The following is a 72,089-nucleotide window of genomic DNA, read 5'->3' as shown; positions in this document are numbered from 1 at the left end:
ATCTGAGGCTTTGCCTCTGAGTCAGTAAGTAGAAAGGAAATTACAATCCCTCTTTGACATTAACTAGATTAGGAGAGTGGCTGCAAACATTAGTCTTAACTGTATTAATCACATTAGTTTTTCTATTCAAACTGTTAGGTAGTTTAGGTCATCTAAGTGATATTCAGAATTTACACTCAGAAAATGTAGCTGGATTTTAATATGTTGTATATATATATAAATTTTCACAGAAGAGAATTAAATAAAGAGGAAATTAATGATAACAATAATAATGACAACAATAGTCATGGGGAACATTGATCACATTACACTTGAAATACCAAAGGATTGAAACAAAGATGTTTTCTTTTAAATCAGATGATGTAAACAATTGCTTCAATCTTCTCTTTCATTTTCCTAAACTAGATTCTTAAGACCTTTCTGCTATGTGGCAGTTAGGGGTGTACTGAGTACATAAAATAACAACCTAGGAAGCTCTTGCTAAACCCACTTATTACAGTTCTCATTTTAATCTAACTCAAGCAAACTTATATAGGCGTATATTCGGAGCTAAATCTAACATAGTTCTGTTTTCTGATCTCAAAGCCCCAAAACCTTTAGTTCTATTTGAGGTATTATTATCAATATCACTGTCTCATAAGCTTGCTAATAGTTAAATACTGACATAAATCTATAGGTATAGATAGAGGTAGATAGAGATAGATTCTTTTCAAAGAGGTTTCAGTCTATGCCATGTTAAGCACAAAGAGAGGATGATTATGTTTGTTTTATGTGTGTCAATAACATACAGGAAAAACTAGTTCCTTGAAACAAATATAGGGAACTAGGGCATTACACTATGCTAATTGTCATAAATTACAACTCTGCTCTTAACTGGATTTGTTATATAAAATAATTAAAATGTTGTTCAGTAAGTCAGTACTATTAAACATTTAAAACTTAATTTTTCTCCTCACCTCCAACCACATTTTCTACTGTTTCTCCTGGGAATTGGCTTCTCAATTTGGGGAACTCTCATTTTGATGGGGGATAATGCCAAAGATCATCTTCCTGCAGGGTCATGTTACTAGAGAGTTTGAATACAGCTGTGGTGGGATTTGCTCTATATTAAACTAAGTTTGGAGGAGAAAGGGAGGCCCCCAGGTACACAGTTACAGCAGGGCATTTCAAAGTAATGCTTGGCTGGTGGCCACTTTGAACTGTGATATACTGATATTGCTGAAGTATGTTTCTTTCCCTTTACTCTTAGAGTTATTAATTGTAAATGTTTGACAAGCACTTTTTACAGAGTAGAATCTTATATTACTTTTTTGCTTTTTAGTTTTATGCACAGAGAAAAATTATAGTTTTATATAACAGTACTTTTTAAATGCTTGTTTTTATGTTGTCCCCCAAATAATACAATAACCATCATCTCCATTTGAGTTCCTTCTTCTTAAGACATCAAAAATTATCTATACATACTGAAGTATTTTCACAATATATTAAAGTTTTAGAGTTTCCTTATAATTTTTACCAGTATAGAATTCTAACTATGAAGGAGAATGTGTATATACAAAATCTTTCTAAATGGAAAAGGTTAAAAAATCTGTGTGGCTTAAGTAACCCAGACTCTCAGTACCCAGATATGGATGAATTAATCATCAATGACTAATATATATTTTGTATAGTTTGAATTTTATTAATTTGCATAGTGAAGGGAACTTCAGCCCATTGGAATCCATGGGAAATCAATCATCTCATGTACAGTGTTCACTTCCCAGCTTTGGAACTATAGTGCCTGGAAATGATAAAGTGGTTCCCAGAATTTCAGTGTTAATTACAGTGTAGTACATCATTGGGGCCCTCATTTGGGGAAAAAAAATGTCTTTCAGAGATCTGTATTACATTTCTGGCGACTTCAAATACAGTTGTAATTGTATAAGGAACACATTATTTTTCCTAATTTTGATTTTAAGCATTTTCCTAAGTTTTATCATATATATTTATTTGATAATTTTTGTAAACATGTTTTAGAAAAAATTGCTAATCTTAATAAATCTTTTAAAATTATTTTGGATCCATGGTATTGTAGTAGATATTGTGAAACTGTCCAGATTCCCTCTTTGAGGCCCCCTAGGCACTCATTTTCCCAGTTTATGGGAATAGCAAGGCTGAGACCATTCACAGCTGCATCACTCAACTGGGAATTGCCTTCAGCCACAGGGATCTGCATAGCTCAAGATGATGCCCTTGGTAGAATGCAGCCAGAGATCAGCTGTTGGCCAGTGGTGGGGAGGGGATATATATGTCTAACTCCCGTGCCTAAATTTGGGACAAAGATGAAAGCCCATCCCAACTCCAGAGCTCCTCAGAGAGTCAGCTGAATCTCCCCGTTGTCACCATATTGTTGGTCAGTTTCTCCCTCTGTCTAATCCTAATTTCTCACGTCTTTACTGATGTGTATTCCAAGAGCATTCTGCAACAAAACTTCTACTTTCTACCCCCCATTTCATGATCTGTTCCAGGAAACTCATGTAACACAATTATCCTTGGAGTAGTCTTAGGACGCCCACTCTAAAATGAGAATTTAGAGCTGGATCTCTTGCCAATGTATTGGATATTCATAAGAGTAAACAATATCTTGTCTACCATAAATGTGTTCTTTCAAGAAACACTCAGAGTTGCCTTGTAGAACATCATTTTAAAATTAAGGTTTATAAATATTTCATACCAGTTATTCAGTCTTCTGAATAGCAGAATCCAAATGAATCTTTCATTCTCCTGGTCATGTATATATTCTATTGTTTATTGTCAGATTCAATCATTTATATTTCCATTCATTCTAAAACAAGAAATACCACCATAAAAATAAATCTTTGAAAGAAGTCACCTTGTTGTCCCATTTTAACCATTACTCACATGTAAAAATATTGTTATTAACATAAACAATAGGAGAAATGGAAGCTACCATTATTCACTGTCTGATGTTTACTGGGAGTTTTAGACAAATTATTTCATTTAATTTCACTTCAATTCTGCAAGGAAAGTTTTACTATCAACAAATAAATTTCATTATCTAATCATCACTGCAAATTGCTGATGAAATTTTTAGCAAATAAAAAAACTGATTTGTAGAAATGTTATGTAAACGACAAATGCCTAAAGATAATAAATGGCACAAGAGCATATCAAGCCCCAGATTAGGATTCCAAAACCCAAGACTTCCCATACGCTGTGTAGTCTCTTAAAGTGTAAGGAAACTAATAGTCTGATACACATGTATAGACTCAATTACATCAAAAAAACAATCATATACAGACAATTTAAATTTAGAAGAAGGAGGAGAAAAGGAGGAGGAGGAGAAAGAAGACAGAAGGAAGATATTATGACTCAGCTATAGAAATTTACTCTACTCTGTATGGAGAGCTCATGGTAATAGAGGCTGAGTCCTAAAAGGAAGTATTCCTAGAGACAGGAAATGAAAGATGCCAGTCATAAGACCTGGAACCAGAAGCTGGCACCGTGTAACTTCTACCCTATTCCATTGGTCAAAGCAATCACAGACTTTCAATATTTAAGAGGGGACGTAAACCAAATTTATTGAAGTGAAGAGGGTAAAAAATTATGGCTATCATTAATTTACTACAGCCTTAAAGTAACATGGTGAATATTTAGTGAAAGACATATATAAATATACATATACATATATATATTAGGGTCTTATGCAAACTTGAGGGGACAAACGCTTTGTCTGTTTCTTCTCTGTGTCTTAGAATCATTTTCTCCTCTCTCTCTCTGTCTCTGTCTCTCATCATTTAACTTGGTGGTAAAATTCGTAGAGCCAATACTATAGGTCTAGGGAAAAGAGGTTGAATAGACAATTTTCACAATGCCTAAAAACTGGAATGCTAAAGACAAATCTCCCTTCAGTTCAGAAAGTTCTCAAGTTTAGTATTCCACATAAAGACAGGGTTGGAATTTTAAAATTCTTTAGGAAAAAATAAAGATGATAAGATGAAATTTGTTTGATTGGCACAAGATTTTAAACTTTATATTTAATATCTTCATGCAGCATGTATTTCCTGGTTTTTCACGGACCTTCCACTTCTGAATGTTATGCACTTGGTCCCTTTGTCATCTGCCTGACCCCTGAATGCATCTAAGTTCTCCATCTCTGTCATTGTGCTATAATGGCCAAATTCTAGCTAGTCATAAGAGAAACCTGATATGTCCTCTGTGCATACAACCCTTAGAAACTTGTGGCCATAGTAGGTTTCAAGGATTCAGAGATCCTGTTACTGGCAGTCTTTTTGAAGGTCATCAATAATTATCATATGCAAGGCTGACTCAGGCATCTCATCTGTTAAGAGGCTTCTAGAACTGAATGTGTATTCAAATAATAAATATATAGCAAATAGTGAAAATGGTTCCAAGCTGGAATTTACCACTTTTGGTTTCAACATGTATACACTTTGTAAATAAATTGAAACAGCCACTAGCAATTATTCTAATAAAATCAGATATTTTTCAAGATAAATGAGGGCTTCAAATCAAGTGTTTCATTTTATAAATGATGAACTTGAGGTCCAGGGAAATGAAATGACTTGTCTAATCATGTAATTTATGGTAAAGGCAGGACTGAAAGTTAAGTATCTTATTAACATTAGGGGCTTATTAGAATATAGCTTAATATTTCAATATACCAGCATCGAAACACCAAAACAACCTACATGTCAATATCCTTTTAGCTTTTAATACATAGTTTGAGCAATCAGTTCCTCTTTATATAGAGACATATTTTAGGACAGGTATAACTTTATTTGATATATTATTTAGTATCCCTTTTTACAGTTTCTTATTCCAAAGTGGGAGTATAAATTTATTTGATAAAACTGGCATTTTCCAGAACTATATTAAGTCTGAAAGGTGAGTGTGTGTGTGTTTGTATTCTCTCCATCTTAATATGCTCACATTTTTATGAAATCTGAAAATCAGCTTTATGGAATTAATCTATTTCCTAATAACTTCAGTCTAGACCAGAGATAATCAAATTATATCTCCTTTTATGAGCAGCAATAAGATGTCATGTACAGACTTAAAAATCACAGAGTTGCAAAAAAAAAAAAAAAAAAATCACAGAGTTGGATTAAAACCCCAGTGACTCTGGCTACTTTATTTCTCTGCTTCTCAGGTTTCTCACCTAGCTTGATTGTTTGGAGATTAGAGGTAATATATCCAACTCAGCTAGAACATCAAAGACCTTAAATGTATGTTAACATTTTATGATTTGTTCTCAGAAACTTTAAGTTTACATAAGGAGATTGTGTAAACATTTGCAGATGTTAAATACAGAAACATATACGTACATTAAGCTGCATTAATAATCAGATATACAGGTAATTAAATAGCCACATTCTTGAGGAAGAACAAGACCCATGTACAGAAATGGCATCTTTTACTTAATTGATGTCCTGGGAAGAACAAATAACAGTAGTTCTTAAATTGTAATGGCTTCAGAAATCAGTGAAATTTGTATCACTCAATGAGGAGGTCTTTCTCAAATATACAAGTTACAACTGATTGTTAATGTCTGAGCTAATACATCAGTAGCATGAAGCTGATTAAGTCTTCAGTGCTTTTTAGCCCTATAACATTGAGGTTAAGTCTAGCAATGATAACTTCCGGTTGAAAGTATTGAAAATTAGGTGTCTGATTGTGATTCTGAAGTCAATTTTTCATTTTATTCATTTTTAACAAGGAAAGATAGTAATTTTATATACGCATCTAATTTTAAGGAAATCTTTTGAGTTGACTGGAGCTAGATTTATGAAGTTACAGTTAACTGACTAAATTTTTTTTTTAACTGGGATTACTTACATTTACGTGAAAATTTTTAAAGTAAAAATAGTACTCTAACAAGTGAAATCACCTATTATAAGCATTGATAACCTTGAGGTGATCAGCAATGATCCTTGGAGATACTGAAACATTATTTTAATAGAGTAGAAAAGACATTTGACTCTAGTAAATAGTTAAGTTATAAGCTCAGATCTTTTAATGATAATATAGAGAATAAGTATAAAAGTAACAAACTTTCTAAATATCAATTTAAAAATTCACACTTCACCTTCCTTTTTAAATAAGAGTAATAATTAATCCAATGTTTTTAGCTCTCAAACCACTTGTGTCAGTAGTTCCTCATACTTGAAGTTTCCTGCTTAAACCAAAGAATTTTAGAGTAGAGTTAAAGATATTTGAGACATAATACTTTATTTTTAAATCTAAAAGGGCACATGTTGGCAAGGATATTTTCCCAACTGCAAAATTCTAACATTGTGCTCAAAAATCCCTTGTAGAGTGTGTATTTAAATTTCAAGACTGATTTTTCTCATCTAATACTTTTTCCAAGTATTCTCTGTAATTGTTTTTACTAGACTGTGAACTCCTTAAAGACAGGAACTGTATGACTTTATTTCAATTTTCCATGTCAAGAACCTCTTAGATATGTTCTCATTTATTCAAAAATTAAATTCCACTCTTAAATACTAGCCTCCTACAAGCTAAGATTATCAAGCTCTGGAGCCAAACTCTCTTGGCTTATATTCCATATCTATCGCGTATTGGATAAATGCCTTAGTTTACTTATCTGCAAAATGGGAAGACTAATAGCCCCTATTTCCTAGGTTCTGTGAAGATTTAAACTGTTAATACATATTAAAATATTGAGAACAATGTGAGATATCCACTAACTATTAAATGAAAGTTGGGCAGTGGAGCACAAAAGTTAAGAGAATGGACTCAGGAACCCTGTGCCGACAACATGTACTACCTGTAATTTTGTGCTAATTAATATCTGCATGACTCAATAGTCAATATCTATCAAATGGAGATAATGATAATAATACTCCTACTGCTAAGAAAAATATGTGATACCTACCATTTTAATGATTAGTTATATATTTCAAGAGGTATTCCAGGAAACTGTTCTTATTATTACAAGTGAGGTCTTTCACTTCAAACTTCTGTGTAATTTGCTACTCCAGTGTACTGAGCTGGAGTTTATGTGAGCCTTGAAAGCCTACTCTAACTAAATAAGAAATGGCCTATTTCTTTTTTGTGTTCTGTTCCTACAAGGCTTTAAAAGCAGGGGTACTTCCACAGCCGACTAGGACCCACTAACAAATCACTCCAAAAGTAGAGTCTGAGAGATCATATAACATAAAGGAAGGCTAAACTGATTTCTGAGTTTAACTGAAAGAGGGAGAAAAAGATAAGAGGAAGAAGGAGAGAGAGGGAGAAAGGGAGGAAAAGAGAGAAGTGGAATTAAAAAACTATTTAGAAACTTTAATATTTACCATGATTTTCTTTCCTCAAGTAAACAATTCACCCATAATGCCTCATGATTACTTTATTGTAAGAGTTTGCAAATGTATTTTGGTTACTAGGCACTTCCTTCATAAACTCTAATATTATATAATACAAATAGGCTATCCCTAATAAGGCCTGGATGACGTGCAAGTCTCCAAACCAGCAATTTATTTGGTTCAACGTATAGCAAGACAAAACCTTAGGATGAGCAGAATAGGCCTGTAAAATTTGCATGTCCTGGGAAGAAGTGTCACAGAACTAGTTTTTAGATTCTATCTAAAGGATGTCTACGCTATTCTCATGCAATTTGATATCTGGCTACCCAGGCCAAAGGCTTTCCTTTTCTTTCTGCTTTTTTTCAGTACTTTGTAAATTTTAATTTTTTTTCTCCAAGTATTGATTCTTGATTATACTCCATTAATGTACTCACTGGCTTGGCTTTCTAGCAATTTTCTTTTCCCTTTTTTGACCATGATTTCAAAAGAACAATACTCTAATGCTGACTTTGACAACTTGGCATGGTGCTTCCCCTGTAAGTTTACAACTGTTGTCTTTTATGAATTTGCAGTGGGAGATATTTCAGTGGATTTAAATGATACCTTTATTCTAGGAGACTATAAACATAAGCAAGCTGGTCTAAGGATTAGAGAATAAATTCCTTTCCAAAAGCGTTCATGAGCACACAAGGGAAACACATACACTCGTCAATTGTGTTGTCATTCTACAATATAAAGATTTATACAGAGCAAAGCGATCTGTGATGCCTATGCTAAAAGAAAAATGTCTTGGATTAAAAATTATTATTTTATTTAATAACCAAGCTTACACCTGGAAGTCCTGACCCAACTACAACCTTGAACCTCACCTGAACTTGAAATTCCATATCATCACTGAGCATCACAATTTCTCTCAGCCCTACTACACATTCCCGAGCCCTATTCCCATCCTCATGTCCCATTCCGTTCAAAGGTCACTGGTATTAAAGACTTAAAGTGTAATAATCTCCTTTGTAGGATGCATTTAGATGTCCAAGAACAAAATTAGTTGTGTCACATCAAACCTCCATAAAGCCATTTTAAATTACATACCTGATACTGCAGTAAGACTTTATCCTTGTTTATGACTAACAAGATAACTGATCCCTTTCTGGAATAGATAAAAAAATACTTGCCTGATTTTCTTTTCATTTCATTTTTCTTTAATTTGTTTTAACAAAACTTATATTCTTATTTCTAGTCATTGTGACCATTGGTCTCAGATTTTAAAAACCTAGTTTCAATGCAGTTTATACCATGCAAAATTAAATTGAAAGTTCAAATGAATATTTTAATCATTTTTTAAAATTCTGTCTAAATTACATGGATAATAGAATAAAATTAACTCTCAAACAGAATGAAATGACCTGTGGACAAAACCCTGAAGTCTTCAGAATTGGGTTGAGATCATGCAGTTATTTCGGATAATGCAAAAAGTTCAATATGAGGAGATATCCTGTCTGTTTTTTGCAGATGACAGAGGAATGATCTTTTCTAAAAGGAATCATTGCCATATAGCATTACTCTCTGCCAGCCAACCTCCAGCTGCTTTCTCAGACACACTTTTTTGTGCTTATAATTTTATTTTGTTCCTCATCTCCTTAAATACTAGGACTGAAAGTGAGTATTTCTCCTCTTCCTGTGCCTTTTCTTGACCTTTTTCTTTACCTCCAGAGCTGTAAGGGTCCAAAAAGTAATATATGAAATACCACATTGAATATTGGCAACATTTTTCATCCATCACCTGTGAAATAGATAGTGAAGGAAATGTCTAACTGACAGCTGACAAAGCTTTTCTTGTCTTTCTAGTCCCATGGCACAATTCTAACAGTTGCAGTTCTCCCAGATGTATATGGATGCTGACTGAGCTAGTTGACATGCTGTTCTTAGCAAAATGCAATATGTTCAATCAAGCTGGTAGAACCAGAGTCCATAAATTTATCATGCAAATGTTAATGGTGAGAAAGCCTTCTCAAAGGATGCTGATGCAAAGAGAGCCAGGATTGGCTTCTGTTTCCAACCGGACAGTTCATTCAGTGGTATTGTTGACCTCAACAGCCCCAGGACCAAATTTCTCAAAACCATTCAAAACACTGGTAACATTTATTTCAAAAGAGTAATTATAGGGCTTCCCTGGTGGCGCAGTGGTTGAGAGTCTGCCTGCCAATGCAGGGGACGCGGGTTCGTGCCCCGGACTGGGAGGATCCCACATGCTGCGGAGCGGCTGGGCCCGTGAGCCATGGCCACTGAGCCTGCGCGTCCGGAGCCTGTGCTCCGCAATGGGAGAGGCCACAACAGTGGGAGGCCCGCGTACCGCAAGGAAAAAGACAAAACAAAAAAAAGAGTAATTATAATGAAAGACTCTCCACTTACAAAATGAGTACACACCAGCAAAGATTTTTTCAGCCACATTATATATGGAACGACATTGTTAGAAAATGCATCAGGACAATTCTTTGCCTTTGTTGAAAGAGAGGGAAGGATGTGAAATATATGTAAGAATGTTAGAACTCTACTAAATTATAACAGGAAGAAACTCAAATTTAATAATAAAATTTACTAATAACAATGACTATACTGTTTTCCAAAATAAAGATATCTAATATTAGATCATTTATTTGCCAAAATTCACATTGGGAAATATCAAATTTCTATAATGTAGAGTCTCTCACGTTTTGTATCTAAACTGCCCCAGAGAATCTAAGAATTATGACTGCCAGAGGCCTTCATTTATCTGAAACACAATAAAAATAAGTTAAAAATATACATAATGGGGCTTCCCTGGTGGTGCAGTGGTTGAGAATCCGCCTGCTGATGCAGGGCACACGGGTTCGTGCCCCGGTCCAGGAAGATCCCTCATGCCGCGGAGCGGCTGGGCCCATGAGCCATGGCTGCTGAGCCTGCGCGTCTGGAGCCTGTGCTCCGCAACGGGAGAGGCCACAACAGTGAGAGGCCCGCGTACCACAAAAAAACCCAAAAAACCAAAACAAAACAAAAAACATAATGAGCACTGAACATATTGGTAATATTTTAAAAATTTCTTTAGAGACATTTTGATTTTTTAAACCAGGGAGAATTAGGGAAATAATTGATTCTAATAGCTTTTGTTAACAGTAATATTTTGCATTTGTCATGTGTCTGTAGAAACTAACATTTTTTGAGAACCACATGTCAGGTGCTACGACATCTCAAATGTTTTAATTCTTCACTAGAGCCCTCTGATGTAGGTAATTTTATTCCCAATGTTTCTCAATTGTTTTTCTGACTCTTTCCTCTGACATTTTCATTCTGCTCTTGGGATTACCCAGTAGGTTTTGTTTTTGTTTTTGTTTTTCCCTTAACCAAGTGACATAATTCCACTCCTGTTACTTGCCCTAGAGAAATGTAAATGTATACAAATAGAAAAACTTGCTCTTGGATCCTTATAGCAAATCTATTCACAATCACCAAAAACTGGGAAGGACCCAAATATCTTTGAACAAGTGATAAATAATCCCTGGTACATCCATACAATGGAATAATATTCATCAAAAAAGAATAAACTATTGACAAATGCAACAACTTGAATTTACCTTCAAGGTATTATACTGAGTGAAAGAAGCCAGTCTTATAAGGTTACATATTCTATGACATTTATGTACTTATATGACATTCTCAAAATGATAAATCTATCCATCTTTGTCTGGGTTTAGAGATGGGGGAGGTGTGATTTTAAAGGGATAGAACATAGGAGGTTTTTTCGGGCAATGGAACTGTTTTATACTCTTACTGTGCTAGTTGATTACATGCATCTATACATGTGTTACTACTCATAGAAATGTATGCCAAAAAGTGAATTTTAAAATATAATAATTAAAAAAAAAATTGAAGACAAAACAAATGTAAGATAACTTTCACAGAGCTGGGGAATTTTTTTCTCCTGGAAATGAATAGAATTTTGTGAAAATTACAGTAATCTTTAAATATTTGAAAGGCTATCATATGGTTTACACAAAATTATCAAAATTAAGAAACTTGAACTTATTTAAAACCATTATTTGTTTTTATAATATCACTTATCTCATCTTGGTGTTGCACAGTCTTATTTATCCTATTCTTTTCATCTTGCTCAGTAATCTAATTTTGTTAATTTAAAAAACAACCTTCTAGGCCAACCACTACAATCATATTCTACGAATTATAGATTATTAAAAAGACCCTTAATATTATTGGCCATTTAAGGAGGTCACAAAGTCGAGGAGGAGAAGTGCCTGGATTCCTTTTCTTCCCTCTAGTGTTATAAGTCTCTTTCTCTCTGAGTTTATTTAGTGAGTGAGTGCTGCCAAGATCTTCCAGTCTGGAAATTGGAGATACTTAATTCTTGAGCACATGGCTCAAAAACTTTAACATTTTAAATTTGGCATAAACCTCAGTCTCAGGGAAAAACAGCTGCTTTGCTGAGCATTGGGGTGAAAATGATCATTAAAAAGTTTTAAATAAGTGGAAAACGCTATTCTGCCTGATCATTAGAAAGTTTTGTGAAATGTTAGCAGTTGAGGAAAACCCTACCCCCACCTCATTAGATACTTTAGTCAATGTGATATGTCAACAGGGAGAACAGAAATACATTCTGTTAAGCATTGTATTAAAACAGAAATTCATAATGTAAGCACAATAATTCTTTGGGATTATTTAGGATTTTTACCTCAATTTGAATATACATTTCACTCTTGAGAGGTACTTAAAAGGAGGCTGTTTGATGTGGTCTTCTGGTATATTTCCCTGGTACCATCATTTCTTTTTTAAATTGAAGTATGTATACTTGACATAAACATTATGTTAGCATCAAGTGTACAGCAAAGTGATTTTTAACTATTGCTGTCTTAAGACATTTACTTTGAAGCATTTATCCAAAACTTGATATTTTGTCATGTAGCAAGCAAGCAAGAGAAAATAATTTATTAAGTAAAATAAGAATAACATAAAATATTGAGATGAAGAAATAGCGCTTTTCCATTTTCCTTTCTTGTCTCTCTTTTTCTTTCTCCCTTCTCCTCTTCCTCCTTCCTACCTTCCCTCCTTTTCTTTTCTCCTTCTCCATCTTTATTTTAAGCTTTAATACAGAATGGCCTAGAACCTCAGTCCTACAGTAGTCAAACAGAAAAAAAGAGAAAGAAAATGTTAAAATGAGCAGAGACACCTCTGGCCAAGAAATTATATACATAGTATTTATATATAATATATAAAGGTCTCTATAATTTGCTTTCTTGAATATTACCTATAATAAATCTTATATTAGATGGAAATAAGGACATATTTTCATCACTGAGTCAGTTCATTTTATAGTTTGGCTATGAGCTTCTTACCCTATAGCCAGCTTTGTTTTGTTTACATTCTTTTGAACATTTCAAGCATTATTCAGATTCTTTACTTAACACTCAGAGAAAAGATTGGTAATTCCTTCTCTGAAATCAAGGCAAATCCACCCACTCTCAAAAAGTGTATGTGGCCTATGAGTGCACCATTCAAGGTATAATGACCAGCAAATTTTTTAAAATAGCATATTTACCAAAGAAAAAAGTAATCTCTGCTAACATTTAAATCTGTAATACCTGTTCAGAATATACATTACTGTGTCTTGAATCTTTTTTTCTTTCTTTTTTGTTTTAGTATATTCTGGCAAATGATGAAAAACTAGTGTTTACATAATAGTTAAATAGTTAATATGCCTCAATTTTATGGAACAATTAGTTTTGAACATTTGTGTCCCAGACAATCACCTTTTTAAGGAAGATAGATTCTATTTTTATATTCACATCAAATAAGAGCTAAGGTTAAAATATTATATATTTTTATGTATGTACATATATGTATATGTATATATATCACATATATATGTGGGCAAATCATAAATACCTCACTATAAAGATCCCAATGGAAAAGATAATCCTAAATATTTTTCCTTGGATGGAAATCGTGTCATGATATAACAGTTTATAATATTGTACTTTAATCATTAACTTTTACTTCTCATTTAGGAATAAAAAAATTTCAGTGTATATATTATTGTTTTTCACTATGGTACATTTGGGAAAATAAGTCAACTACGGAGTAACTCTTCCCTTTTATTCTCCTTTGTATGTGATGGAAACAGTTATTCAGTAATGTGGCTCTGGAAAAGAAGTAGACTCTCCACCATTTGCCTCCTGTGATCTATGTTCTTTGAGAATATATATATATGTATATATATCTTATACTTTAAGAAAGACAAACACACAGAAGATTTCCAAAAAGAGTCAAGTTTCCAGCATTTTTTGAAAGGAAGTTACTTTTCCTTGTTTTCACTGAGTATAAGTTTAACACATCATTTTGGATGCCTTCTATAGCTTATATTTTGCATGGACAATGTCTCTCACTTCCTAATGATCATCTGATCCCTCTCTCCCTATCGCCACTTATTAGTGAGAACACTGACCCATTAAGCTTTGCTTTATCCATTGAGAAACAAATAGAATGTTAGTGCAAGCTTTCCGGCCAGAATTTTGAGTTTCAGTTTCATCTGTATTGCCAACATGCTCTAATTAAGAGAATACTTTCATGATTTGTTATTGCTTAAGCTTGTTAGAAAGGTTCTTCAGGTTTTTGTTTTGTTTTATACAGCAGCTAAACAATGATCATAATCTATACTGCTTCCATGGACTCCATTGTTTTATACTATAACTGTTCATAATTAATGAATACATAGAAAGTGGTTAAATTAGCAAGGTAACATAATAGGATGGATCAGACTGAACACCATTCAGTCATCAGTTTGAAGAAGGATTTGCAGCTTAATCAGCTTGGGTCCACGGATTGATCTAATGAGAACAGGACTCAACAAAGACCCAATTATCTCAAAATGATCTGCTGGGGACATAGGAACCACTTAGCCAAGTAGAACTTTTGACATTGAGATGGCAAGAAATTAATCATAATAATTACTATTACTATTATTATTATATAAACACACACATATATATAAACCATGTATCACTCTACATAGAATATACATAGACTATACTATATATTTTATATACTATATATAATATATACATAATATATGTATTTTTTGAATAGATACTATATATACAGAGATATCTATAAATGGATAGACATATATATATAACATATGTTATATATATACAGTGTGTATATATATATATATATATACACAGTGTGTATATATACATATATACAGTGTGTATATATATATATACTTAAGCAACTCTTCAAGCCATTTCCTTAAGATGCTTCATATCCCCTCTATGAGACAAGAATTTTTATTCCTCTTTTAAAGAATGAACTCGTTGCTTTAATTTTTCAAAACATAAATTTGTACTTCAATAACTGATAATATTTCCAAAAATTTCAACATCCTTTTTCAGTTATGGAACTTGTACTAGTATAAATGCTATGACAGAAAATCCCAATCTTGAACTTTGCTATAAAATATAAGAAAGTATTACATGATAACACATTATATTAAGCTCAGATGTGTTCATTATAGTTTTGAAGATTGAAGGTCTTGCATTCTGATTAACATTGTTTTATATTGTATGCTATGATCTACAATAGATAAAATATATGTGGCTTACTGAATTTATTTTATAAAATATCCATAATTTTGGCTATCATCTAATACAAGGTAGTTAAATCTAATCAGCATGTTTCATTATCTTTCTCATAAAATAATTCTACAAAATAAATGTAGGGTACCTAATCCAAACTCTCTGAGGCTGTGGAACTGAAAAATATTTTTAGCATACAGTTAATATATGCAAAAATTATTGTTTTGTTAGCAATATATCCATCTGTATTATAAAATTTTTCCACTTAATTTCAGAAAATCCATAGAAATGTTACAAACGTTGCTACAAAATTGGCATGAACAAATACTATCAAAAACTATTTTATGATTTCAAATTTAATATTTGATCCTGCATGTAAAATAAATTACTTTTATTGTATGAAACAATTTTTCTTCACAGATATTTATGTGTGAAATTAAATATTTCATACATTCATTAATTTTATAATTTTAGAAACAAGCCACTCTGAAGTGCACTAATCAACTTTTCCATTTGTGTGAAAGCTAATTCTTTAATGGGCAGTAATAATTTTCTCTGCCTAATGAGTCATCATGCATGCCCTGCATATTGAGGGCTTAAAATACTCCTTATTTTCATCATCATCAATGTTGGACTGCGACTTTCAGCATAAAAATTTTTATCCTTTGAATTAGATATTTAAATACTTCTCTTTATGTTAACTACAATGTTAAATATTAACATAATTTTGCCCTCCAAAAGGCCGGCCATATCCTCATGAATTCATGTTCTTCTGAAAGTGCCCTTGTTTGTTATTTATTAATTCTCATTAAAAGTCTGCTAGAGTGGTAGAGATGGGACCAAATTCTTGAGATAGAAGTGAAAAATAACACTTATTTTTAATGACATTTGTATAAGGATGCAATAAAGCAAAAATAAGTCACTCCAAATATTAACCATAGTGTATAAATTTATTTGCATACTGATAAATTTAGTATTTTTATAAATAGAAGTGAAGCCACTGTGATTTTCACATGGAAAAACTGTGAAACCAGAAACTGCAAAAAGCAAACTATTTTTCTAAAATTGTAGCATATTATCATAATCATGTTAGAGCAAATATGAAAGATATTTATTCTCAATGAGACAAATAGAAGACTATTCTCTAGGAAAATATTATTTGTAAGGAACAAAATGGAATACATTATAAAATGTAAGTAAATGAGCATATAGTATAAAAGTAAAACTTTTCTTTCAGTTAAACAAGTTTTCATCCAGATTTGATATCCAGATATATTATACACTCATTGAACTTCTGATAGGAATATTTGACCCTGAGTTGACTCTAACTGCATCACGCTCTCTCTCTGTCAGGTAAAACATTAAGTATGAAACAGAAGGGATGCAAGTCATTTATTTTTCAAGAATATTCAAGCCCTTAAAAACAGAAAAGTAGAAATGATGTTTCTAGGACATGTGGCAGTGGAATTAACATTTTGAGTTGAATAATAGGCAGTTAAAGGGAGATTGCCAGTCTCTAAGAACAAATTTAATTTTCTGGGAGTTGTACAACTAATGATTTACAGTCTTGGTTTTGTCTTCCCATGGATATAATTTTCAAATTAATTCCATTCTCTGCTACTTTAGTGTTTGATCTGGATAGGTAGATAAATTTGTTGCACTGTGATCAATCATAATGATTTTTATCAATAATTTTGTGTTTCATGGCAAACTCTCTGTTAAATATAACTACAAATTAAAAAGAAAACCAAAACAAAAATAAAAACAACTATCAATTTGGGAAAATGTTACCCTGCTGTGGCTAATATGATAAAGCAGCATCACACAGATTTGGTGGTGCCTTCTGGCCATGTATTCTTGCTTCTCATGGATATATAAAGTTTCAGATACAACACAAGTTTTTGAAAGGAATTTATTCTGTAACATGAAAAAATGAATAATTTCTTTATTGACCATAATAATCTTTTGAGAAGAGCATGTGTCCTTTCCTGCATTTTAATAACTCTTTTGGTTCCAGGAAATATTTAGTTCACCATCTATTATCTCATCATATATGTTTCATCATTCCACAGATATGTGGTTAGAAAAAAGGATTGCTAACTGAATTTTCTTCAAGAAATATTTTTACTTATTTCCCCTAACTCCTCCACAGGTACCCCACTACACTCTTTCTCAGTATGTTAGAGGATTTCCAATGAACCATATTCACTAATAGATTTATGCTGATTTAGACCTCTTCCAGAAGAACTTTTTGATTTTAAGCTCCCAACTCCATGTCTCTCATCTCCCAATTTAACGTGTTGGAGTTGGAAGATGGAAGATGGTTATATTAGCTTTTGCATTTATAAAGCCTAAAGGTTTAAATTTCTGCAGTTCTTGGCATATGTTAATTACTTGAAAGAGAAATTTCCCCCAATATGGCTTCTGTCTTTCCCACCTTAGCATTCTCAACTGTATCTCCATTAGTACTTCTCTTCTCCATATACGAACACTTCCCACCTAAGCACTTATCACAATTTTAGATGTGCTTCAACACATAATTATCCTTTTCAAAAACAGCTTTAAAAAACTTAGAATACATGTGCAACTAGATGATGAACAAGGAAAAAGTTATTTCTATTACAATCTAAAACGGTCTGAAAGTGATATAAAAAATATCAGAAACCAGTCTTAAAAATTGTCTATTTCAAAAAAAAATTAATTTGGGAATGTATAAATTAATTCAAATATTTAATTGTCTTCAGCCAAACTGTGTTTGCTTATATTGCATTAAGTATGTCTCCTTCTAAATGTGCATGCAGTGAACCACACAATTATAACAAATTCCCCAAAATATGTATTCTTAAACCCCAGTTCTATAAGGTCAGCAAACTATGGCCAGCAGGCCAACCTTCTGTTTTTGCAAATGGAATATTATTAAAACAAAGCCATGCCCATTCATTTACCTATTGTCTGTGGCTGCTTTCCTAGTACAACAAAAGAGTAGTTGTGATAGACACCTTATGGTCTGCAAAACCTTTAATATTTGCTGTCTGGCCCTTTAAGAAAAAGTTTGTTGCCTAATAAAATATTTTCCTGATGGCAGTTCCTCAAATAATTTATGCTACAATATATGTTGATTTTCTACCCCACGTGCTGTGGGGTAGAAAACTTCTGACAACACAGCTGCAGCAGAAATTCCTGAGTTTTCTATGTGGCCAGTGCCTCTTCAAGAACTCTCCACAATCCATCCACTGATGATCCTCCTTCTGAGATTCTTATTCCACACATCCTGCTAAGTGTGCAATGTGATACTAACACTCCACAGCTAGTTGGATAGAAATATTACCTCAAGTAGATAAGTCCAATTTTCTTCCTCAAGTAATATAAAATCAGTTAATTATCCATGAGTATAATTGACCTGTATAGTGATGTGTGCTTTAAGGCTGAAGTTGCCATGTCAAGAATGCAATTTTGAACTATACATGATATCGAACAAATGGAGAGAAATATCTGCAGAAAAAAAGTAGAAGCCAAAGATACTCAAAAGAAGCAGAGAAGGGGAATTTACAAAAAGAGAAGAGACTCTGCCTTGATTCTGAAAAATTACTAGTTCAACTTTTTTGAGTCCCATCTATTATATTCAAAGAAATTTGAAGGTACTACATCCATAAACATAAAAAGGACATGACCTAAAATTGGATATTTAAAAAAAGTTTTGATAAATTATAAATGCAATGGTTAAATAAAAATAATCCATAAATATTGGGGAGATAAAGAACACACAACAGGGAAAGAATGAGAAAGAAAAGAGGAGAGGAGAGGAAAGAGGACACATTATAAGGCAGGAAGAAGAGACACAGAGAAACATTTTAGAAGATCCAATATTCACATTATAGGAGTTCCAGAAAGAGGTTACCCAGAAAATATATAAAATCAGATTTTAGTTAGACCAGTTCACCAAGGTATATTTTTTGGCTTACTCTTCCTGAAATCTGAAAATTCCTGGAGCAAACACGTTACCTTGACTTCATGTCTTCTTTGGGTTATTGATTTGAAACTCATCTTTTTGGTATGGCCTTCTCTTGGTTACCAAATCTAAGTAGATTTACTCATGCCAACTCCATCTTCTCAAATCCACGCCAATTTCCTTCACTGTAACTGACCTTCTGAAATTTATGTTTATGTGATCACGGGTTTGTTTTTATTGATATCTGTTGCCCTCATTCAACTCCACCCTCCATAAGGGTAAGGGCTATCCATCAGTTTTCATAGATCTCTGTGTTCCACACTTCTCATAAAGCCTAACGCATAATATGGCATCAATAAGTATTTGTTTTATTCATCTTTGCATTTACAATGAAATGTTGACCTATTATAGAAATAATCAGGAATTGCTGAAAGAATTTTTAAATAGGATTTACAAATAACTCTACTATTTAATGTATGTTTTAAAAGATATCTAAAAGACAGTAACTTTTGAGTGGAGGAGCTATTTCTTGTTTGTATTTTATACGTTTGCAATTTAAGCAATGGGCAGAAAAATGACTTAGTTTATGATTTTACACTGAAAAGAATTTTGAAGCAAATGTTACTAAGGAGATAAAGAGTTGGAGTGTTCTCTTGGGCCTATTCTATTTTAAAAGTATTATTTACAACAATCTTATTTCTTATTCTTGGAATATCAGAATTCTCTATTACTCTATGTTTCTCTTTATGTTTTCCCCTATATTAGAGGTGATAATCTGTAATTATTAAGATTGTAGTGATCTTTCAAATGAATGAAAAAAAGGAGTATCATTGCCAAATTATTCAATTTGCTTAATAGGAAAATCAATTTAGTAGCATGCATCTGTTATAAATAGAGTTGCATATTTGGAAACATCAATGCTATCTTGCATGAAATGTGTATAATTACATGTAATTGAATTGACATTGAAGAACAAAAGATTAACTATGAAATGTATGTGTAACAATATATGGTTATTAATGCAATGTTTTGATGATAGAAAAATACAAGAAAGATGAACTAAAATGGATTTGGGGATTTCATTAAATGTAGAAGGAAGTTATTTAGTGAGATGAAGAAATCCCTTTTTTGGGGTTCCAGCTCTGTATTCCAGTTTTAATGTATGTTCTGCCAAAGCGAGAACTCTGAGTTCCAGCTTACTTGCTATATGTAAATAAAAAGTTAAAATAGGGCAGTAAGAGAAAAAAATTGACCTAAAGTGAAATGTAGCATCGTGTGATCAAGGATATTTTAGAGATGGATGCAAAACTTTAAGCAGAAAGGGGAATGTTTCCCTATTGGGGAATTTGAGACTATTTCATAGAGGACCTTGCATTTGAACTGGGTCTTAAATAATGTATAGGATCTTTCCAGAAAAAAGGGGGTAGAGTTTTAAAGAGGAGAGAAAGCATGTGTATAGGAACAGAGTAAAGAAATAGCATACTGAGGACTTTTATGAGTGTGTTTGGAGAACCTAAAGGATTTGGTGAGTGTAATATAGGGTATATAGTGTGGGAATGAGAGAAGATAAAGCCCCATGGCATGACTATGAAAAACCTAGAACAAGTAAGGAAATGCACAGTCCTCAGCTGGAATGAGCATTTTATTTTTCTTTAAAGTGTAATGCCTCTGAAAACCTTGGAGGGCTGGAAAGATCAGGAGAAAAGAGTTAATGGAGGCAGGGACATTAGTCAGAAGGCTGTAGCAAGAGTCGAGAGGAAAGCGGTTGTGGTCTGATGAAGGCAGAGGCACACACAGTTTGTTGTTAGGAGATCCATTCATTAGGAGATCATTCAGAGATAAAGCTAGAAATATACAATCATCAGTTTTACTCTCAAAACTGATATCAAAACTGGGTTCTTACCTCATATCAAGATTGGGTTTTTACTTCATATTTCTCTAGCCTTCTAATTGGCAACAACAACAAAAACGTTTTCTTCAGGGTGATACAGAAACAATTTCCAATGGCATTACCCATTATCTAATGTAACGTTACGAATCACAGCTATAGTTGTCTTTTTTATTGTTTAAATATTTCCTACTGTAGAAAATATATTAATAAATGTCTTTGGAATGAATGAGTAGATAAATAAACTTGACATCAAATTTCATGTATTGAAGTGAAGAAAATAAATGGCTATTATAGTAAATGACTAAATAAGATATTACTTAATTTATGTTTTTATCAGTAGTGTATGTATTATTATATATTATATATTTATTTTGTTCATATTTCCTATTTTTGTTTATTAACATGATTGTTGATGCAATTCCTATTGTGATATTATTACTTTCATGGTACTTTTTTCTTCTAAATGTGATGTAAATTAAGCACTGCCAAATAAAATGAAATACATTTTACACTTCCCCATGGCAAACCACCCTCCATAGGTTCTGGTTTCAAACGCTCAAGTACTTTCTCAAAATAACAAAAACAAATGCTTTTCTTTATCATTAACTTTTCAAAGCCTGCTGACTTTTGTGAAATCACTGCAGCTAGGCTCAAATGGTGTATGAAATGAAAATTTCCTATCTAGCCACTGCACATAGGAAACGTCATGGCAATGTCTTACAATCAATGTTCTGCTCAGTTATTTTTTTGTAATACTGAGGTCATGAAGTAAAACAAACTTACTGAAGAAGAAAAAGGGGCAAGTGAAACTTTTCTTCAAGTGTCATTTTGATTTACCCCTCTACTGTATATGCTTAATTGGAGATATTTGATCTACTTGAAATAACTGCTTTCAACTGAGCATTCAAGGATGCTCCAATCCCAAATATTGAATATGTGCTAGAAATCTGTATATAAAAGTTTCCTAACTGATGAACACTAGCCACAATGGTTATGTTGAAATTAATACCTCCATGACTCATAGAAGGTTCTGCCCTTATTTGTCTTTTGTATACTCATAACAGCAGCTTTGGAAAGTAGGCGTACTTCCTGACGTATGTCTATTGCTTTTTATGTTAAATGTCATGCTGGTAAAATGTGGATAAAACTGACTTGGTTTATAAGGAGATATGACAACCGCTATAGACACAAAACATAAACTTCCACATAAAAGTGTTTCTGTTTCCTCTTGTAGTACTCATTTTATTTTCCTTTCATCCATATAACTAGAATGCACTGATATAGAGCAGAGATGTCATATTCCATTTTTAATATGTGCCTTTCCAAAAAAAATACATAGGCATGCCATACATTCATCCCTATATTTGCTCCTTTTCTTTTGAATTGCATTTGCTTTACTTTCAAAGCATTTAGAGAGAGTTCATTTTTGCCTTTTCTAAGCCAGTGTAAGTATAGGTGCAGGGATGACAGAGTGGAGCATTCATTCCTTCAACAGATATTCATTAAGAACTTCATCTGTGTGAGTCATTATTTTATGCACCAATAGATGCTAGAAAGGTGGTATTAAGCATTACTTGAGTATTGTTTCTAATCTTTTTTTGTATTTGACAATAAATAAGGAGGAAAAATAAGCATTAGCCTGTTTACCTATGAGTTGATTTTATGTGTACTTTTTGTTTGTATTTTTCTGTGTGTGTTCTGTGGACCAAGAACAAAGGACCAAGACATGAGTAATCCAGGATTGCCAAACCAGTTATATTAAGTCTAATTCTAAGACCATAGTTTTGAATTCAGAGGAAATTACCTATACAAATTACGGTATAGGCACATCTAGGTGCCTATAGATTCTTAGACAAGAACCTACATCATTTTGTGATATTTTATATTATTAGTTCAAGGAGGACTGGGCTCAGAATCATAAAACATGATTTAAATTTCTGGTTTTCCACTTACTATGTGATTTTGCATGAGTTAGTTGTTCCTTGTGAGTAGCACTATGTTGATCAAATATGAAAACATTATATTCTGGAATGTACCTTATAAATTGTATTAGTTTCCTAAGGCTGCCATAAAAAGTACCACAAATCGCAGAGATTAAATCACCAGATATTTATTTTCTCACACTTCTGGAGGCTAAAAATACAAAATCGAGGTGTCAGCAGGGCCATGCGCTCTGTGACTCCTGTAGTAGGATCACCCCTTGCTCTTCCTAGCTTCCGGTGGTCTGCTAGCAATATTTGGTGTTCCTTGGCTTACAGGTGCCTCACTCCAATCCTGTCTTCACATGGCATTCTCCCTGTGTCTCCCTTTCTTCACATGGCCAACTTCTCATAAGGACACAAATCCCATTGGGTTAGAGGCCTGCCCTGCTGTAATATGACTTCATCACAACTCATTAAAACTGCAACCACCCTTTTTGCAAATAAGGTAACCTGATGAGGGTAAAGACTTCAACATAACCTTTTTGGAGGGACACAATTCAAACAATAAAATAAATATTTAAATACTATACAGATTGCTAGTAGCTAAATTCTGACAATTTATGACTAAAATTGACTTTTTTCTCCTATTAGAAAAAAGCACCCATAGCTACCCGTGGATTTACTCAGAGTAAAGTAAAAAGATAGTGTGCCAAATGAAACAGTTTTTCTTTGGCCCATGCCTGCCATTACCATTAATTATCTGATGAATCTATACTTATCACAAACTGCTTTTAACAAGTAAGGTTTGTTAGGAAGTTTCTATTTCACAATGTATTTTTCATTTCTTTTTTTTTTTTACTTTACTTGATTCCTACAATAACCTTGTAAAGAAGAATCCATTGAACCATTTTCAAATAAGTAGACTGAAGCTCAGACAGATATTGAGTAATATGCTCAGCATTATGAAACACAAATGGTAAAATGGAAACTAAAACCCCTTCAGCTCCAGGTATAATTTCTTCATTATAACTGCATCTTTTCTTCTCATTCCACATATACTCTGATTGCCATCTTTCATGTGCCCATTGATGTAACTACCCCCGGCACACTAATGGTGACTTTTTCTGGACTTCACACCCGTATTTTCAAAGCCTCATGAGAAATTATCCTAATGTCCTGCTGACACTACAATGGAATGTGTTTAAAAATGATTTAGTAATCTCTTTTCCTGCTTCAATCTCTGTCTCTTTAACAGCATCACTAAGCACTTACTTATTCAGAACAGAAACTTAAGAATCATCCTTGAGTTCTCACTGCTAAACCCTCACTGCACATTTCCATATTGAAACAATAACCAAACTCTGAACCGTTTTCTCATAGATTTTCTCCTCTTGGTCTATAGGTTTTCTAAGTTTTTTAAGTTCCCTGTGAACAGTTACCTAAACCATTGAAAAGATTAACTGATTTCACTGTTGGCAACATTGTTTTCTACCTTACATATATGTTATAACACCATACCACCTGATTTATTTTACTAAATTATTATATCACTTCACATTTAAAATTACGTATATCATGTTCTATTTAATATAGTATTGAAATTTCTTTGTAAATAATAAAACATACTTTACAATCTGGGTTAAATTTTACCTTTCCATATTTCTTATTACTTGTTTACTCCTTATCTTCTGCTACCTACCTAAACCTAAGCTCTGGCTGGTGCAAATGTTTGCTATTTTCCAAATGTATGTGTCATAACGTTATAAAAATTATGTATTGACATTTACTGTGGTCCAGACACTATTGCAAGCACTTTAAATGTTTTAACACATTTCCATTATCTCGACAACTTTTTGAGATAGTGAGCATTATATTTCAAATTTTATAGGTTAGGAAACTGCCTTTCAGAAGAGTTAAATAACTTACCCATGGACACACAGCAAAAGTCTTGGACTGAGGGTTTGAACGTAGTAGGCTGCTTCCAAAGTCTATTCCCTTAACCACCTTTTTAAACTTTACTGACATTGTTTGAGCTATATTTTTTGCATCAAGATTTTTTTTTTAACTCCCTTACCCCTTTCGCATAAGGTTTGTCTCTTTGACAAACTCCTTCCCATTCTCAGAACCTGTTCAAATTGTATTCCCTGTTCTAGCTCAGCCTGTTCACAAAGCAAGCAAATATAAAATTTCTCTCTTATCAGTGGGTATATGAAGAACCATTATAACTTCCACAGCTCTACATCCTGGATTTTTCAGGACAACAATATTACAAATATTGCATTCTATTGTTTGACCATATGTCCAAATTTTTGTTTGAGAACGCTTGATCTAATGCAGCATTATTTCATAGCCTAACTGTTAGTGTTTACATTTATTTTTCTCCTATTGATGAAATTCTTGAGAATAAATATTCTGTTTCACTTATCATAATCTACTTCAGGCCTAACTCAAGGTAGGATCTCAAAATTAATAACTGGTTTGAAATATAGTGAGTACTCTATCTTTATGCTTCATGGTAGATATGGCACTATTTAGTCTTTATAATTCTGGGACAGGGGGAAAGAGATATATTATCATCCATGAAGTGGCATGAGGAAAAAAATATTGAGTAAAGGGAATTTTGATAGAGTGGGACCTACATTTGCAAATATCTGAGGAAAATTACTTGAAAAAAGTGATATTCAAGTTACACTAAACTCTGAGATGTAGCATATTAATTGAGATATTTACAATAACTTTATCCTAATACATTCTCAACCCAAATATGTATTTAATGATAAACCAGCTATAGAGCTCTGATTTTCCTACCTTACATGCTGTGTTGAAGTGAATATGCCTATGCTCATTATGAAAACACAGCATGACCCCAGTACACTAATTTGAGCTTATATTAGTGGGATTTTTCTGTTTTTGAATTTTGGGATTTTTTTTTTTTTACTTTTCAAGAAAAATGGGTTTATTCAGGAACAGCAAAGAATTACAATTTTGGATATGCAGGCTATAGAAAAAGCCAAGGTGAGTCTAATAAACAAAGAAGAGGAAAGTTATTTTACAGAGTAAAAAGCTGAAAGTTGGGAGGGGTTTTTTGAATGAAAGGAGGAAAGTGGGAGTTCAGGGAGATGATGGGTTCTCATGGGCCTAGTAGCTGGTGTAGTCCGTTTCCTGTAGCAGATGCAAGCACATCTTTCCTGTTGAGGCCTGTAACTGATGATTCTTTCCTGATGATGATTCTTCCTGTTGGGGTCTCTAAGCTACAGTCCTTCCTGTATTGACCTTGAGTGGTACTGAGTGAGACCTCCCCCTTCTGGCATCTCAATTCCATTTTATTTTATTTATTTTTTAATTTTTTTAACATCTTTATTGGAGTACAATTGTTTACAATGTTGTGTTAGTTTCTGCTGTATAACAAAGTGAATCAGCTATATGTATACATATATCCCCATATCCCCTCCCTCTTGCATCTCCCTCCCACTCTCCTTATCCCACCCCTCTAGGAGGTCACAAAACACCGAGCTGATCTCCCTGTGCTATGTGGCTGCTTCCCACTAGCTATCTATTTTACATTTGGTTGTGTATATACGTCCATGCCACTCTCTCACTTCAACCCAGTTTACGCTTCCCACTCCCCATGTCCTGAAGTCCATTCTCTACATCTGCGTCTTTATTCCTATCCTGCCCCTAGGTTCTTCAGAACCTTTTTTTTTTTCCTTAGATTCCATGTATATGTGTTAGACTATGGTATTTGTTTTTCTCTTTCTGACTTACTTCATTCTGTATTTCAGACTCTATGTCAATCCACCTCACTAGAAATAACTCAGTTTCGTTTCTTTTTATGTCTGAGTAATATTCCATTGTATATATGTGCCACATCTTCTTTATCCATTCATCTGTTGATGGACACTTAGGTTGATTCCATGTCTTGGTTATTGTAAACAGAGCTGCAATGAACATTGTGGTACATGACTCTTTTTGAGTTATGGTTTTCTCAGGGTATATGACCAGTAGTGGGATTGCTGGGCCATATGGTAGTTCTATTTTTAGTCTTTTAAGGAACCTCCCTACTGTTCTCTATAGTAGCTGTATCAATTTACATTCCCACCAACAGTGTAAGAGGGTTCCTTTTTCTCAACACCCTCTCCAACATTTATTGTTTGTAGATTTTTTGATGATGTCCATTCTGACTGGTGTGAGGTGATACCTCATTGTGGTTTTGGTTTGTATCTCTCTAAAGATTAGTGATATTGAGCATCCTTTCATGTGTTTGTTAGCAATCTGTATATCTTCTTTGGAGAAATGTCTATTTAGGTCTTCTGCCCATTTTTGGATTGTGTTCTTTTTTGTTTTTGTTTTTGTTTTTTGATATTGAACTGCCTGAGCTGCTCATATATTTTGGAGATTAATCTTTTGTCAGTTGCTTTGTTTGCAAATATTTTCTCCCATTCTGAGGGTTGTCTTTTCATCTTATTTATGGTTTCCTTTGCTGTGCAAAAGCTTTTAAGTTTCCTCAGTTCCCATTTGTTTATTTTTGTTTTTATTTCCATTCCTCTAGGAGGTGGGTCCAAAAGGATCTTGCTGTGATTTATGTCATAGAGTGTTCTGTCTATGTTTTCCTCTAAGAGTTTTATAGTGTCTGGGCTTACATTTAGGTCTTTAATCCATTTTGAATTTATTTTTGTGTATGGTGTTAGGGAGTGTTCTAATTTCATTCAGTTTTCCCAGAACCACTTACTGAAGAGACTGTCTTTTCTCCATTGTACATTCTTGCCTCCTTTATCAACGATAAGGTGACCATATGTGTGCAGGTTTACCTCTGGGCTTCTATCCTGTTCCATTGATCTATATTTCTGTTTTTGTGCTAGTATCATACTGTCTTGATTACTGTAGCTTTGGAGTATAGTCTGAAGTCAGGGAGCCTGATTCCTCCAGCTCCATTTTTCTTTCTCATGATTGCTTTGACTATTCAAGGTCTTTTTTGTCCATACAAATTGTGAAATTTTTTGTTCTAGTCCTGTGAAAAATGCTATTGGTAGTTTGATAGGGGTTGCATTGAATCTGCAGATTGCTTTGGGTCGTAGAGTCATTTTCACAATGTTGATTCTTCCAATCCAAAAACATGGTATAATTCTCCATCTGTTTGTATCATCTTTAAATTCTTTCATCAGTGTCTTATAGTTTTCTGCATACAGTTCTTTTGTCTCCTTATTCCTAGGTATTGTATTCTTTTTGCTGCAATGGTAGAATTTTGGGATTTTGTACCTACTATCTATGAACTGAAAGAAATATTTTTATTTTTTTACATGGTCAACATACTCCACTGTGAACTGTTGATAACAGTGGTACAAAATCTATTTAATCAGTTCAGGAATGATAAAGGCCAACATAAATTTTAAACCCTCTAAACAACATGAAGAATTACTTTTTGTAAAAGTAGATGATTTCTCAAACTAGGTTATCAAATGTTGGAATATATGGCTGCTTGGAGACCTTTTTAAAATAATGGACAATTTACAATTACCATATTAGTTCATTATTCAGATCCTTATACAAATTTTAAAGTAGAGAAAGTCTTCTTGGCTATCACTACCTTAGGTCTTTGTAACTTTCTTTTATGTAAGGATGTGATCAATAATATCAGTTTATAGTGATTTTTCTCTCCAGAAATTTTTATAAGATGCTTTGGTGGTTTCCTATATCTTTAGCACTTAAAAAATGAATAGTGGCTTCTGATAATAATAGAAGATGATATTTTGGAAAGAAATCACATTAAATCTCTCTCTCAAAATATACATATAAATAGGTAATTGTTAGCTGCTCACTGAAATCCATGTTTTCTTCTTCTATTTGATGCTTCCTAGGTCTCCTTCTGTTGCTTGTGGCCACACAACTGAGTTTTAGACAATGGGATGTGAAAGGCTGTAATATGCATCAATTGTAGACTCCACTCATAAAAACTTCTTTTGTGTTTTTACATGTTCTTTTCCACTTCTAGCTGGAATGGTGATCAGGAACACCATGTGCCTAAGAAAAGGAACTTTTGTTAGCCTAGATCTCTTAAAATCAGAATGGAGGAGAAACACCTGCCAAACTAATTTGTCCCCAGTTTGTGTGTACTTTCCCTGTGCTAGATGCTTCTGAAAATACATGCAAATAGTCTTTATAGTTTCAAATACTTGTTGTTTATTATATGGAGGAATAGACTAACACTAAAAAATTTATCCAAAAAATATGTAGAGACCTTATTTTGACTATCTCTACACCTTGGGTTCTTCTTGATTTTATTGGGTTCTATAGACTAAGTCCATTTTCTGTTCACTTACCTTCAGTGATTGTTTTATTTGTTCATTTGATATGCACATCATCATTAGGTACATATTGTGGGAATGGCTTTTAGTTTCCAAGAGCTGAATATTTGAACCCATTATTTCCTCACTCTATTTAGATGTACCCATTCATAATTTCTAGAATGGAGGCCTCCTTAGAGTGATAATTTATACACAGCTGAAAAGTGAAGACTCTCGAAATTCAAAACAGGTTCATTGAAACCAGTCACATTCCTGGAGAAATAATCTCCCAGAGTCAATAACATTTCCCTAATTTTAGTGTTTTCTCACCTTATCACATACTGATGGCATTTTATGAAGAAATTTTCTATTAAACTTTGAATTCCAAATTTTCTAGGTGTGAATTTCAAATCTCCTATCATTTAAACCTGGTATATGATCTAAACGGGACTTGACTTTCACCTGAAAAGCAAATTAGCTTCTATATTATATGGAAAGAGCAAGTTAAATATCATGGAAGAAATAGGATTCGAACAGGTTGTGTATTTTAATATGCTAGGTATAGTGCTAAGCCTTTGGTATTCAGAGGGACACAGATCCAAGATGAGAGGTCTCATTTCATAGTGCTCTTCTGTTCCACACTTATGCACATACAATCTGACCCATGCCCAACAGCTCCAGTCCCATTTTCTCACGTGGAATCAAAGCAGGACCTATTAACTTTGCATCTGCACTCTCTCCTGAGACTATTCTACTGGAATTAAGTGAATATCTCTCTCTGTATTAAGAGTGCAAGTTCTGGAGTCAGCTTATCTCTGTTAAAACCCCAAATCTACCATTTATGAGTTGCCTAGTAAAACAGGGAAGATAAATGTTACTACTTCATAGTTTATTGCAAGGGTTACATCTCATAATCCATGTGAATATCTTTGGATATCATCTTGAACATGGTAAGTGTTCAATACACTTGAGCTATAATAATAATTTTTATTTTTCATATATATATCCCAAAATATAAGTTGACACATGCTTTACCTTTTTATTACAATCTAATTTACAAAATTATACATATCAAGTTTTTGAATGTGCTTCACCACAACCCTTGGGTTTTATTTAATGAATAATTCATTAATTTCTATTCAGTCGTGGTACACTAAAAAGGAGGGACAAATAGAGTATGGGATTAACAGACACAAACTACAATATATAAAATAGATAAGCAACAAAGATATACTCTATAGCACATAGAATTATAGGATACCTGGTATCTTATAATAACCTATAATGGAATATAATCTGCAAAAATACTAAATCACTATGCTGTACATCTGAAACTAATACAATGTAAATCAACAATATTTCAATAAAAAAGAAGAAAAACTAATCAATAACAAAAAAATACATCCTAAATTTTCTAACTTGGAAGATTATAATTTTTGTCATCTAGACTCATAGTATTACTAATTTAAGATTTACCTTAAATTTACCTTATGGTCTTTTAATAATTATCTCAGTTAAAATTATGGGCATGATATACTTTCTCCTACTTTATAAAAGGACATTTTTTATTGTAGAAACAATGTAGAAGCAACAAATTTAAAGTAATGTTAGCCATGTCAATTTAATATCCTTTTTATCTTATGACTATAAGCTGATAAATCATAACATTGTTTTCTGAAATATAATAACTTTCTTGGAGAGTGTAAACATGAGGTATATAACAAAGTGTAAATTTAAAAAGGCAACCCATGTGTACAGTGATATTGTCTATTGTTTAGGTGGTACTTCAAAAGATATTCAGATACTACCAAGTAAGTCTAAATTTATGATTTTTGAGCTTGTTTTATTTATACTCTGGACAAAAACCTCAGTATTCATAGTTTGAAACTGTCACATTTCCTCAGAATTGTCTTCAGACTTTATGATATGTATATAACATGAGAATGGTCAGAGTAAAATACATTGAGCTCCTTAGAGTATATATAAACCAAAAACAAATGCCGTGAAACTGCAGTGTCTTAGGACTGTGTTGCACTAATAGAAATCTGTACATTTGATATAGATTTATGAAACTTAAAAAAGGTCTAAAGAAGATAATTTAACCTTCTGAATATCTATGGGTATATGTACATTTAATACCATTAATATAGAAACACATTAGTTTGTATGTTATATCAACGACTAAACTTTATTAGAATATGAAATTTTTTATTGTGTTAAGCTTCCCAAAACTTGTAGCTTTCATTTGTTTCCCCAGAGCAAAAGTTAAGCTTGGCATACCTGAGAATTTTTATCTTTCTTATATGTATTCCATTAGCATTAGCTTTCTGTACACAATCTCATGTGAGGGTATCATTTTTTTTGCAACTTTTTATTTTATATTGGAGTATAGTTGATTAACAATGTTGTGTTAGTTTTAGGTGCACAGCAAAGTGATTCAGTTATACGTATACATGTAGCTATTCTTTCTTAAATTCTTTTCCCATTTAGGTTGTTACATAATATTGAGCAGAATTCCCTGTGCTCTACAGTAGGTCCTTGTTGGTTATCCATTTTAAATATTAGAGTGTGTACATGTCAGAGTGTATCTTTAAAATATTATGGAGGGGGCTTCCCTGGTGGCGCAGTGGTTAAGAATCTGCCTGCCAATGCAGGGGACATGGGTATGAGCCCTGATCCAGGAAGAACCCACATGTCGCAGAGCAACTAAGCCTGTGTGCCACAACTACTGAAGCCTGCGTGCCTACAGCCCATGCTCCATAACAAGAGAAGCCACTGCAATGAAAAGTCAGTGCACCACAAAGAAGAGTAGCCCCCGCTCACCACAACTAGAGAAAGCCTGCACGCAGTAATGGAGACCCAACGCAGCCAAAAATACATAAGTTAAAAAATATATATATCATGGAGAACTCATTTAACTATCTATTAGAATGAGTGCTTCAGTATTCCATGTTTCTTTTGAGTTTATTTAGCCCCAAAGGGAAATTTGAAAATACATTTGTTCTAATCAGTCTGCATACACACAGAGTCTACATACGCATACAACACTGCCTTGCCTATGGAAAATATTTGAATCCTATAACTTCAAAGTAATCAAATCAAAGTACACCTCAAGGGAAATCATCGTGAACCTTAAATTGACTTCACTGACTTGAATGTGGCCAAATTACTTTTTCTTGTCTAGTAAGCATCATATTTTTCCATTTTTATTGGTTTCTATTGTCAATTATATATGTGCATATATGTACATACATATATATATTTACACAGAGAAACACATAACATCTCAGTGATATACACAAAAATCTCTGAAGGTTGAAATACAGATTCAAACACTTTCCAGAACTTATGAATTGGAATCCAAAATTAAACAGAAGATTGAAATGTAGTTAATATCATAATTGTTCTTACTTTTGAGTCTTGAATTGTGTTAAGTTAAATTTTGAAATGTAGTATAGAATGTAGCAGTTTAAAAGGAATATTGCTACACTTTTGAACTCCTATGATCAAAGGAGGAGAATACCAACATGAAAAATAAATAAAACCTTATCATAATACAAATTAATAAATGTTACCCTAAACAAATATTCAGTAAAAGAACTACATAAACCAGACATATACAAATAGAAATTGCATAAAAGCACATAAAAATGTTAAACCTCATTAGTAGTCAAATTAATGCATAACAAAACAATAATGACTTTTCATTTTATCATTCAACTATCAAAACAGCAAAGTTTAATATAAGGGATTGTGCTTTGTTTTGGCTAGAATGTTCTGATAAACATTCTCATGTTTTCATATTTCTTTTTGGAAATTTGAGAATATTTGTCAAGGAATCTGAAAATATTCATACCAAATATTTTTCTAGGAGTTAATATTCAGGAAATAATTATAGGGAGAACCTTCAAGATGGTGAAGAAGTAAAACATGGAGATCACCTTCCTTCCCACAAATACATCAGAAATACATCTACATGTGGAACAACTCCTACAGAACACCTACTGAACTCTGGCAGAAAACCTCAGACTTCCCAAAAGGCAAGAAACTACCCACGTACCTGGGTAGGACAAAAGAAAAAACAGAGACAAAAGAATAGGGACAGGACCTGCACCTCTGGGAGGAACCTGTGAAGGAGGAAAAGTTTCCACACACTAGGAAGCCCCTTCACTGGCAGAGACAGGGGAGGGTGGGGGAAGCTTCGGAGCCACCGAGGAGAGCGCAGCAACAGTGGTGTGGAGAGCAAAGCAGAGAGATTCCCGCACAGAGGATCATCGGTGCAGACCAGCACTCACCAGCCTGAGAGGCTTGTCTGCTCACAGGCCGGGATGAGTGGGGGCTGGGAGCTGAGGCTTGGGCTTCAGAGGTCAGATCCCAGGGAGAGGACCGGGGTTGGCTGTGTGAACAGAGCCTGAAGGGGGCTAGTGTGCCACAGCTAGCCGGGAGGGAGTCCGGGAAAAAGTCTGGAACTGCCTAAGAGGCAAGAGACCATTGTTTTGGAGTGCATGAGGAGAGGGGATTCAGAGCACCGCCTAAATGAACTCCAGAGACAGGCACGAGCTGTGACTATCAGCGTGGACCCCAGAGATGGGCATGAAATGCTAAGGCTGCTGCTGCTGCCAACAAGAAGCCTATGTGCAAGCACAGGTCACTATCCACACATCCCCTCCCAGGAGCCTGTGCAGCCTGCCACTGCCAGGGTCCTGTGATCCAGGAACAACTTCCCCAGGAGAACAAATGGTGTGCATCAGACTGTTGCAACGACAAGCTGGCATCTGTGCCAAAGGCATGCTTCGCATTCTGTAACCCTTCAACCGCTGGCCTGAGTGAGCCAGAACCACCTAATCAGCTGCTACATTAACTCAGTCCTGTCTGGGCAGGGAACAGACACGCTCAGGTGACCAACACGCAGAGGCAGGGCCAAATCCAAAGCTGAACCACAGTAGCTGTGCAAACAAAGACAAGAAAGGGAAATTTCTCCCAGCAGCCTCAGGATAGCAGATTAAATCTCTAAAATCTACTAGATGAACCCTGCATCTCTGGAATACCTGATTAGACAACGAATCATCTGAAAATTGAGGTGGCGGATTTTGGGAGCAACTGTAGACTTGAGGTTTGCTTTCTGCATCTAAGTTCTTTCTGGTTTTATGTTTATCTTAGTTTAGTATTTAAAGCTTATTATATAATTGGTAGAGTTGTTTATTGATTTGGTTTCTCTCTTGCTTTATTTCTTTATATATATATATATATAAAATACATATATATATAATTTTATAATGAATTACTCTTAAATAATTAAATGTCATATGATAGCATATAATTAAGAGTAATTAACAGCTTTTTTTTTTTTTCTTGTGGAACGCGGGCCTCTCACTGTTGTGGCCTCTCCCGCTGCGGAGCACAGGCTCTGGACGCGCAGGCTCAGCGGCCATGGCTCACGGGCCCAGCCGCTCCGCGGCATGTGGGATCTTCCCGGACCGGGGCACGAACCCATGTCCCCTGCATCGGCAGGCGGACTCTCAACCCCTGCGCCACCAGGGAAGCCCAATAGCTCATTTTTTTTAAAAGTTAGAAATGATTGTAAAATATATGTTATAAAAATGATAATATATATTTTACATAATATATTCAATATCATGTAGATTACCTTCCTAGTGCTACCATAACAAATTACTACAAATTATCTAGCTTAAACCAGTTTTGGTTCCTTTTCATAGCTCTGAGGCAGAATCTATTCCATATCTCTCATCTAGCTTCTGGAGGTTGCTGGCAATACTTGACATTCTTTGGTTTGTAGCTGCATCATTCCAAGTTTTGCCTCTGTCTTAACATGGACATCTTCCCTTTGTGTGTGTTTGTTTCCTTTTGTCAAAATTTCCCTCTTCTTATAAGCACATTAGTCATTGGAGTTATGGCCCACACTAACTCAGTATGACCTCATCTTACCTTTATTACATCTGCAAAGATCCCTCTTCCAAGTAAGGTCACATGAACAACTACTGGATAAATATGAATTTGGGAGGACACTATTCATGCAGTACAGCATGATTAATAAATGTAAGCATAGATAAATGTACTGTGCGTAAAAATATGTCCTTAAATGATATACATCACAGTGTAAAATGTATCTATATCTTAGTAGTGTAATTACAAGAAACGTGTACATTTTTCTTCCATGATATTCTGTATTTCAAAATTTTGTAGATTATTTTTATTTTAAAAAATCTTTTAAAAGTGTTCCTATTTCTGTTACTGCCTATAGCAAAATATCTGGTATCATACATATTTTCTCACTGTGAACAACTAGAAAACTGAACAAAGTATACAAAGAAATTATGTTTTCAGATATTGGATAATAGGTAGCACACAACAGTGATCCGTGCAAGAAAGGAAACAGGTTAGCCTGGCAATCACTTTAGCCTTCAAACTGAGGGTAATTTCCTGCCTCCCATGAATGCCCAAGATAAGCAAATCATGGTGTTCTTGCTGAGAGTTTGAGGAAAATGAGACAGCTGGAATTTGTAGGATAGATTATCAAGAGGAGAAAGATACACAGAAAATTATTTTTAGAATTTCAACTATGGATTCACTACCATTTCTGTCTGGATGTCTTTAAACTCTAAATGGAGGTACATTTATGCATTGGCTTAGCTGAAGTTTCACAGAGAAAGTTTCCACAAGAACAGGCAAAGACCAGTTACTGGATCAAGAACAACTACCAGGCAGCGTAAACTGAGTGTATCATACAGCTCATGCAGGGCCAGTGGCATTTGAGTTCTGAGGAGCGAGATTGAAGAAAACTATTTAAACAATCAAGGTGTTCAGTAGGAACCACATGGTCAGGCTAGCATGTAATGGTTAAACTAACCATATAGTAAAGTCTACTGTTAGACCCATCTTCTGAAAAGCATAAAAAACCCATCTTCTGGCCACATGCCCTGATGTCGTCAAACTTATTGACAAGCACCTTAACTGCCAGCCAAAACAAAACACAACACTTGTTAGAAACACGCAGTAAAGTCTCCACACTATTCAACATAATGTCACAATGAGAAGCATCCAAGCAAATTAAATTAGACACGTGAAGTAGCAGGAACATTTAAACCATATTGGGGAAAGGGGGTGCAATTCAGTTAAAAAATAAAAATATTATAGAATTAATAGACACACTTAAAAAGATTATTATAAATATGTTCAGGGATTTAAATGAAAACATAATGAAAAAATTAAAGCCATGAAACAAATAGAACTTCTAGAAATGAGAAAAAAACTGAAATAGTTCATTTAATGGTCTTTGTAGTATATGATACTCTTCAAAAAAATTAATAATCCTGATAAAATAGCATCATTAATTATACAAGTTGAAAGACAGAGTTTAAAAGGCCTAAAATAATAAGCAGAGACTCAAAAGTTGTAGGAGCTAAACTAGTCCTTTAATATAGGTCTCAGAAAGTGGTGTACAAAATACATATTTGATAAAATAACTAATTTTGTTCTCAAAATTTGATGCAAATTATAAACCCATGATTCCAAGAAATTAAGCAAACATTAAACAGGATGAATACAAAGAAACCCACATCAATAGACAGAATAATAAATTCAGTGAAAAGAAGTGATAATTAAAAAGTGATAATTAAAGTACTTATAATAATGAGAGCTATTACATAAATATAAACAAATATAAGTATGCAACAGATTTCTCAAGAGAAATAGTGAAAGTCAGGAGACAGTGAAATAACACATTTAAACATCTGAAAGGAAATAACATCTGTATCTCCAAAAAACGAAGTAAAAAAAGGCATTTTCAGGTAAAATAATTACTGAGAGAATTCATTGCTAAATATTTTAACAGACATTTCATAAGAGAAGGTATACAAATGGTTAATAAATATATGCAAAAGATGTTCAAAATTATAATTTAATTCAAAATCCTGTTATCTGTGAAAAATCCAAATAAACGTAAGTAAGTATCACTACACACACACTAAAGTAAGGCTAAAATTAAGATGACTAGTAACTAAGTGTTGCCAAAAGTGTGGAGCAACTGGAACTTTCTGTTATGCAGATGGTGTGGAGAATGCTATAACCACTTTAAAAAAGAGTTAACAGTTTTTTTATTTAAACACACACACACGCGCAATTAATATGTCACTCAGCAATTCCACTTCTAGGTAATTACCAAAGGGAAGTGAAAATACACATCCATAAAAAGAATTTTTTGAAGTATTTAGAGAAACTGGGGAAAAATCAAATTTCCACCAAGTGTGAATTAATAAACAAATGGTAGTATATTTATACAATGTTATTACTCAGCAATGAAAATGAAAGGACTGTTGATACACACAAAAGCATGGATACAACTTAAAATCATTTTGATGTATAAAAGAAGATGTATGCAAAGAGTACACAGTATATGATTACGTTTATATAAAGGTCTGGAATTGGTAAAAATAATACACACAGTGAAAGGGAGCAGAGTAGTGGCTCATTGTTAAGTATGGTTTCACAATGCTGACACTCCCTAGGCAACATTAATTTGGTCAACATCTATGAAATAAACTATATTTCATTTTTCAAGAATTTTTTTAGGTTTCTATACTCACTTTTGAGAGGATAGCAAACTTTATATGACTAGTTCTGTTGAATCTTGGTATCAGTATTTTGATGATCTTAAATTCTGAATAATTCTCATGTCATTGACAAACTGCAGTTTTTTTTGTTTGTTTGTTTGTTTGTTTTTGTGGTACGCGGGCCTCCCACTGTTGTGGCCTCTCCCGTTGCGGAGCACAGGCTCCGGATGCTCAGGCTCAGCGGCCATGACTCACGGGCCCAGCCACTCCGCGGCATGTGGGATCTTCCCGGACCGGGACACGAACCCGTGTCCCCTGCATCGGCAGGCGGACTCTCAACCACTGTGCCACCAGGGAAGCCCCAAACTGCATTTTTAAGTGTCATAAAAGTATGAGCTCTAGAATCAGACTTAAGAGCATGAGTTCTATAAGATTTGTGTCTTTGGACAAGTTCTTGAAGCTTTCTATCATATGTAAAATGGAGAGTATAATAAGAATTATTAAATTAATGAATGTATTTAAAGCATTTGGAACAGTACCTGGAAGAAAATGTGTCCAAGAAATATACTTATTATTTTCCTATATGTTACAGATATTAATATTTAAAAGTGTTTTCGGTTATCTAAAATCTTTTACAATATCTATATCTCTCAATCTTTAAGTTGACATCCTAAGTATAATAAATGTTATATAAATATTACTCTGTCGCTTACTGTTACTACTGCTACTACTACTAGCATTGCTATTATAATTTTTTTGGTTTTACATTCAAAATCACTTATACTCACAAAAATATGTTATGGAATTAATAAAAGGCATAACTATGACTTGAACCATGTCTTCTTACTGAAAATTACACATGCCGTCCACCACACTACACTCACTGATCTACAAAATTAATTGGTTCTGAAAAGTAAAATTTTTATGGATGTTAACAAAGCCTATATGAAACTATGTAAAATAGTTGTAGGATATACTAAAGCTAGAAACAGAAAAGATTCTTTATAAACAACCTAGTAATCTGTTTCTTCAGTTGCAAATATTTTATAGAATCAAAGGTTTCCACTTCCTAGTCCTATACAGGGTTGTGGGGAAAAATCATATCAGTATTAATTGCAAAACTGTGCGACTGATGGTCATAAACGTTTCTTTGTAATGTGTAAAATCTTGAAGGGCATTATGAATATTATAAGCTAAAATAATGCAAGTTGCTCTATACTAAAACATGTGATTGCTAAGCAATGGGTTTGGGCCAGCACTTTTGTTTGTTTTTATGGTACCTGATTACAGCATTTTTCTTCATAAAATTATGTTGATATTTGCAAAACAGCCAGGGTGAAGAATTTTTATATGAAATACAAAGAGAGCCAACTGCTTTTCTAAGGTTAGAATAATAGAAATTTCAAAGGTAAATTTCACATAAAAGATTTCATGTTCATCTCAGCTTCTGTGATACAAGCTATGCAAGATCAGATTACTCCATTTCTTCAGCAACTTTTCCTATTAAAGTTATTTTGTGAGTGGTTATTCATTCTGTATTTCTCATCTTCATGATATCATGTAGAGAGAGGAGGGAATAGGGTGAACACAATCAGTTTGAGCAGTTTCATCCTTCACAAACAATATCATCAACAATATTTAATTTCTTCCATGTGGAAAGTACTCCCCTAAGTTATAAATATAGTGTTCATGGCACAGTCCACCATTTGACTTGGAGACTTAAAGCACAAACATTTGACAAGTTAAATTCATATCTTAATAATAGTAGTACAAGATAGTAAGTGATATGCACTGCTTAGGTTGAAAAGAACGTTAAGGATTAACAGGAGTTCAGAGAAGAGAAAGTGAAAAAGCAAGCAGTTCAGGGTAGTTTGCTTCATGTTTGTATGTGTATATGTGTGAGCTATGAGCTATTATATGCTATATATGAGAATATAAATATAAGTATAAATTATATATATATATAATTATATATATGTCTTTGTGATATCTATATACATTCTAGTTCATCTCAATTTATCTCAGCATTTCTTAAGTACCAAATGTATATTCCATATTTGTTAAGTGTAAATATGTAATGAGGTGAGAAAAGGTGAGAATGATGAGTAACACAAAACAGCTCACTAAAATTGTTAGGTAGGTATATGGATGCACGGATAGATAGATAGATAGATAGATAGATAGGATGGATGGATGAAAGGTCAGAAGGAAGGAAGGAAGGAAAGATAAACTCTTCTTTAGTGTCTCTAACTTGCTAAAATAGAATTTGTTTGAATTCTTTATCAAGATATTTTGTTTATACTTCTCCAAGTTGTCATTTCATTGGCATTGTATATGTCTCATTTACAGTCAACCTTTTCAACTGTGTAAATACTCCCAGGAAAAGAAAAAAATGGTCAAGTATATCTCCAGAAAATGTTAACAGAACTTTTTTTTAGATTTTAGCTGTTTCCTTTTATATCTTTTAATGAAGAACCTGAGCAAAAATTAGTCTTTGAAATGACATGAGAATCATTCTAACATTCAGTTTTCCATAAGTGTAACTGGCTTTGTCATCAAAATATAGTTGCCTAAACTATACTGCTCCTCCTTGCTATATGGTTTGGATTTCATGCAAAAAAATCTTATTTTTTCATCTTTGATTTTATATTCATATTGTCAATGACTGTTCTTTGATATAAACAAATAGAGACAGTAAAATACATTTAGACTTGGATCTTTAATTATAAGCAATTATGGCTTCGGGAAACTAACTTAGCTTTCCTTTTCTTCTGTGACCTTATCTATAAAATAAAGAAAAAAAAATTTCTTTTCTACTCCATTAGTAAGTTGCTTGAGTTAACCTCTGTAAATAAATGTTAAGTATTGTGCATATCTTATTCTGTCTTTTCAAGTTCATATCAAGACCATATTATGTATGCAACATGTAAACTCTGAGTCATATTTTCTTTGACTTCCTCCTGCTTTCAACAATGTGTGTGATATTTCTTCAAGGTGCTGCTTGAAAACGTGAGGACAGAGTATTTTAACCAAATACCTGTGGAGAGGGTGATGATGTCTTGTGCCTTCAAGATGGTGCCAACAAGTTTATCATCCATCTTAATTTCTCATGACATGTTTATCTACTTAATTCACTGTGGCATGAAGGAGAGATAAAGATTGTATGCTTTAGATGAGCTTGACAATATGAAATATCCTTTGCACCTCATTAGACTTGTGTATTAAAGGAAAAGGAGAGGGAGAAAGAAAAAGAAAAAAAATAACTCTTGTTTAAATAGTCATTTGCTAGTTTTCTTTCAAATCATGACAGCAAGATAAGATTTCAAAAAGAGGCTTATGCACCAATAATTGTAGGTCAAAGGAATCTGCCACATAAATATTAAACAAAATTTCATATAAACTTAATAATATTAAGTTAATATTATTTTCACAACTCTTCTTAAAATCTGTGCCAACCAGTTCTTTTGTGGGGAATTAAAGTACAATAGCCACTAAAATATGGAATAGAAGTAGAAGTGAAACTAAGCAGGATCCTGTGGGGGCCTTCCCAAGGATGGGCCCACCCCACTCCTGATGGCCCCTGCCTCTTCTTAGTGGAAAAGCTTTAGCATCCTAGGATTTCCCTGAGTTCCAAAGAGAAAATTTAATCAGAGAAATGAGAAAATGAAGAAACGAAGGAAAACAGTCAAATCGGACAAATTAATAATAGTTTAGCCATAAAACAAAGTCAAGGACCTTGAGTTCCTCCTCAAGGGCTATAGATAATACACTGAGCCATATCCTTGACTTGTTTAGTAGATGCTAAAACCCTTACCAGATGGAAGAAGCTAACTGCATGATGACCATGAGCATGTAGCCCACAGATTGGCCAAAACCTGAAGATTGATAATGCTGACCCCTGTGACCTCACCTGGTTACCTCATCACCCACTAATCAGAAAACTGTGCATCAGCAGATCACGTACCCTGCCACCCTCTCTCTCACTTTGTCTTTGGAAACCCTTCCCTGAAAGCCTTCGAGAAGTTTGGGTCTTTTGAGTATGAGTTGCCTGTTCTCCTTGCTTGGTCTACAATAAACACTGTACTTTCCTTCACCACAACACAGTGTCAGTAACTTGGCTTTGCTGCATGGTGAGCAAACAGACCCAAGATTGGTTCAGTAACAGAAGCCTGAGAATATTTTGAGTTATACTATTATTTAAAATGAAGACTAGAAACCTTCAAGATGATGGAGGAATAAAACATGGAGATCACCTTCCTCCCCACAAATACATCAGAAATACATCTACATGTGGAACAATTCCTACAGAACACCTACTGAATGCTGCCAGAAGACCTCAGACCTCCCAAAACGCAAGAAACTCCACACTTACCTGGGTAGGGCAAAAGAAAAAACAGACAATAGAGATGGGACCTACACCTCTGGAAGGGACCTGTGAAGGAGGAAGAGTCTCCACACACTAGGAAGCCCCTTCACTGGCAGAGATGGGAGGGTGGCGGGGGCGAAGATTCAGAGCCATGGAGGAGAGTGCAGCAACAGGGTCATAAAATAGTGGAAATAACTACCACAGAGCAGAATAAAGAAAACAGAATGAAAAGAATTGAGGACAGTCTCAGTGACCTCTGGGAAAACATTAAACACACCAATATTCGAATTATAGGGGTCCCAGAAGAAGAGAAAAAGAAAGGGGCTGAGATAATATTTGAAGTGACTGTAGCTGCAAACTACTCTAATATGGGAAAGGAAATAGTCAATCAAGTTCAGAAAGCACAGAGAGCCCCATACAGGTTAAACCCAAGGAGAAACACTTCAAGACACATATTATTACAAACGATCAAAAATTCAATACAAAGAAAGGATATTAAAAGCATCAAGGGAAAATCAACAAATAACATACAAAGGAATCTCCATGAGGTTAACAGCTGATCCTTCAGCAGAAACTCTGCAAGCCAGAAGGGAGTGGCAGGACATATTTAAAGTGATGAAAGGGAAAAACCTACAACAAAGATTACCCTACCCAGGAAGGATCTCATTTAGATTTGATGGAGAAATTAAAACTTTACAGAAAAGCAAAAGTTAAGAGCATTCAGCACCACCAAACCAGCTTAACAACAAATACTAAAGGAACTTTTCTAGGCAGGAAACACAAGAGAAGGAAAAGACCAACATAACAAACCCAAAACAATTAAGAAAATGCTAATAGGAACATACAAATTGATAACTACCTTAAATGTAAATGGATTAAATGCTCCAACCAAAATACATAGATTGGCTGAATGGATACTAAAACAAGACACGTACCTATGCTGTCTACAAGAGACTCACTTCAGACCTGGGGACACATACAGACTGAATGTGAGGGGATGGAAAATGGTATTCCATGCAAAGGGAAATCAACAGAAAGCTGGAGTAGCAATTCTCATATCAGAAAAAATAGACTTTAAAATAAAGACTATTACACTTCAGAGGGACAGAAGGACACTACATAATGAACAAGGGATCAATCCAAGAAGGAGATATAATGATTATAATATTTTTGCACCCAACATAGGAGCACCTCAGTACGTAAGGCAAATGCTAACAGCCATAAAGGGGAAATTGACAGTGACACAATCATAGTAAGGGACTTTAAAACCCTACTTTCACCAATGGAGGGATCATGCAAAATGAAAAAAAAAATAAGGAAACACAAGCTTTAAATTATACATTAAACAAGATGGACTTAATTGATATTTATAGGATATTCCACCCAAACACAACAGAATACACTTTCTTATCAAGTGCTCAGGGAACATTCTCCAGGATATATAATATCTTGGGTCACAAATCAAGCCTTGGTAAATTTAAGAAAATTGAAATCGTATCAAGTATCTTTTTTGACCACAATGTTATGAGACTAGATATCAATTACAGGAAACAAATTGTAAAAAATACAAACATGGAAGCTAAACAATACACTTCTAAATAACCAAGAAATCACTGAAGAAATCAAAGAAGGAAATCCAAAATTACCTAGACACAAATGACAATGAAGACACGATGACCCAAACCATTTGGGATGTGGCAAAAGCAGTTCTAAGAGGGAAGTATATAGCAATGCAATCCTACCTCAAGAAACAAGAAACATCTCAAATAAACAACCTAACCTTACACCTAAATCAATTAGAGAAAGAAAAACAAAAAAACTCCAAAGTTAGCAGAAGGAAAGAAATCATAAAGATCAGATCAGAAATAAATGAAAAAGAAATGAAGGAAAGAATAGCAAAGATCAATAAAACTAAAAGGTGGTTCTTTGAGAAGATAAACAAAATTGATAAACCATTAGCCAGGCTCATCAAGAAAAAAAGGGAGAAGATTCACATCAATAGAATTAGAAATGGAAAAGGAGAAGTAACAACTGACACTGCAGAAATACAAAGGATCATGAGAGATTACTACAAGCAACTATATGCCAATAAAATGGACAACCTGGAAGAAATGGACAAATTCTTAGAAAAGCACAACCTTCTGAGACTGAACCAGGAAGAAATAGAAAATATAAACAGACCAATCACAAACACTGAAATTGAAACTATGATTAAAAATCTTCCAACAAAGAAAAGCCCAGGACCAGATGGCTTCACAGGCGAATTCTATCAAACATTTAGAAACGAGCTAACACCTATCTTCCTCAAAGTCTTGCAGATATAGCAGAGGGAGGAACACTCCCAAACTCATTCTATGAGGTCACCATCACCCTGACACCACAACCAGACAAAGATGTCACAAAGAAAGAAAACTATAGGCCAACATCACTGATGAACAGAGGTGCAAAAATCCTCTACAAAGTACTAGCAAACAGAATCCAGCAGCACATTAAAGGATCATACACCATGATCAAGTTGGGTTTATCCCAGGAATGCAAGGAATCTTCAATATATGCAAACCAATCAATGTGATACACCATGTTAACAAATTGAAGGAGAAAAACCATATGATCATCTCAATAGATGCAGAAAAAGCTTTTAAAAAAATCAACAACCATTTATGATAAAAACCTTCCAGAAAGTAGGCATAGAAGGAACTTACCTCAATATAATAAAGCCCATATATGACAAACACATAGCCAACATCGTTCTCAATGGTGCAAAACTGAAACCATTTCCTCTAAGATCAGGAACAAGACAAGGATGTCTTCACTTACCACTCTTATTCAACATAGTTTTGGAAATTTTAGCCACAGCAATCAGAGAAGAATAAGAAATAAAAGGAATCCAAATCAGAAAAGAAGAAGCAAAGCTGTCACTCTTTGCAGATGACATGATAGTATACCATGAGAATCCTAAAGATGCTACCAGAGAACTACTAGAGCTAATCAATGAATTTGGTAAAGTTGCAGGATACAAAATTAATGCACAGAAATCTCTTGCATTCCTGTACACTAATGATGAAAAAATCTGAAAGAGAAATTAAGGAAACACTTCCATTTAGCACTGAAACAAAAAGAATAAAATACCTAGGAATAAATTTACCTAAGGAGACAAAAGACCTGTATGCAGAAAACTACAAGATACTGATGAAAGAAATTAAAGATGATACAAACAGATGGAGAGATATACTATACCATGTTCTTGGTTTGGAAGAAGCAACATCGTGAAAATGACTCTACTACCCAAACCAATCTACAAATTCAATGCAATCCCTATCAAACTACCAATGGCAGTTTTCACAGAACTAGAACAAAAAATTTCACAATTTGTGTGGAAACACAAAAACCCCGAATAGCCAAAGCAATCTTGATAAAGAAAAATGGAACTGGACGAATCAGGCTCCCTGACTTCAGACCATACTACATATCTACAGTAATCAAGACAGTATGGTACTGGCAAAAAAACAGAAATATAGATCAATGGAACAGGATAGAAAGCCCAGAGATAAACCCATGCACATATGGTCACATTATCTTTGATAAAGGAGGCAAGAATATACAGTGGAGAAAAGACAGCCTCTTCAGTAAGTGGTGCTGGGAAAACTGGACAGCTACATGTAGAAGAATGAAATTAGAACACTCCCTAACACCATACACAAAAATAAACTCAAATGGATTAAAGACCTAAATGTAAGGCCAGAAACTATCGAACTCTTAGAGGAAAATATAGGCAGAACAGTCTATGACATAAATCACTGCAAGATCCTTTTGGACTCACCTCCTAGAGAAATGGAAATAAAAACAAAAATAAACAAATGGGACCTAATGAAACTTAAAAGTTTTTGCAGAGCAAAGGAAACCATAAACAAGATGAAAAGACAACCCTCAGAATGGGAGAAAATATTTGCAAATGAACTAACTGACAAAGGATTAATCTCCAAAATTTACAAGCAGCTCAATATCAAAAAAACAAACAATCCAATTAAAAAATGGGCAGAAAATCTAAATAGACATTTCTCCAAAGCAGATGTACAGATCACCAATAAACACATGTAAGTATGCTCAACATCACTAATCATTAGAGAAATGCAAATGAAAACTACAGTGTGTTTTCTCCTCACACCAGTCAGAATGGCCATCATCAAAAAATCTACAAAAAAATAAATGCTGGAGAGGGTGTTGAGAAAAGGGAACCCTCTTGCACTGTTGGTGGGAATGTAAATTGATACAGCCACTATGGAGAACTGTATGGAAATGCCTTAAAAACTAATAATAGAACTACCATACAACACAGCAATCCCACTACTGGGCATATACCCTGATAAAACCATAAATCCAAAAGGGTTATGTACCACAATGTTCATTGCAGCTCTATTTACAATAGCCAGGATATGGAAGCAACCTAAATTTCCATCAGCAGATGAATGGATTAAGAAGATGTGGCACATATATACAATGGAATATTACTAAGCCATAAAAAGAAATGAAACTGAGTTATTTGTAGTGAGGTGGATGGATCTAAATCTGTCATACAGAGTGAAGTCAGAAAGAGAAAAACAAATACCGTATGCTAACACATATATATGGAATCTAAAAAAGAAAAAGAAAATGGTTGTGAAGAACGTACGGGTAGGACAGGAATAAAGATGCAGATGTGGAGAGTGGACTTGAGAACACGGGGAGTGGGAAGGGTAGTCTGGGACGAAGTGAGAGAGTGGCATGGACATATATACACTATCAAATGTAAAATAGATAGCTAGTGGGAAGCAGCTGTATAGCACAGGGGCATCAGCTCGGTGCTTTGTGACCACCTAGAGGGGTGGGATATGGAGGGTGGGAGGGAGACACAAGAGGGAGGAGATATGGGGATATCTGTGTATGTATATCTGATTCACTTTTTTATGAAGCAGAAACTAACACACCATTGTAAAGCAATTATACTCCAATAAAATTGTTAAAAAAAAAAGATAACTAAATCCTTTCCTCCTTTGATGGACATTTAGGTTGCTTCCATGTCCTGGCTATTGTATATAGTGCTGCAGTGAACATTGGGGTGCATATATCTTTTCAAATTATTCTTGGCTCTGGATATATGCCCAGGAGTGGGAGTGCTGGATCATGTGGCAGCTCTATTTTTAGTTTCTTAAGGAACCTCCATACTGTTTTCCATAGTGACTGTACCAATTTACATTCCCACCAACAGAATAGGAGGGTTCTCTTTTCTCCACACTCTCTCCAGCATTTATTTTCTGCAGATTTTTTGCTGATGGCCATTCTGACTGTTGTGAGGTGATACCTCATTGAGTTTTGATTTGCATTTCTCTGATAATTAGTGATGTTGATCATCTTTTCTCATGCCTCTTGGCCATCTGTATGTATTCTTTGGAAAAATGTATATTTAGATATTCTGCCCTTTATTTTTTTTTGCGGTACGCGGGCCTCTCACTGTTGTGGCCTCTCCCGTTGGGGAGCACAAGCTCCAGATGCGCAGGCTCAGCAGCCATGGCTCACGGGCCTAGCCGCTCCGCGGCATGTGGGATCTTCCCGGACCAGGGCACGAACCCGTGTCCCCTGCCTCGGCAGGTGGACTCTCAACCACTGCGCTGCCAGGGAATCCCAATTCTGCCCTTTTTTTTTTTTTTTTTTTTTCCGGTGTGCGGGCCTCTCACTGTTGTGGCCTCTCCCGTTGCGGAGCACAGGCTCTGGACGCGCAGGCTCAGCGGCCATGGCTCACGCTGCCCATTTTTTGATTGGCTTGTTTGGTTTTTTGATTTTTTGATATTGAGCTCCATGTGCTGTTTATATATTTTGGAGATTAATCCCTTCTTGATCACTTCACTTGCAAATATCTTCTCCCATTCTGTGGGTTGTCTTTTCATTTTTTTTATGGTTTCCTTAGTGGTTAAAGAAGATGTGGTATATATATATATATATATATATACACACACACACACACACACACACACACACACAGTGGAATATTTCTCAGCCATAAAAAGAACAAAATAATGCCATTTGCAGCAACATGAATGGACCTAGATATTGTCATACAGAGTGAAGTAAGTCAGACAGAGAAAGACAAATATCATTTCGCTTATATTTGGAGTAGAAAAAAATGATACAAATGAACCTATTTACAAAACAGAAATAGAGTCACAGATAAACAAACTTATGGTTACCAAAGGGGAAAGGGCAGGGGAGGGATAATTTGGGAGATTGGGATTGACATATACAGGCTACTATATATATAATAGATAATAAGAACCTACCGTTTAGCACAGGGAACTCTACTCAATACTCTGTACTGACCTATATGGGAATAGAATTTTAAAAAGAGTTGATAGATGTATGTGTATAACTGATTCACCCTGCTGTGCAGCAGAAACTAATGCAACATTGTAAATCAACCATACTCCAATATTCACCAAATTATATTATAAAACTTATAGATATATTTTAATAAAATAAATTGGAAGTTCATGCATGTTTTATCTAAAATCAACTTGCTAGTAATTTTGGTTTTGTGGTATAGTGAGTTATATTTAGTGCAATGCAGTATTTTTAGGCTCTGCATGTGTTCCAGATGTTCACATTATTTTACTGTGTTATAATTTATGTGTAGTAAGTTAATGGATGTCGCCACCCTCATTCCATGGCACAGGTCTCACTCTTTTATATCTGTATCACTGCACTGCCTCTGGAAAGAGGCAGAGACGGAGAAGATACTCTGCTCTTCAAAGGATGGTATTGTCCAAGGTTCGTTCTAAACATGCATGCAACAGGAACTTCAGAACGCCTAATATTTGAGTGGTGCTATTTAACCAAGCCAAATAATTTTAACTTCTATCTGGTTTTCAATCACTGGCTTTCATGTCTTACTTACTTTTTATATATTCAAATTTATTTTCTGAAAAGTAAAATAGAATTATTTACCATATTTTAAATTAAATCTAAAATGTAACAAAATGAAATTTTTGACAAAGAGTGTATAAAGATGGAGTTGCTGGGTAGAATGAGACAGTCAGCATAGTGTAGAAAATCTCTGGCCCTGGAATCTCACAGACCAAGATCATAATTCAAATTCCTCTATTTGCTAGTTGTGTGACCTACAGAAATTACTTGATTTCACTTATACTCAACTTCCTCATCTGTAGCATACAGATGATAATATTACTTATTTTAAAGGGTTCTTGTGAGTGTAAGTGAAATGTTTATAAAAAAATTATTTATCTCTGTGCTCAGCATAAAGTATGTGTTAAATAAATGGTACTTATTATCAATTATGTCCCTGTTGTTTTCTAAAGAATGTTTCTAAGGGCAGTTTATTGACTCTTTTAGCTGTAGTTTTTTTTTTTTTTTTTCTTTTTTTAAACTAATTTTGTACAGTCACAAAAATAGAAATTCTTTCGTCATTAATGTTTTCAATCTGGGAGATATACAGAGAAATATTAGCATCTCTTACCTTAATATACTATAAAATGTCTGTATACTATAAAATGTCCTTTTCCACATACCTATCTGTGTGTCAATCATATGTACACAATCTATATATCAATATCTTGTAAGTAGTAAAAGATAATATAATATTTTTAAAACATAGCTCAATTTTCATGAGATATTTACTATGTAATTTTACACCAATTTAATCATTAAAAATATGTCTATCACTTTTCATTATTCTCATTAAGTGAAAGAGGGGATTGGTGATGTTGTCACTATATTTGTCAGCAAATGGAGAAGAATCTCTTGTCAACTTCTGGTCTCTATTTTGGAGCCAAATGCTCTAAATTAGCATTGTCATATCATTCTAGCATTAGACATGGATAAATTAGTTGTCTCTCCCTGTTGCCTAATTTGTGTAACTGATTTGTACGTAAACAAAAGTAGTTTAAATTACTAGCATCAAAGCAGTATGCCAGACAAATTAGCTTCTTCAGTTTCAGGGGACAGGTTTATAATATCTGAGTTTCCATCATGATATTTGTAAATTAAATGGGCCTCACAAACCACTACTGATGAAGTACTAGGATCATTTTATTATTAAAATAAGATCCTGAAGTAGAAAATTATCTAAAACATATTTTCTCCTTTTTGGAAGACAAATTATGCATTTAGAACCCAGACTCTTATTTTCTAGCTCTATCTGAAAAAATATATTGATGTCCTAGCTTGTCTTAAAAAACAGTAAAACAAATGTTTCTTCTATTGCTGCCATTCCTGAATGTGTATTTGGACATAATTTTCTTTGATCGTACAAAAATTTAAATATAAAAAAAGATTGAAAGATGTGTTTTAACACTGCAATTCATAGGTGTGTTTAGTATGATCCTTATATTTTGAAACATAGCTTCTCCATATGGAACAAGCAAATATATTTTTATTTTTCAATATTGAATATGAAGAACATCGTGAGATTTATTTCTTATGAAACAACATACCAATTAAAATATAATCCCAAAGATGTTATAGTGTCTAATTCCACATGGTGAAAATTTGGAATGAAATGCAAAATAGATAGATTGTTAAAAACAAACTACTGAACACTTTATGGAGGAAAAGATAAACTTGAAGGATGGATTGACATTGTTTTCAACAACCCAGCTTCATTATTCTAAGCATGTAATACATTTATAATATTCTATTAAACAATTGAATTAAAAGTTAATTTCTCTCCTATTGTTGCATGTTCATGTCATGAATAGAAATGATTTTAAAAATTATAAGAGAAGTATTTATAAGACACCAAACTGCTGGGAAAATGATTCACTCTTCATACTGGCAGTATTATATCTTAACATCCCCATTGATAATATCAAAATAATTCACCATGACTAATGTTAGTATAATGAGCCAACAGAAACAATAATGATTTGCTACTTATTATTTACTGTTCTCATTTAGAAATACTACAATCCAGTACTATTACCTTTCTCATAACATGAATGAATTGAAATATAATTTTGAAAGAATAAGTATAAATTAAATGGTATGCATTTTGTATATGATGATTATATGTTTTTTCTCTTTATCCACTTGTGGTAAACATAATATTAATGGTAGTTTTCAACCTTATAGCTCAGGCAAGTGATGGCTTGTGTGTATTGTTAGAAGAGTCATTGAGTAGGTACTAGACAGTTTCTAAATTAACAGATGTGGTTGAATCTAGGAATTCATCAAGCTATCTACTTTTCATGTCAGCTTATTCTCTACTCTTTTTACTGAAGTGTGATATATAATACCTTATTAGGAATTCTTGGCAGCAGGTGTGTTTAAGAATTCATAATCTCCCTAAATATATACTTGTAATACAATTCACTGGAGTATATTCCATGCTCTAGTTAGTAAATTTGTCTTCTGCAGGGTATGCAGTAGCAATTATGAAAGTATTTTCAGTGTATACAAGAATGGGAAAATATATAAATGTATTACAGGTAATTTTACTTAGGTATTGTAAACATGTATTGAAATATGTTTGTCACAGTTGGAGAAAGAAGGCATAAATATAAGTATTACTTAGAATACTTTTCATTATTTATAATATTATAAGTAATGAAAAGAAGGAGGCTAGAATAATCCCTGTAGTACTGAATTAGAAGTATCAGCACGACTGATATATAGATACATATATTTTAAATATATAAATATATAAAAAGAAAATTATATAGATTGATAGACATAGAAATTAGTATGAATGTGTGAGTATGCGCAGTTTTGTGTGTATGTATGTATATATATACTATATATATGTGTACACACACACACACATACACGTTTCTATGCTTAATCCACTCAAAGGGCCTAGGACCAATGATACTCCAGTAGCAATGAGCACAACTAGTGTCCAGATCATGGTTTCTAAATACCATTCTCCAATTCAAAAAACCAGGGCTACTTAAAAGAATTTACTCAAGTACTTAAAAGAAGTACTTGATTCCAGAGCTGTTTTAGTGAAAATACAAAAGGTACGTCTATCTCATGGTGCCAGAAATATAGAATTGTTCCAAAAAGAATGAGATCATGGCAAAAGAACAATGGAGCTAACCTGAAGAAAATCCTGAGGACCAAACTAGAATAATTTAAGTAACAAAGTAAATAATGTTAGTATTGAATTATAAGCAACAGAATAAAGTAAATATCTCTGAGTTCATACTCATAGTATTAGGGATAGATATAACTAAGGAATTTAGTAAGTGACAATGCACCAAAATTATTACACTCCTTACATTATTTGTAATGTTTGATTAATAAGTACATATGTTTTGTTTTAATACACATGTTATTTTTATTATATTACAAAGAATTTGGTGTGTTAAAATTGTGTTTGAATAAATTACCAATTTGCTACTCATTATGAAACTCTTGCAAAAAATGTAATATTTTTGAGAATTTTTAAGTAATTATTTGTAAATAAGTATAAGATGGTCAGGAAGGCTCTCTGAGAAGAACACAATCCGAACACAATTCTCAATCTGAAAGTTGAGAATCCTTCAGCTATGTGAAGAAAAGAGAGTGCGGCAAAAAAACAAAAAAAAACAAAACAACAAAGCAAAAAAACAATTGGCAAGTCCCAGAGATTGAACCTTCAGAAGACTGAGGCAGTTGGGTACTATGATTGAGGGGGAGAAGGGGGCAGTGAACATAGAGATCCATTGTTCTAGTCCAGTACCTTCAAAAACAGACTCTGTGACAGAGATGTTCATGTAGGAATTTTTTTTAGAAGTGCTCTCAACAGTAAGAGCATAAAGAAACATTGAGCCGGTATGTGTTATGTGTAAGTCATATATCATAGATCATATATATATATCATAGATCATATATCTATGATCATATATACCATAAAAGGTTGCATTGTCAGGGGAAGGGAGAAGTGGAGTGTTATACACTGACTTTTACATGCTTTGATGAAATGTAAAACAAGTCACTTCTGCTTGTAGCTCATTGGTAGAGCAGTTCTTTGGCCCTACCTAATTGCATGGGGCCTGGAATATGTGTAAGAAACAGATAGAATGTTTGATGAAGTTATCCCCTCTGCCACAGGAGATAAAGGATGTATTCCAAATAAGCAATATCTATCTACATCACTTATTATAGTTTAATCAAGGCATCGATAACATTTTTATGTTATCACCACATGTGAGATGAGCATTAAACAACAACATGTTTAAGTAGGGAATCAATACCTATTTGTTGAATTGAATAAATAATGTCTACATTTCAATGTGTATTCATTTTGTTTCAATTTTTATTTGTAATGCTATTTCAATAGTGTAGTCAAATTTCCTCCAAATGTGTCCTGCTTGCAAAGTTTTGCTCCCCAAATCTTAAATTAATTGAAACGTAAGCTTGAGTGTTTCAGCACCAAATAGTTAATACATGTCTGAATAATTTGTTAGAAGGAAGGTGATGAATAGATACACATTGTTTATGCATGATGATCTCCTCTTTTAGAAATATATCCCATGTGGATCTATTCCTCTTTTATTGTACTCAGGCTGTGTGAACTGACATATTTATTTCAAACATGTCTATTTCAGAGACAGAATATTACCATCAGCTTTCTTTACCATCCTTTGGTCTTACCACAGGTAAACGGGGGTCAGATTTCATTTATCACCTGACTACTATGAGGCGTATTCTGATCAATAGATTGTGATGGTATTCTGAAGCCCCTGAAATATCGGCTCATATATCTAAATAACCACAGATCCCTGAGTAAAGACTGGAAGATTGTGCATTTGTAATATAAAATATTTCTTGAAAGCTACACATTGTTGCATTATTTGCCTCTTTAAGTGCAAGTACCACTGATTTAGGATAATAAATCAGTGTAGAGTTTCCTGAAGTAAATGTGGAATGGGGTGTGACTGGAAGGGAACCTGAGGGAGATTTGAGGAATTGGGTTAAGAGTCACAATATTTTGGCATTAGAAAAAGCCTTGGTTTCTCAGGTCTAGAGGTTTTGCTACACTATGAAGTAGGATGCTAGGTGATAGCTCAAAGAGATAATTGGAAGGAAACATGAACGAAATTTCTTGGGAGATGGAAAAGTTTTATATCTTACTTGGGGTGATGACTGCTTGGGTGTATACACTGGCAAAAACTCATCAGTTGAATGCATAAGATCTGTGCATTTCGTCATTTGTAAATTTTTTTCTCAGTAACAAAATACAATATAGCCTCCTTGGAAACTCCAGAAATTAAGCTGCCATCAAAAACTTGAAAAATGTGGTAATGATTCCTATGGCATTTCCATTTAATTCCTCAGTAGAATAAGTGCAAGACTGAAGACATTGGAGAGTATCAGAAGTAACAATTGTATCAGAATTGGTACTTTTACTAGGCAAATTATTCCAGTCCCTAGCGCCTAGTATTCAGTTATTCCAAAGCAAAGTAATGTAGTTCCTAGCCCCTGAAATGTGTCCTTTCTTCTGGAAATAGATTTTCCTTTTTCCAACCACCTCTGGTAACAATCTACCTCAGGATAAGTTTGCTTTCACCTGAAATATGTCTTACATTGTCCAAATTTACTCTCATGGACCTTGACCATATAACTATTTCAAAAAATATTATACTATTTCATGACTTCCTTAATATTAAGCTAGTAAGAACTAGAGCATAGAAATAGGCTGGTACCTTGAATGTCTTGGTAGTCACACATAAGCAAAGAGGGTTAAAGATAAATTATTTGAAATTACAAAGACCCACTGTATTAATAAATTCTAATGTTACCCAGTATTCTCTGCACGTTTTAAAATACTCTCTCAAAATTAAAGGAAAAAGTAAGTACACTTACTAAATAAGACACCACCTCTGGTATCTTCTAATTCACTTGCCAGTTTAGAATGAGCCACGGAGCAAGGGAACGCTATCTGTTGCACACTGTGGTGCAAATGACCCTTCCCGTTGGCTATTAAAGCTTTGCATACTCAATTGTCCTTGAGAATTTAGTAGCAGACAGAGATGCAATATTGATTCTGAGGGAAAAGAAAACGCAAAAACCAGAGTCATAGCATCAGTTCTTCACTTTAATGGGCAAAGCCATGCTTTGTTTCTGTACAAGTAACTCTTCTTTTGACATTTGTCTTCTCAGCAATACTAAAGAAACAAACAAAAAAAACCCAGATAAATAAACAAACATTCTCCCATTAGTAACTCCAGAGATTCTGTTTCATTGGAGTGAACTGAGTCATGGTCACATCTCTGAATTAGTCACTATGGTCTGGGAAATGAAGTGTTTTTATTAGCTAGTCCTCAATCACATATGCCCCTGGAGCTAGAGTCAAGTGTAGAACCACCTGACCCAAATGGAAGCTAAATCAAACATGAAAGCAGTTTACTGTTAGCAAAAAATGAAATAAAATAAAAATAAAAGCAAATTCATTTCAGGTTTATATTTACCTATCATTGCAATTTCTCTGATTGGTGAGATCCAAAATTGCATCTGGAGATCCAAAATTGTGTTTAAGTAAGAATGTGTCCTTTTATATTAAACGTGAAAGGTAAAAAAACACTTCCATACGCATTCACCATACTAAATATTAAAATAAAACCTCCACCCACTTTCACACTCTTCATAGCTTTAGGTCATACTATTTTTTTTTCAGTTAAATGAGAAACAGTCCACATCTGTTCTTCTTTTATTATTTCTCTATCTCTTGTGCCCTTGATCTCCCTCCTCTGATGGCAGTGGTGTGGAATGACAATGAGAAGGAGACTTGTCCTCACCCTGTCAGATATTTTAGGAGAATTTGGCATCTGAACACCTTTTGTGATTCCAAGCAGAAAATATTTCTTATTCACATAATAGTCTTGGAATATTACTGATATATGTCTTTTATTTTTCTGACTTCTTGCTATACATCTTTAATTCAAGTGGCTTTATAACTTGTGAATTAGTATGAATAAAGCATAATAATATAGATGTAAGGAGTATAAAGAAAGCTAAACATAGGCATAAAGGTTTCAAAATTCCATCACTTCATTGAAATTTACAGAGAACAACATGGCAATTATTTTGACTATAATTGTGTTAATTACAATAATATATAAAAATTATATTTCTAAAATCCAAAATCAAATCATTAAATATCTTCTAGGAACTTCCCTGGTGGTGCAGTGGGTAAGACTCCATGCTCCCAATGCAGGGGCCCGGGGTTCGATCACTGGTCAGGGAACTAGATCCCACATGCATGCCACAACATGCCGCAGCTAAGGAGCACGCCTGCTGCAACTAAGACCTGACGCAACCAAATAAATAAATAGTTTTTAAAATAAATATCTTCTACCTGATAAGATAGCTTCATTTTAACTTTAACTGTTTCAAAGACATTTTCTTATACTTTTTTGTTTTGTTTTGTTTTGTTTTGCGGTACGCGGGCCTCTCACTGTTGTGGCCTCTCCCGTTGCGGAGCACAGGCTCCGGATGCGCAGGCTCGGCGGCCATGGCTCACGGGCCCAGCTGCTCCGCGGCATGTGGGATCTTCCCGGACAGGGGCACGAACCCGTGTCCCCTGCATCGGCAGGCGGACTCTCAACCACTGCGCCACCAGGGAAGCCCTCTTATACCTTTTTAAAGTATAATTTTTGTTTATGAAAAACGTAAAAGCCCACAATCTTCGCGAACACCATCAGCACAATTGCTGTGCATGGTCAATTTAACAGAGTAACCTAAAATGGTTCTCTGAGGGTATGACTCTTTTTCCAAGGGTTTAGGAGTGCAGAATATAAATAGAATGAACAAGATCTTCCTACTTTCATGTATTTTTACCTAGAGAATAAGTTATGCTATATATGAAACCAAGCATATCCACAGATGGGGTGAAAGCTAATAGGCACCATAAGGATAAGACAAAATTACTGAAAAATAACAGGAACCTTGGTGATATTGTGTAACATTTATTTTAAAGATGAAGAAACACTCTAGACTGATTTTAATAGCTAGGGGAAAAGCGTGAGGAAAAGTGGCACAAGATTAGCAGGAAGGAAATAACTGTTTATGAAGTTCTTTCATCACGTTAGGCTTAATCTTCCTTCTTCCACTTAATTTTGTCAGCAACATTTTGAGGTTGCTGTTATTCAATATTTATTTCATGAAAGCTAAAGCTGTGTTAAGTAACTTCCAAAAAAATGTTTTAGAGTTAGAGTGGTCAGAACAAAGAAAGAAGTGAATATATTATTGTTTTCCATAGCGAGCCCCAAAATTCCTTTTGAAGGAGAATTTTATTAAGGAAAATGTTTTTATAGACAAATCAGAGCAGAAGACGTGTACTTTGGGAATAGGTGGAGGCAGGATCTCAAACCACAAAAGAAAAAACACTTAAAAGACCAATGTTTTATATTTAAAAAAAAAAAAAAAATTGAGAGATCATTACTTTGGTTTGCTCATGGAGGAAAAGTCAAAAAAAGGAGAAAAAAAAAGTAAGCAAAAATTGAAAGCAGATAGTTTTGTAAAACTAGGCTCTATATGATCAAAAAATACAGAGAAGACCCTAGGTAGATGAAGAAAACTTTGAAGAACAAGTATTCTGAGTGCAAAGTGACGTGCTTTGTGTTCCTCAAATCCTCAGTCAAGAGTGATGAAAACTTGGTCAGGAGAGTTTTGTTGTTGTAACTGTGTGGGGAGTTTGGTGAAATTTGAACATAGGTCTCGTTTTCAACCCTGGAGACATTGTGTGAAGCAAGCACACATATGTGAAAAGAAAAGCCTTGGGTTTGAGGCTTCTCAATTTTTCACAGAATTTGTTCTTCTTGTCAGTTTACCTGCATCTTAACAATCAGAAAATGTCAGCTAACACCTCTCTTTTGACTTGTTTTCTAAGCTGAGCAATAAAAAAATGACTTATAGAAAAGCATGATTTAGGTAAATTCGGTCTGAAATATTACTAAAAAACTTTTGGAAATTTGGAGTGAATTAGTGACAATCTAACTAAATATATGTTCTAAAGAAAGAAAATCATGCAGTCCAATTTGTTTAAAATACGTATTTTAAATTAAAGTTTTTCTAAGTAAAGACTATGTCAGCTTGTTTAATAAATAAATAAAATACATTTGTAATTAGGAGCATCTGTTTGGTTATAAACACACATATGCTACAGGCCATAAACTGAGATTATTCTCTTAAGTAACATATTCCCTATAGTACTACTTACAATTTGAGTCTCTTTAGAAAAACAACTTTTTAAAATGTATATTAAGGTCCTGCATTACATAATGGTTAAGACCACAGGATATATATACAAAAGAATATGGTTGAAATCCTGGCTCAGCCACCTTAAATCTGTGAAGACTTGGGCAAATTTATTATCTTCTCTGAGCCTTTGTTGCCTCTACAAAACAGTGGTGTTCCGGCTCTCCAGCTCTGCATAATGAACCACCCCAAGCTTAGAGGTAAAAACAACAAGCATGTTCATATGCTCACAGCTCTGTGGGAGAGGAATTTGGGCCTGGCACAAGGGGACTGTTGTCTCTGATTCACAATATCTGGGGCCTGTGCTCAGGCTTTCCACGGGGTTCTGACGGGATTTCTTCCTGATCATAGCTGCCGCCTCAATGCTCTTGGCCTCTCTTTCTCTGTGTAGCATATCATATTTCAGGATCTTTTGTGGCCTCTCCCGTTGCGGAGCACAGGCTCCGGACGCGCAGGCTCAGCGGCCATGGCTCACGGGCCCAGCCGCTCCGCGGCACGAGGGATCTTCCCGGACTGGGGCATGAACCCATATCCCCTGTATCGGCAGGCAGACTCTCAACCACTGTGCCACCAGGGAAGCCCTATTTCGGCATCTTTCTTAGTCGCTTGAGCTTTTCAAAGTATGGTGGTCTCAGGGATGTCACAACATCTTCCATGGTGACTGATTTCTGAGAGACAAGGAAGTAGAAGCTGCCAGGCCAGAGAAGGTCTACGACAAGAAATGGTACAGTGCCACTCCCACTGTGTTCTTTATTAAAGAATTCACAGGGCCCCACCAGAGTCAAGGCCATGGAGAATATACTAGACAATCTGATGAGTAGTGGAGAAGTCATATTGCAAAAAAGCATGTCCAATAGGAGGTATGGTTCTGGCTATTTTTAAGAAATACAATATATCACGTGGGACAATGATGTGTATTTTATGAGGGCTTTATGATGTTTAAAAGATGTATCAGTTTTATATTTGGTAGTGTATATATATCCATGCCACTCTCTGTCTTCGTCCCAGCTTACCCTTCCCCCTCCCCGTGTCCTCAAGTCCATTCTCTAGTAGGTCTGCATCTTTATTCCCGTCCTGCCACTAGGTTCTTCATGACCTTTTTTTTTTTTTTAAGATTTCATATATATGTGTTAGCATATGGTATTTGTAAAAAAAAAAAAAAAAAAAGTTGTATCAGGTACTGATGAACCTAGTGGCAGGGCAGGAATAAAGACACAAACGCAGAGAACAGACTTGAGGACACGGAGGTGGGAAGGGGATGCTGGGATGAAGTGAGGGAGTAGCACTGACATACATACACTACCAAATGTAAAATAGATAGCTAGTGGGAAGCAGCCGCATAGCACAGGGAGATCAGCCCGGTGGTTCGCGACGACCTAGACGGGTGGGGTAGGGAATGTGGGAGGGAGGCTCAAGAGGAAGGGAATATGGGGATATATGTATAGCTGATTCACTTTGTTTATTTTACAGCAGAAACTAACACACCATTTTAAAGCAATTATACTCCAATAAAGATGTATCAAAAAAGAAAAAAGATGTTAAAAAACCCAAATGTATCAGGGTCTGGAACACACCAAGCACTCAATAAATGATGGCAGTATATTAGATTGAATAGCTCAGTTTGGATTATTATAAATTCTCAAATAGTAATAATGAAATTAGGACTATTTGAAAAATAGTGTGATTTGACGGTAGTGCTAAATCAAAGTGAAGAGAAAATTTAAATGATAGTATTCTAGTATAAAATACATAAACACTCAGTACAAAGTTTAGAATTATTCTCACAAACAGCATGTGTTAACACCATCAGCCCTTCTTGTTTGTTGTTTCAGTCTCCCCAGGAGAGCAGGTGAGTGGGCAGTCCTGAGGCTCACCTGCATGGAAAGTTGTTGAAGGGTCAGGAGACAGGGTATGGTTGCAAAGGGAAAGATTTCTATTGGAGAAAACTCAGCATGATGAAAACCAAGGCATCAGGAAATCCAAAGTCCTTTGGGAAATGCCAGTTTTAGTTTTTATTACAGAAAATTCCACACACTAGTGACCAGAGACAGAAATTGAAGTAGGCAGTCAAGGAGTGAACTGTATGTAGTTGACTTAAATTAGGTCCAGGTACAGATGGCGTGGCAGTGATGGGGTCAGTTGTCATGAGTAACGTCGGGCTTTCAAACTTACTTTATTTGATTGAAGATATATTTCTCTCTCATTTTTAAAACGAACAACCAAGTCTAATGCAAGATTTAGGGAGACAACCTGAGCTGAAATAAATATTTAGCAAAATAGTAGCCTCAAGTTTTAGCCTATCTTGTTTATTAACATTAGACAAAAGGTTCCTTTCTTGGGTTTACCTTTGTGACCTCTTCTGGTTAATTTGTCAAAAGGACAGCAAGCTGAAAGAACAAAAAATAGCCTAATGTGAACTGTTCTAACTTATCAGAGATTGAAATTGTTGGAGTATGTTTATCTCTCTAACTTTTTCTAGTAAATCTGGGTAAAGAAAGGATATTTCAGGAGCATGAGTCACAGTTTTATTTATATTGGCACCTATGTTTTTACTTGCATTGGCTTGCCACAGACTTGAGGAAGTAAAGCATTATTTGTTTCCAGTTTGGTGCTAATGTACATGACTAATGCACTAATAAATATTGCAAGCAAATCAATTGCACTTCCTAATAGTAAGGTGAACAGCAATAGCATTTTATGCAAGATCATAGGAGATTGAGCACTAAACCTGAAAAGGGAAGATTCTAACCCTGACATTTCATTATTTCTTGGGATTTGTGCATCTCCCTTAATGTACGGTTAATGTAATGTGAGGTTATGAATCTTTTTCATGGTCTTCCTTTATATCCTTAAAGTAACAAATCTCAGGTTGTGACTATAGCAGAAAGCATTCACAGAATTCTGACTAGGAAACTAAACACTCAGAAATTTTCATACTTTCTTGGAGAAAATGTATAAATCCTATTTATTTTTTCATTGGAATATATACTTTGGGTGAATAATGTCTGATATATATTTGTTGCTAGTAAAATTCTCAGAATCTGTCCCATTCAGTTCATTGCTTCTGCCAGGGAAGCATGGGGTTGAAATAATAAGAAAGAATAAACAATGAAAATATTGGTTTTAGCAGTAAATGCAATATGATTGATCATCTCAGGACTCTCTGTGCCCACTGAGTTGTGTTCCCAGCATCATTTAAAAATGGCTCAGCACCTTACATGACCAATCACTTTGGCTGTAAGGCAGACAAAAGAGAATGGAGTCTCTTTAGAGGCTTTGAAACATGTACAAAGGAGCATTTTCCATTCATTTTAAATCTGAATGGTACTAAAATGTTCTTTCTTAGAAAAATTCACTTTCCTACATAAAATACACAAATATTTATTCCTGTGGTGTATAGATTTATTGACACTTAGGAAATCATATCTATCCGTGTGTGTGTGTGTGGAGGGGTGTATGTTTAACAACTAGTTAAAAAATTTCTTTCAGCACTATATCATTATTGTTCAAATCCACCATCCAAAGATCAAAAATGACACTCTTGCACTCAAGCCAGGTCAGTTTGTTTAGCTGTCTGCAGCAATGGGGAACACACACCAGGGGAAATTGTGTGTTCCCTAGCAAGAGGGAGTTGAGAGGACTTCTAGGGTTTGGGTTACATTCAGTAATTTTATGAAGAAATTAGAGAAGTAGGGACCAGAGCTAAATTGGATACTGTCAAAAAGTAGGGAAATATGTTGAGTTTATGTTTTAATCATTTTTATCCAGGCAGAAGGATGATTAAATCAGGGGAAATGGAGGCATTGATAAAAAAGTAAAAGCAATCATTGCTCAGAAGGAGGGGATTAGTCATGTTTGCAGCTACATTATGGCCTTGACTATGTCCTGTGAGAAACGATGTTTATGTTCTAATGATCTAATTCTCAACAGGGCTGATTTTCACTTACTCATTATGCTGGAAAAATATAGAAAAATTATTAGCTCACACTATATCTTTTTCAGAAGTATGAATTTGTCAGGATTTCCAAATTCTTGAGAAAATCAAAATTAGAAATAAATCTGTTAGAGCAGTTAGACCAAAACTACTTCAGAGAGATATAGATAGAGATATAGATAGAGATATAGATAGATATAGATATAGCTATAGATAGATATAGGCAGATATAGATAGATATAGATATAGATACAGAGATAGATATAGATGATATAGATACAGATATAGATATATAGATAGATATCGATATAAATATATAGATAGATATATAGATATAGATAGATGTGTAACATATAATAAGGTATATATCTTTATTATATATAGGTATTATATAGATAAAATAGATATAGATTATATATAACAACACATCATCATATAAATTTAAGAGTCAAGCTGTAAGAAAGGTATTACAGTTACAATGAGATTTATTGTTATAATACTGCAAAGATTCCCAGGGCAATAATTTGCTGCACAATTCAGCCTCTGTATTTGTAGAGATTTGTTTTAGAGTTATTGACAGTTACAAAACACTGTTAATCCTAAATCTAAGAGTAAGAAAGTTCAAGGCTGAGCCTCAGATACCGCATAAAATAAAATAACCCAAAGGACAATTTGAAACTTCTTATAGAGGGGAGACAAAAAGAAGATAAACAGGACTCCAACTTCATCTGCTTTGATCAATCCTCAGAGACACATATAATAACATCTGAGGACTTTCGAATGGACTAAAATACCACCGTCCTCTTCCTGCCTTGTCCTTTTCCTGCTCTCCCATTCTTGAAATTCCTTTCAGCCTTAGTGTTCGGATACTACTACTTTTACAATTTGACAAAGAGAGGTGTGCCTGAGGCTGTGATAGTCAGCATGTTGAATATATTTTTAAAAAGAGAGAGAGAAAGGAAAAGAGAGAGAGCAATAGCAAAATAACATCATGACACATGCTCATTCCAAAGTGAGGTCCACAACTGCAGGAAAACATCTGCCTTTGCTCGCCATTAGAACCTCAGTATCTAGTACATTCCTTGATATGGTGTAGTATTCAAGATATTTGTGACATGAATAAATAAATCCATGATGAAGAATCCAGGTTAATGTGTAATAATAGTGTACTACATGTAGCAGTGTTAACAGACCCCCAAATCTCAGTGATTTACAAGAAAAATTCATTTCTCACACATTCTACATAACCATCATGTGTTGGCTGTGGATGTATTTTGCATTGACTGCTTTTGTCAGTGGGGCTAATGGAAGAACTTCTGTCCTGGAAAATAGCTAACTGATAAGGTAGAGGAAAAGAATGACAGTACTTATAATTTTCTGCCACATTTCATTGGCCAAATCAAGTCATAAGACCAAAACTAACCGGTACAAAACAATTATAGTACCTCAGAAAAGGCAGAGACTATTTGTGAATGATTATGTAATATTCCATTTTCATCCTAGCTAATACTAAAATATTTGAAAAAAACAAATCAGAAAGAGACTCATAAGTTTTTGTTTCTTAAATGATTAGGACTAGAAAGTCATTTTAGGATTTATCCTAATACTTTCAACAGCCCTAACCCGTACCCTAACCTAACCAATTGTCATACCCTAACCTGTACCCTAAACCCTACCCTTTAGAAGCTAAAGTATCACATGCAGGCATTAACAGATTAAAACAGGATTCTTTTAAACTGTGTATAATCACTTGCATAAGTAACTTTGGGATTTAGAACTTTTTTACATTTACAGAAATAAATTATATGATGCTTTTCTATATTCCCTGTAAAGATAAATTTATTTATTTATTTTTGGCTGTGTTGGGTTTTCATTGCTGCATGCAGGCTTTCTCAAGTTGTGGATGGGGCCTACTCTTAGTTGTGGTACATGGGCTTCTCATTGCGGTGGCTTCTCTTGACAGAGTTCCAGCGCTTCAAGTTTTGAAGAAATTTGAGGGAATGAAACACAGCTAATTTGAATGATTGAAAGCACAGATATCCTACAGGTAACCTATTCAGTGTGCATATAGTTCAAAGAAGCAGCATCCTATTACTAACACAAATACCTCCCAGTATGTAAAGTGTGACAGCCTATCAGGGCATCAGTAAAATTACTGTGAATCTGACACATTCACTAAAACTCTTTCAGTCTCTCATAACTACAAGTGGTTAAGAATAGAGTTTTAACCAACTTGAATTTTTTATTCTTCTGCTGGTGGCAGTCATTTCCCCATAAGGCAATTTCACAGGTGACACTTGTGTTAAAGAATGAGAATGCCAATGGCAGTTGTTTTAGGTGAGCTTAATTAACAAGGTGTTTAACAATTATTATAGTTTGCCAATTCAAAGAGAATGCATTTATGATGCTTCTCTTCCTTGAACAATAAAAATGTTGTGTTAAATAGCTGCCTGTCTCCGAATGATGTTCATCTTTAAAGACCTAAAGAAGCTTCCCACATTTATTCTAAATCCCACTGATCTCTTTTTTTCTTCATAGCACTTTAGTGTGTGAACTACTGATTTGTTATTTAATAATGTGCAACAACTGGAATTGTTCCCAGGGTAACCTGGCTTCTACAAAAATAGTTTTTACTCTCCCCATCTTTACTCATGCTGATTTGAGCTAGCAGGTGTAGGAAGAGCAGCCACCACAACCTTATCACCTACCGTGAGGAATTCACTATGCTAGACATTTGATTTCATTAATTAGTAATACATCCCACTGAGACTTACAGTTCCAAGCATAGTTCTAATCTCTTGGAATATGGAGGTGAACAATATAGACAAAACCTTTATATTTGTACTTACTATTTAATAGGTACAACAGCTTTGTAAGTTTGGTATTATCTTTTTTGTACATAAGATAAATAAGTTGGGTAAGTAGGGCAGGAGTGAGTGACTTTCTCAGGTCAAGCTACTAGTAAGTAGCAGAGTGTATTCCTTTGCTTGGGCCGCCATCACATTTGCTTTCTCACAGCATTAATGTTGGTGGACTGTGGTCTCCCTTTTCAGGTTTTCCACTTCCATCGTGATTTACTGCATGTTGGCCTGTGAGTCTATTCCTCAACAAGGCTGTTTTCTCCTTCACTTTTTTAAAAACCGGTTTATTGAGGTATAATGGATTTACAAAAAAATAAATAAATAAACTGGATGTATTTAATGTATACAATTTGATGAGTTTGGAGATATGCCTATACCCATGAAGCTGTCACCACAATCAAGGTGATAAACATTTCCATCACCACCAAAAGTTTCCTCTTGCCCCTTTTTTGTTTGTTTTTGTTGTAAGAACAGTTAACATGAGATCTAACCTCTAAACAAATTTTTAAGTGTACAATACTGAATTGTTAATTATAAGTACTATGTTGTATAGCAGCTCTCTAGAACTTATTTTGTGTAACTGAAACTTTATACGTATTGAGGAACAGTTCTCCATTTCTCTCTTCCCCTAGTCCTTGGCAACCACTATTCCATACTCTGTTTCTAAGAGTTTGACTATTTTAGATTCTTCATATAAATCATGCAGCATTTGTCCCTCTGTGACAGGCTTATTTCACTTAGCATAAAGTCCTCTAGATTCATCCATGTTTTTCCATATAGCAAGATTTCCTTCTTTTTTAATGCTGAATAATATTGCATTGCATGTAGAGACAAGCTAAATGTCCATCAATGCATGAATGGATAAAGGAAACACTCCTTCACTTTTGGTAAGACATTTTTCCTAACATTATTCTACCATTTGCCTCCTGAGTCATGGTGAGAACCCTTAGACTTAACAGTCTCTCCATCCCTGAGGATGGGTCATTTAGAGACTTGTTCCTCACAGCATCATGGATGCCAATGTAAAGACATTTATGAATGACACAGTTTTCTTGCTTATCAAAAACAAAACAAAACAAAATAATCTTTCAGTGTTAAATTGATCAAGAATTTTGAAGCAATGTAAACCTCCTTGGTTACAACTGTATATGAAAAAGTCAAATGCCATCAGCAGCAAAGTTTTCAAATAAATATAACTGTAACAGCTATTTAAGCCATTTTATTCTAATTGTGTTTCATATCAGCATTGTCATCATCATCGTCAACATAAGGAACATACATTGTTCAAAACGCATTATGGACCACATGGCATAAACATTGTTCCTGCTTATATTAGTAAAGCTTCTCTGTAGAAAGAGAACCAATAAGATATTTAAATTACGGGTATATATCTATATCAATTGATATAGCTATCAATCTATCCATCTATCTATCTATCTATCTATCTATCTATCTATCTATCTATCTATCTATGTATCAATTAGAGTGAGAAAGATTTTAAGAAATTGGCTCACAGGATTGTGAAACTGGCAAGTCCAAAATTGAAGGAATAGTTGATATTCGGTAATCAGGAAGCATAATTACCTTTTACTTAAGTCACCTCAGTCTCCTTTCTCTTAACTCATTCAAATGATGGGAAGAGGCCCATCCACATAATAGAGAGTAATCTGCTTTACTCAAAGGCTACTGATGTGAACGTTAACCTCATCTAAGAAAATACCTTCACAGCAACATCTGGACTAGTGTTTAACCAAGTAGTTAAGTGCTGTGGCCTAGCCAAGTTGACACATAAAATTAACCATCACACAGACATGGTTTTAGAGCCAAGTCTGCCTCTCCAGAAAGCCTCAGGTTTTTCCATTCAACTTGCTGACAAGCACTATGTACTGCATATAGAGAAAGAGCAATACTTTTGATTGAATGCATAAAATACTGTTATTTTTTAACAGTATTTTACATACTGTTAAATATGTATTTTAAAGTGCTTTTAAATACACATTTAATACAAACATAAAAAGACTTTTTTCTTCCTTCTCATTTTACATGGTATTATTCTAAGTTAAATTAGAACATCAGTGTGATATAACCATTTTGGTTTGTCTTTTGATACTTAATGAAAGTTATTTTCTACGAAGCCTACCCAAGTCAAAGTGATTATAATCAGTTCCAAAGTTATATTTTGATTGCAATAAATAGATCAAATGTTCATTAATATTGAAGCCAGCATGCTAAATCTACTGTTCTTTCCTCATTTACTTTTATTAGCATTTTAAAAATTTTTAGATAAGGCCTGATTAATTTCAACTACATTCAGAGAACCTGTTTTTTTTTTTTTGGCGGTACGCAGGCCTCTCACTGTTGCGGCCCCTCCCACTGCGGAGCACAGGCTCCGGACGCTCAGGCCCAGCGGCCATGGCTCATGGGCCCAGCCGCTCCGCGGCATGTGGGATCCCCCCGGACCGGGCACGAACCCGTGTCCCCTGCATCGGCAGGCGGACTCCCAACCACTGCGCCACCAGGGAAGCCCAGAGAACCTCTTCTATTAGAATAAAATACAAGAAATCATGAAATGTGCACATTAAGGGGAAAAAATGTGTTTTGAGGAAAATAATACACTCTGATTCTCCCATTCATTCACTCCTAGATCTTTTGACATAACAAATTCCCCAGTGGGTCCACCTGTCTCCTTAAGCTACTCCTTAAATTCTCCTACCTCTGAATGTTCCTTTGTTTGATGTTAATCAGTTAACATAAAACTTAAATCTGTGAGAATTTATGCTGAAGTAAAATATTTAAATGTTCAATAGTTAATTGAAACTATTTGACCCACTTTATAACAATTCATGTAGAAAACAAAACACCAGCAAAAATATGGTTAAATAAAAGTAAGCAATGGGACTTTCATTTCTTGATTTGTGCTTTTAGGCATCACATCTTGTTTTAATGTCAAACCTAAATATGTATTTGAATTTGTGATATGGGGTGGGTGGTTTTTGGCTAAAACAAATTTAAGCTCTTTAATGTTTCTCTTTTGTTTTCTTTTATCCATATCTAAAAATATAGTTTAATCATAGCTGAGGCTTCTAACATACAGTCAGAGTAATAAAGCATTCAAATTTCTTTTAATTCTCATATCATCCATACAGTCAAAGTATTCATATATAATTTCCATTTGAATGTTCCTTTGTTTCCAATTTAAATAATGTCATTGATTTAAAAATATCTTTCTTTAGTTAGATACTTATCTTCAAGTTCAGATCTATTCTTACTTCATGAAGACATTGGAAAATTATCTTAAATGTCTAATGGCTAAGAAATACCATTTTAAATGCTGTATTGGTTTAGGTTGTTTTTAGAATTGGTTGGTTATAAAATGTATAGTAAATCTGCTCTTTTTCCTCAAAAATATGGTAAAACTTCCAGATAGGTAAAATAGTACTTGCAGAATGATATATCCATTAGTAGTCAACTCTTACCTGGGTTACTAGAAAAGAGCAAATCTCCATGCTGACTGTTATATCCTCAAGAGACCATTTTCCACACTGCAGTCAGAAGGATCTTTTTGAAGTGGAAATCTGATTACTTCTCTCTCCTGCTTAATCATCTCAATAGCAATCCAATGCTCTAATGATAAACAACAAAACCCTTAGCAAGGTCTCAAGGCTCAAGCTAACTATTCCCTACTTGACTCTTGGGCTCATCTCACATCCTTGCTCTTGCCTACTGTGTGTTATTCTCACTCATCTTCCTCTATTTCTTCCCACAAGTGTCATGCATGCTCCCACAGTAGGGCCCTGGAGCCTGCTGTTCCCTCTGCCAGGAACACTCTCATCGACCTCCTTCATTAGGTAGCTCTGACTTTTTCTAGCAGATATCCCTTTAACCAGCAGTTCTTCAGCGAGTCCTCCCCACAGCTCCTTGATTGGACAAAACCTTCCTATTATGCTCTCCATAGCACTATTTACTTCCCTCATGTCACTTAACAACACTTACAAGTTCTCCTTATTTGAATATTTTAAATGTCTATCTTTCCCACTGATCTACAGGCTTCATTGGAAGAGAGACCATGTGTATTGTGAACACAAGTGTGTATTTAGAATCTACTATATGATGTATGATATGTGTATATATATATATAGTGTAGAGTAAGTGCCTATTAAATATTGGTTGAATAAAAATTTGTAAATTAACACAGGTATAAATTGTGTTCATGTCACCAGCGGAACAGCAATTTCCTCTTTTCTTGCCTATTCTGGGGAAATAATTCAATTGAGAAACATAGACAGTTTAAGTAGCAAGAGTTTTATTAAGCAAAAGCGGAAGTACACTAGCAAGAAAGGATGAGAGCGGCTGTCTGGAAACCAGAAGTAGCCCCGCAATGGGGTAGGGTTGGGGTGTTTAGAGTGGTGGTCTCTCCCTGTGTCTTGCATCGTTTGACTGACAAGTTGATTGACAGCTTTAGGTCATATAATTGTTCTTCTAGTGCAAGGCGCTTACCCATAAGCACCCATGGGGGACAAAAAACACAATGCTAATTTATTACAAATACAGCATAATGAACCCGGGGTCACTCTGAGTCACCTTTTAGGTCTTGGTGCACCTGCGCCAAACTGTGGTGGCAGTTTTATCTTGTTTGGTCCTGATAAGGCTGGAAACTTTGCATGGTTTTGACTAGAAGAGGAAGGATCTCTGGGCGTGCTCTGATTACCAGTGTCCAGGTCCGGGAGTGAAAGATGACCCCTTCCCGGATGGGGCGAGACCCGCTTATGTCTGACTAGCTACCTAACATTGGTATGGTTTTGTATTGTGTGGAGGGAAAACTGGAGAAAAATAAATTTCTCCAAGAAATGTTTCCTAGAGAAGTTGATAAATGAAGGTTCAAGAAAAATATTAAGAATGTTTCAGTTAGAGGCATAACACCTATATGAGAGACTGAGATTATATCTGTCATAATTGAAGAATAGGTGATATTTTGAATGTCAGTTATGAAACAGAACATGATAGTCATCATGTGTTTTAAAAATACTCTTAGTATCATAGACTAATTTTTCGCAATACCCATTCATTCCTTCTTCCTTTTCGTGACTTGGACCATATCCTCCTGAGTGTTAGATGGGCTCATGACTGCCCAGCTAAAGCAACATTTCCAAACCTCCCATGTAGCTTTACGTGGCCATCTAATTACTTCTACCATTAGTATGTGCAACTTCTGAGTCTTGCCCTTAAAATGGTTGGGTGTTTATTTCCCCCTGCTCTTCCTCTCTTCTAATGGGCTATATGTGGATATGGCCCTACTAAGCCTGTTCTGACTCTATGGATGAGGAAAACACCCTAGGGGATGATGAAGCAACAAGATAGAAGGAACCCAAGTCCCTGGATAACCTTACAGAACAGAGCTGACTCTTAGCCTTGAGTTGTGCCCTCTGCGTTTTGATATGAGGAGGAAAACAAACAAACAATCAAAAAACCCACCTGTCTTTTTTTTGCTCTATATTTTAGCATCTCTTTATCACAGTCACTTAGTTTATTTCCTAGTTACTAAAACACACATTCAATTCTATTTATATGGATTCATATGACTTTTAAGCTATACAGAAATAAAACAATTTATAAACTGATATTAAATTTTTGCAGAAAAAAATGGACTTATAAATGTGAGGAATGTTCTGGTAATCTCTTCTGGATTTATGCTGTTTTGTGTATAAGTTTCTTTTTTTAAAGCTAGAACACAGGCAAGATTTAACAAAGGACAGCACTGTTACAGCTAGCAAGGTTAAGACATATTCCTAAGCTGAATATGTTTTTCCTGAAGAAGGATGAGAGAAACTGGTAGTCATTGAACATAAACTACATGACTGGATCTGTTTAGTGTGTCCTAGGCATTACCAGGACCAAAACTATGTTTGCTATGAGTTAAGATATAGCACAGCAGTGACAACAAGGTTATGATAATAATAAAGCAATATTGTACCTAAGTAAGATGATGTGATTTCTTAAAGAAATCACCGGCGTATATTGAATCCGGCGTAAGTGAAACCTTCCCACTATTCCTTTCCTTCTTCTGAAGCCAGCTAAACTACTCTTACTTCATTCTTCTCCTAATCCTCTTACATGGCCTTCACTTGTACCATTCATACCATAGATTACAGAGTCTTATTGTATCTAGATCCTGCGTAACTTCCTAACCTCATATTTTCCCATGTACCTCTTGACCATTAGTATCCAAAAATAATGACCTCATTTTATAAAATTGAAAAATCAAGGGAAACAGAATAAGGTCAAGATCTTTCCCACCTAGGATTTTTGTGTATGCTTCCTCTTCATGAAATACTCCTCTGCAAAACCTCACATCTGACCTCTCCATCTGACTCCTTCAAGTGTCTATTCAAATATCACTTTCACAGAGAGACACTTCCTTATTAATCAAATGCATTTCCATTACTCTCTTTTATTACCTGTTCATTTTTCGTCAATGGCACTTCACAAATTTTACAATGGCTACATGTTTAACATCCTCTCTCCCCCATTGACCTGTAAGTATTGTAAAGGCAGGCACCATGCCTCTGTTGTTCACCACTGAATATGTAGAGTCTGATCTAGTGTCTAATCAACTGTAGGTCCTCAGTAAACTCCTATCGAACTACTAACTGACATAAAATGGAAAGAACCAGGAACATTGAAGCACTCAAACAAAATGAAAGTTAAAGTTTGATAAACAGTTATAATGATTAATAGAGAGGAAATGTAAAACACTGAAAATGTTTTAGGTGACACATTTTTTGGATATAGTAAATGTAGGGACAACAACTGCATGCTGCTAAAGATGTTACTATTGAAGTGATGCTCAAGGTTATCTATAGGAACAACTTGAAATAACCCTTTTCTAACATCCATGGATAGCAGCACATCTATCACTTTGGGAATATGAGAATATTTTGTAGCCAACAGGGATAAAAATCAGAAATGTAGAAGATAAGCCAGGGCTGATATAAAAATCTATATCAAGTAAAGGAATTTATATAGAAGAGACAGAAAGAGAGAGAAAACAAGAGAGTGACAAAGAGGGAGAGATGACTTCCCCACTTTACTCCTTCAAGGAGCACAGCATATTTAATGG

The sequence above is a fragment of the Globicephala melas genome, chromosome 5 (assembly GCF_963455315.2).
Source record: "Globicephala melas chromosome 5, mGloMel1.2, whole genome shotgun sequence".
NCBI classification, from domain to species: domain Eukaryota; kingdom Metazoa; phylum Chordata; class Mammalia; order Artiodactyla; family Delphinidae; genus Globicephala; species Globicephala melas.
This window is presented reverse-complemented; position numbering follows the sequence as displayed.